General features: G+C 51.2%; 2 protein-coding genes across 3 annotated transcripts in view; both read right to left on the reverse strand.

Moving 5' to 3' along the window:
- Positions 1 to 16,127: 16,127 nt before the first annotated feature.
- On the reverse strand, positions 16,128 to 47,398 carry ASAH1 (N-acylsphingosine amidohydrolase 1). Its single transcript, XM_036764386.1, has 14 exons — positions 47,158 to 47,398; positions 37,594 to 37,640; positions 29,628 to 29,718; positions 27,943 to 28,029; positions 26,168 to 26,246; positions 23,843 to 23,917; positions 23,082 to 23,127; positions 22,260 to 22,404; positions 21,982 to 22,036; positions 21,800 to 21,881; positions 20,648 to 20,779; positions 19,835 to 19,958; positions 17,359 to 17,415; positions 16,128 to 16,720 (listed from the first exon to the last, which is right to left on the reverse strand). The coding sequence occupies exons 1-14, from the start codon at positions 47,245 to 47,247 to the stop codon at positions 16,631 to 16,633; spliced, it is 1,200 nt and encodes a 399-aa protein (XP_036620281.1). The 5' UTR covers positions 47,248 to 47,398; the 3' UTR covers positions 16,128 to 16,630.
- A 12,840-nt stretch (positions 47,399 to 60,238) lies between these two features.
- FRG1 (FSHD region gene 1) overlaps positions 60,239 to 70,177 on the reverse strand; it is a 10,507-nt gene continuing 568 nt past the window's right edge. The window contains exons 2-9 of one of the 2 annotated variants that reach the window (XM_036765453.1): positions 69,453 to 69,523; positions 67,900 to 68,025; positions 66,521 to 66,578; positions 66,148 to 66,262; positions 64,939 to 65,043; positions 63,933 to 64,024; positions 63,025 to 63,135; positions 60,239 to 61,001 (exon numbers count right to left, since the gene is read on the reverse strand). In XM_036765453.1, coding sequence (XP_036621348.1) covers positions 60,965 to 61,001; positions 63,025 to 63,135; positions 63,933 to 64,024; positions 64,939 to 65,043; positions 66,148 to 66,262; positions 66,521 to 66,578; positions 67,900 to 68,025; positions 69,453 to 69,523 — 715 coding nt within the window. In that variant the 3' untranslated portion in view covers positions 60,239 to 60,964. Of the gene's footprint in view, positions 61,926 to 63,024; positions 63,136 to 63,932; positions 64,025 to 64,938; positions 65,044 to 66,147; positions 66,263 to 66,520; positions 66,579 to 67,899; positions 68,026 to 69,452; positions 69,524 to 70,177 lie in introns of both variants that reach the window. The other variant, XM_036765454.1, reaches the window with a different exon arrangement.

Below are 70,177 nucleotides of genomic sequence, written 5' to 3' on the forward strand. Positions count from 1 at the left end.
GTGGCAAGCCCTCAAAGAGATGGGAGTGCCGGACCACCTTACTTGTCTCCTGAGAAACCACATGGGCCAAGAAGCAACAGTTAGAACCGAACACATGACTGGCTTAAGGCTGGAGGAGTACAACAAGGCTGCATATTGTTACCGAGTGAAGTGCCAGGCCGGGTGAATCAAAAGCCAGAATTGTGATTGCCAGGAGAAATGTCAACAATCTCAGATACACAGATGATGAAGTCTGGTGGCAGAAAGTGAAGGGGAATTAGGAAGCCTCTGGATGAGGGGGAAAGAGGAGATGGTAGAAGTTGGCTTGAACTTTAACATAAAACAATACTAAGATCTTGGTCCCATCACTTCCTGGCAAATAGAGGGAGAAGAAATTGAAGCAGCATCAGATTGTATGTTCTTGGGCTCAAATATCTCTGCGGATGGTGACTGCAGCCAGGAAATTGAAAGACGCTTTTTCCTTGGAAGGAAAGCGCCATGGTGAATCTGGACGGTATACTAAAAAGCAAAGACATGCTGACAAAGGTCCGTAGAGCCAGAGCTGTGGTTTCTCCAGTACCCATGTATGGCTGTGAGCTGGACTGTGAGGAAGGCTTTTGAGTTGTGGTGCTGGAGAGTTTCGGGGTTCCACCAGTGGACCTCAACCAGGAAATGAAGACACGGGTCGGGTGGATACTGGAACACAGCACGTTTATTGAAAGCCAAGCAAGTTCTTAAGCGTTTCTACTGCTTTGAAGCCTATGTGTCAGTCGTATGCCAAGAGTGTTGCATTATCACTTGGTTTTTTCTCACACCAAACCTTGCTTTTTCCCATACCATATCTTCACGTTCCATCTCGGTCCGGGAGTGCAGAGGCCCAGTGTGGAGCATGTTCATGTTGAGGTCAGACTCAGCTCCGAGCCTCTACGGGAGAAGATTTTTGAGAGTTCCTTGGATAGCAAGGAGGTCACATCATTCAGTAGTTAAAGAAATTAACTCAGGCAGGTAAGATACTGAAGCTTGAGCTTCAATCCTTTGGCCACATCACAAGAAGACGGGACTCTCTGGAAAAGACCCCAATGCTGAGAAAGATTGAGGGCCAAAGGAGAAGGGGCTGGCCAAGGAGGAGATGGATGGATGGATGGTGTCGTGGAAACAACGGACTTGAACCTGGACAGACTTGAGGAGAGAGTGGAGGCTAGAAGGGCCTGGCGTGCTGTGGTCCACAGGGTCATGAAAAGTGAGGATACAACAAAAAAGCTCCTTTGATGATCCTAAACTCTTCAAGAAATGAAGGATCCTCTTTTCAATTGGGAACTCTCCAGTGAGGAAACACCCTTTAGCTTTCCTGAAATTTAAATTCTTAGGAAGGTGCCTCCTCCAGGATCAAACTCACATAGAAATGGGGGCCATTAATGCAGACATAAGGATCCTGCCTATTGACTTAGTTTTAAAACATATTATGGTCTATTTTAGCTTATTTTGTTAAATATTTCCCGATTACATTTTAATCTGGTTCCTGCTACACATGGAGTGTTGCGGGCCCCATGTTTGCCACCTTCGGTCCAGAGTACTGAGAAATTAAGCATCGTACCCAGGGAATGAAGGAATGGGGAAAGAGAAGGGAACAAGCATTTATTAAGCACCTCCTATGAACCAGGCACTATGCTAAGCCTTGTGTGCCTCATAGTTTGATCTTTGGGGTTAATGAACATGCTGTGTTCACTTTCTTCTATGTGCTACCTGTGTCTGAGACCATCCCTATCCTCATTCTCAGCAGCACAATAGTATTCCATCACACTCATACACAATGGAGACCACCCAATTATCTGTAAAAACTCATCTTTTCCCCCATGCTTGTTACTTTTATTTCTGCTGCTTTTCTTACTGCTCCAACTAGCACTTTATTAAACAATGGTGGTGACAATAGACATCTTTGATTCACCCCTTGTCTTATTAGGAAGCCTCTAATTTGTCTCCATTACATATAATACTGGTTCCAGGTTTTAGATAGATATTAGATTTTACCGTATGATGGAAATTACCATATTAAGGAAAGGTCCATTTATTCCTATGCTTTTAAAATTTAATTAATTAATAACTAATTTAATAATCCTTTTAACAGAAACGGATGTTGTACTTTGACAAGTTTTTTCTGCTTCTGTTAAAATAATTATGATTTTGATTGTTTTTGCTGTAATGTGGTTAATTATATTTATGGTTTTCCTAATATTAAGCCAACCCTGAATTCTTGGTATAAATCTGTGAGCTGGTTAAAATCAGAGTGTTTTTGATTTGTATGAAAGGGTGCTGGAAGTGGAGGAATGACTTGTAAGATGGTGAAAGCTGATAGCTTCCAAACCCAAGGATATATGTGTGCTAGGGTTTAACTGACCTGGAGGCCAAGCATTGTCCCATGCCGGGGCCCCTTGCTTGTTGTAGCACAGTTAAACTTCCGGGTGCCTGCCCTTTTTTCCTCTTTAGGTAATTTAGAGAATAGCATGATTTCAGTAGTCTAGGACGTTGGTAAACTAAAGTCAGCAGGCCAAATTCAGTTGCCACCTGCTTTTGTCTGGCCTGAAAGCTAAGAATAGTTTTAGATTTTAAAGTAGCTTTATTGTACTTAAAACTGTAAAAAACAAACAAAAATAACCCTATTCTTAGCTTACAGGCCAATCAAAAACAGGTACAGCAGGGTTTGTCCTGGGCCCAGAGTTTGCAAACCCCAGGTCTATTCAGACTCATGAAATCATTGCACTGCCTAACGGATGATGGGGCAGCTTCCTATTAACTCCTTGTCAGCTCTTTGTCTAAAAGTCTTTCTTTTAGCCCCAAGCTGCTTGGGAGCCTGGGACAAGAGTGTGCATCTCACTGCACGTCTGAATCATCAGCCGGCCGGTGGAGCAGGGAGCAATGGAGGTTGCACACACACACTCCCTCTGTTGACATCTGTCGTCCTTCTGCAACGCCATCTCTTTGTGGTGGCTTTGCTCTTCAGAAAGAACTCCTTCTCCATGTGTCTAGAAAAACACTACAAAGTCATAACATATAATTTCACTGGTGTTTGCTACATAGCTTCTGCTAATATTTTATTTAACTCTCTGTGTCAATATTCCTTAGGGATGGTCTATAGCTTTCTTTCACTGATTTATCTCTCCCTGGTTTAAGTATCAAGACCCTACTTGTGTCATAGAAAGAATTCCTATTTTTTCCAAACAATTTGTATAGTATTGGAATGGTACTTTAATGTTTGATATAATTCACTTATAAATCTATCTAATCCTGGTTTTTTTTTTCCTTTGGGAGTTCACTCACGGCTTATTCAATTTCTTTTTCTGATATTGAGCTATTTAAATTCTCTATTTCTCCCAGTAATCTAGATATCTTATGTTTTCCTAGATATTCATCCATTTCATTTAAATTGTCAGCTTTGTTGGTATATAATTGGCTCAGCTAGCTTCTAATTATTTCCTGTATTTCTTCGTTTGTTATGATTTATCCTTTTAAAATTTTGATTTTGGCAATTTGATTTTCCTGTCTTTTTTGATCATAATGGCAAATACTTTATTGGGTTTTTAAAACTACAGCTTACAATTTTATATATCAGTTCAGTGAATGGGTTCTTTGCTCTAAATTTTGTTAATTTCTTATTTGAGAAATTCCATTTGACATTTAGTTGGGGTGTTTTAATTTGTTGACTTCTAGGGTTTTTAAAATTGCATACTGCGTTAATTTATTTCTCTTTTGTTAAAGAATATCTTTGGGGTATAACTTTTACCTTCAGGTTTGCTCTGGGTACGTCCCTGACGTTTGGCATGGTGTCTTGTTGTGGTCATACTCTTTGATGAGACTTTCTGTTATTACTATCCTTTTTTTTTCCCTAGAGATTTTTTGGGATTAAGCTATTTAGACTCTAAGTTTTAATCTTTTCTTTAAAGGTCTTTTGTTGAATGGAATTTTATTCCACTAAATATTTCTGCTTTTGTACTTGTTTGTGAGTTTATTATGCTCATATACATGGTCAGTGTTTTTGTTTGTAAAGGTGTAAATATGCTTCCTTTCAATCCCATTCAGTAATTGCCAGAGATTTATCATATCTAACTTTTCTTTTCTTTTTTTAAATTTAATAGTATTTTTTCCAATTACATGTAAAGATAGTTTTCAACATTCATTTTTGTAAGATTTTAGTTCCAAATTTTTCTCCCTCCCTCCCTTCCCATCCCCTTCCCCAAGGCAGCAAGCAATCTGATATAGGTTATACATGTGCAATCGTGTCTAACTTTTCTAAAAAGCTGTTCAGGTCATGAACTTCTTTCTTGTTTATCTTTTGGCTAGATTTGAATAGATCTGAGAGAGGTATATTAAAGACTCCAACTTTTTAATTTTTACTATTTTCCCTTTAATTTAATTAACTTTGCTTTTAAGTATTTAGTTGCTATGCCATTCTATGCACACACACACACACACACACACACACACATATAGTATTGATATTTTCTATGGTACTTTTAAACATGATGTAGTTCCTCTATTTTAATTGTTACCTTATCTGAGAACATGATTACTACTCATTTTCTGATTTCACTTGAAACAATCTATTTTGCCTGGGCTCTTTCTTTGAACTCTGAGTCTGTTTCTTACAAACATGTTAGATTCCACTTCCTGATACCACCCTCCTCTGTCCATCTCATTTCCTCTTTTTGCCCTCCCCACTCCACCCCCACTCCCTAACTCCATTTACAAAGAAGAGGATCTTAAATGTGCTCATCTCTAACGATCTATATTTTATGCAATGTGCTTCTGTTATATTACAACGGGCTGCTCTTCCCCTCACCTGGACTTGGATCATAGATTCTTTCTTTCCTTGGATTCTCTACCTCACCCCCTTCATGCTTCATACCTCAAAAAAAGGGAGTTTGTTTTGCTCCTTTCTTGAACCTGCCCCTCCCTCTTAATCCCCAGGTCCCCTCCCTTGACTGGCTCCTTGCTGAGTTAATGAAACAACTGAATTTTCTCTGTGTGTATGTTCATTTTTCCTCTTATTCAGCTGAAAATGAGGTTTGGAGGTGACCCATTTCCCCATGCCTTCCTCCATGTTTGTAGTCTTGTGAAGGACCTGTTTATGTGAGATTTCCACATAAATTAAAAATTATGTCAACTTCTACCCCCCTGCCTTCCTCTTTCTACATAAATATATTCCTTTTCCCCTTTAAGATCATAATGAAAATACAGCATCTCCTTGGTTTACTTGATGACTTTTCAGTCTGGTGCACTGAATCAGCCCCTGCTGAAGTAGTTGTGAGAAAGGGGAAGGGAAGGAGCATTTATACAGCACCCAAGAAGTGCCAGGTACTGTGCTCACAACAGCACTGGGAGGTAGGAGCTTCTGTTATCCCCATTTTACAGTCAAGGAAGCTGAAGCAAGCAGAAGTGAGGTGATTTGCCCAGGGTCACACAGCTAGAAGTTTTAAATTGAGATCTTCCTGACTCTGGATCCAGGGCTGTCTCCCCAGAGCCAGCAGCTGCTTCTGAGCTGAGGTGTCGGCTTCCTCTCACTCTGCCATCTTTCATAGGCTCATTATTAACTAGCTCATGCTTAACACTGTGATAAAGGTTGGGGATAATTATGGGGTACAGGATCTGGACCCCAAAAAGAAAAGACCCTCAGTTCTTGAACTTTCCCACAAACTTCAGGAGCCCAGGTTCGCCTGAGGCATCAGGCTCATCCCAATATAATCCTTTCAACTATCCTTTCATTGTGACCCCAGACCCAGCTCAACCCCTCATTCTCCGTTACCTCCGGACCACCCCAGCATACTTGCCACTCCTAGATCACATCCATATCTTCCCACAGTCTTTTCCCTATAAAAGCATTAGTCTGGTCCTCGTCAAAGGCACAAACTCACCAGGAATCTCACCCACTCCAAAGGTATCGTAGTAAACTTGCTACTTGGACTGAAAGAAGGCTTGAGTGGCTGAATCCTTTCAAGACAGACCTGCGCCCTGTACCCTTGCATTTTGGGGTTCCCAGCACCCCAAACTGCAACAATACAAGACCAAAGTCAAAGGTCGTGCCCTCAAATAGCTTACATTCCAGGGGAGGTGGAGGACTACATGGACAAATAAAGATATAAAAAATAAACACATGACTATAATAAAGGCCTCACCCAGAAGGTGACACATAAATTGAGCTTTGAAGAAATCTATGGATTCTCAAGCACAGAGAGGGCAGTGGACTGTCATGTGAGAGGAGGCAAGGCCAGTTTGACTGCACTATAGATTGCATGAAGGAGAGGACCATTTCGAAATGTCAGTTGGAAACACTGTGAAAGGTTTTAGGTGACAGAGACAATTAAGAAAGGGAAGTCCCATTCAAAATGCCTTTAAAAATCATAAAATATCAGCATTCAATCTCCTAAAGCATACTCAGTACCTATATGGATTCAATTACAAAGGCTCCTTAAAGAAATAAAGAACAACTTGAATCACTGGAGGAATATTCAGTGTACATGGCTAGGACGTGCCAATATAATATAAATGACAACAGGATTAAAATTGACAGATTTAATGCTATTCCAATCAAAGTGCCAAAGGTACGCTTTATGGAACTAGACAAATTCATAACAAAATTAATTTATAGGAACAAAAGATTTAAAGTTATCAAGGGATGTAATGAAATAATGTAAAGAGGAAGGAAGATTAGAGCTTCTGGACCTCTGGCTAGATGATAAAACAACAGTCATCAAAATAACTTGGTAATGGTTAAAAATGGTTAAAAAAAAAAAAGAAAAGTAGGTCAATGGTCCAGAGTAGATAAGGAAGAACCAGAAGTAATCGAATTCAGTAAGTGGAGGCTCAATAAATCAGCAAACATACATTCTCTAGGAAAGAGCTCACTATCTGATGAAAACTGTTGGGAAAACTGGAAAATCATCCGGCAGGAACAAGATTTGGAATAACATCTTATACTATATTCCACAACAGATTGAAGATGGATATGGGACAGGTATGTTGAAGAAAATACAATTAAAAATAGAAGAGAAGCAGATGATAGGCAGGTCTAAGTAAGAAGGCAAATTCTTCACTAAAAAGGAGAGAGAACTAATTAGGAAAAATACAACAAATAATTTTGAGTACATGTGATGGGAGAGCTTTTGTACAAGAAAAACAAATACTTCTACGATAAGGGAAATGGTCCATTGAGAAAAAACCTTTGTATTAATCATCTCTAATAAGGGTCGTATATCCAAAACAAATAGAAAATGAGTAGAAATGCACGAGACCAAAAGCCATTCCCCAATGGCTAAGTTTTTAAAGGATATGAACAAAATTCCTAAAAGAATTGCAAACTATTAACAATCATATGAAAGAATGCCCCAAATCATTTATAAAAGAAAGGCAAGTCAAAAGCTCCCTGAGGTTTCACCTCACATTCAACAAATTATCAAAGATGCCAAAAGATGGGAAGAGTCAATGTCGGAGAGGCTGTGGAATGACAGGCACACTTGTGCATTACTGGTGGAGCTGCAAATTGATTTCTAGTTCTGTAAATGCATAATTTCCAGACATATAGATAAAGTGATTGAAATATTCATATTTGTCTTAGAGATTTCACTGCTAGACATTTACTCCAAGGAGGTCATTGACCAAAAGAAAGGCTCAATAAATACTAAAATATTGATAGCAACACTTTTTGTGGTAGCAAAGCATTGGAAATTAATAGGTATCGATCCGTTGGTGAATAGATGAGCCAACTGTGAGCATCTGTGAAAGTCACAGCACCCTCTGTGCAGCAGGAAGTGATTAATATGATGAACGAAGAGAAGACCGGAGAGATTTACGTGAGCCAATGCAAAGAGCCAAGGAAAATCGGAACACTAATGCATTGCTGGTGGAGTTGTGAACTGATCCAGCCTTTCTGGAGAGCAATGCGGAAGTGTCCCCCAAGGGCAGTTAAACTGTGCAGACCCTTGACCCACCAATGCCACTGCTGGGGCTGCATCACAAAGAGATCACACGAGTGGGAAAAGGGCCCGCACGTACAAATATAGTTACAGCGGCTCTTTTGTGGTGGCCAAGAACTGGAAATGGAGGTATATTAGGAAGGCAGAATTTATGATTTCAAAGAGAATCTCATATGTGCCTAAAAAGTCCGGAACCGCAAGATATAAGGAATTCTCTAGGCAGAAGGCAGGAGAGCTAAAGCATGTATTTACACTCCACAGTAACAAGCCCACAAACCAGCGTCCCCATTTTGATATTTTCATCAAAAGCTTCCAGGCCCAATAAGTCCGCCTTATAAGGGTAACCAGGAGGCCACAGAGAAGCAAGATGGTATAAGGCAAAATCGTATACATGCTTCCCCTCTACGGTAAGAAGATTACCCACTAGCCTCTAGTCAGCTCTGCTACCGGCAGCTCAGCTTCGGCTGTAGGCGTCTCTGGCTCCAACCGGAAAAGGAAAGGAGGGTCTTCAAGCTGTCCTCTCCCCTCTTATAGAGGCCGATTGGTTCTTGACTTGGCCCCTCCCCCAGCGTAGACCACGTTAACACACTTCCCCTCAGCCAGCGCCACGACTCATCACACAGGAAGCTCTGGTCCTGCCCCGGAAGAGCAAGCCCCAGCGTCCAGGGAAGCTCAACGAGGCGAGCTGAGTCATTCAAAGAAAACAAAGTCCATTCTGGCTACACTCCACCCCTCACAATGTTCTAGGATGCACAATCCAATCATAATTCAAATTAAATTATATATCCTAGAACATTGTGATCCAATTATGCAGGAAACTAAAACATATCATTCACAATAAAGCAAAACATATCATTCAGTGACATTCCCAAATATTGGTTTACGATTCAAATGTGATCCACCCCTAGATCCCAGCCAGATAATCTCTTCAATCAATCATCCCAAAATAATTATCAATAATTCAAATATCCACCCCTAGATCTTCGTATCCATTACATAGGATCAATAATATCATAACAATAAAACAATATAGCAAGGATAACACAAAATAAGTACACAGAACACTATCATCATCCCCCCCTCAAACAATTGGGGCTCAAAATCTTGGGGTAAGGGGTGAAGGTCTCATTTTCCATAGCTTCTTCTTGCTGAAATTGGATGTAGAGGTGTCCCTGCCCCAAAGAGTCCCATTCTAGAGTTCAGTTCTTTATCGAGCTGGCAGGAATTCCAAGAATGCTACGTGCTTAGGCAGTCACCAGAAACTGCAGGGTGCTTAAACCTGCAGGAGACAGAACTAGTGACAAGGTTAACCAAAAGAGAGAACAAAAAGAGTAGGCAAGTATGGGCTATTATCCTTCAAATAAAATCATCTCCAGTTTAGTTGAAATTTCAGTTATGCAGAGATCCAATATCAGAGCCAAACTCAGATGGGAAATGTTTCTTTTTAAACGGAAACTAAGCCAAGAAGATCCCACCCTAGATGGAGACCAGGATTGTCCTCCCAGCCTTTCCCCAGATGTACAAGCTTTCATCCGTCAATCACACAAAGTCACCTTCCCTCTGAGTGGCTTGTGTCAATTACCAGCATCAGCCATACCTGTGGGGTCCGTGAATCTAATATTATAGCCCTATTCACGGTAAAATATATGGTTCAGGGGCACGATTTGGTAATTATCTTCCCCTGAATAGACAACTGTTACAGTGTTGTTCTTCCCATGGGCTATGACTTCTGCAGCCTTTGGAATATCATCTGGCTTCCGTTTTACCCATACCTTAGCTCCCAACTTTATTCTATCAATGGAGCAAGCCCCTTTTGCCCCTCTAGTAGTTATTTTGGGAGGAGGGTCAGTTTTCACAAAGGGTATTTTTTCACAGGGGATAATAATCACTTGAACTATCCTATCATTCCTACCAAATTGTACAGGTTTTTCACCCAAATTCTGGAGTGTCACAACAATTTCTTTTTGATAATTCGAATCTATCACTCCAGCCAATACATGTACTCCTTGAGCTGCTAATCCTGGTTTAGGTAATATCTGTCCAAAATGATTCTTGGGGATTCTCATACATACTCCAGTAGGGGTTTTTCTTATCTCTTTCCTATTCAACCTAAAATTCTCTATACAATGTAAATCATATCCTGCTGAACCAGGTGTTCCTGGACGTGGTAGGGGGACATCTTCCCTCACAGTCCAAAATTCAATATTTTGGATCTCACGTGTTTGCTGTTCTCTAATCTGCAAATTTGGGGTCATCATTCTGGCTAGAGGTGTACTCCCCCCTAAGGGCCTATTATTCAAATTACGTAAGGCAATAGACAAATTATCCTTCCAATGTCGATATGAATTATTAGAGCTTAATTTTCTCAGCTGTTCTTTCAACAATCCATTCATTCTTTCAATCAGCCCAGATGCTTGTGGGTAATATGGAATATGATATATCCATTCTATATTATTCAACACACAATATCTTTTCACTTCTTTGCCCTTGAAATGTGACCCATTGTCACTTTGAATCTGCATTGGGGTTCCATAGTATAAACTTACAATATCTAGGGTTTTACAGGTGTTTTTCTGAGTTGCGTCCTTATAAGGACAAGCCACTAGTACACCTGAATAGGTGTCAACACACGTACATACATATTTACATCCTTTATCCTGGGGTAGTGGGCCAATATAATCTATCTGCCAAATTTGGGCTGGAACTTTTCCCCTTGCTATTTCTCTAGTTACTATCCTAGGAAGAGTTCGTTCTTTTTCTAATTGACATATACAACACCCCTCTGTTATTGTTTTAACAACGCATGAGAGATACTGATACCTTGTTCCTGTGCCCATCTGTGGGTGGCCTGGACCCCTAAATGGCCGGCAGTCTGGTGGACCCATCTTGCTAAGGCTGAGTCATCAGTTGGAGTTGGAGTAGGGACAATACATTCAGTGGCAATCTTTGCTAGTCGATCCGCATGTGCGTTGTACTCACGCTCTGGTGTGGTCAGGGTCGCGTGAGCATCAACATGAAAAACTGACAAATCCGTAACCAAAGACATGTCCCATATATTTTCCCATAACTCTTTACCCCAAACTTGTTTGCCATGAATCTCCCAATTCTGATTCCTCCATATAGGCATCCAAGTAGCTAATCCATTAGCTACCGCCCATGAATCAGTGAATATATGACACTGTCCTCCCTTCTCCATTCTGATGGCCTGATGTACTGCCATCAGTTCAGCATATTGGCTACTTCCCCCTATCCCAGAACTTTCCAGAGTTCGCCTAGTACAGGGGTTATAGGCCACTGCTTTCCAATGTCTCTTCTGCCCTAAATATTTTGCTGTCCCGTCAGTAAACCAAGCGTGTTTCTTCTGTTCTATACTCAGTCCATCATACCCATTATTCCATTTCACTAAGGATGGCACCATCTGTTGCTTAGATTCAATGGGTTTTTCATTTCTCTCAGTGCCAATGTTCGCCACCGATTCATGTAAAGCAGAAACTCCACTTTTGCCTGCTCTGGACCTATTCTGAATATACCACTTCCATTTGATTATGCTCGCCTCTTGTGCATGTCCAATTCTGTGAGAAGCTGGGGTACTCATTACCCAAGTCATAATTGGAATTTCAGGCCTTAATATCACTTCATGACCCAGGGTTAGTTGCTCAGTTTCTACTAAAGCCCAATATGCAGCTAACAGCTGCTTCTCAAAAGGTGTATACTGCACTCCAGATGAGGGCAGTTTCCTTGACCAAAAGCCTAAAGGTACACTTCGGCTCTGTTGTTTTTGCCACAGACTCCAATTTGCATAGTCATCTTGTACAGTCACTTGTAACTCCACTGGCCCATTTTGCATAGGCCATAAGTCCAGAGCTAATTGTATAGCAGCCTTTGCTTCCTCAAAAGCTCTACTTTGTTCAAGGCCCCAATCGAATTCATATTTCTTTCTGGTGACTTTATACAAGGGTTTTAAAATCTGTCCCAAATGTGGGATATGGTGTCTCCAATAACCAAATAGCCCTATGAACTTTTGGGCCTCTTTCTTATTAGTAGGGGTGGGAAAATCCTGAATTTTTTGTCGAGCTTGTGGGAGAATTTCTCGCAGTCCTCTATTCCACTGTATCCCCAAGAATTTTACAGTTTGAGCTGGCCCCTGAACCTTTGCGGGGTTGATTTCCCATCCTTTGCTTTTCATATGGTCAATTAATAATGCTAAACTCTCCTCCACTTCTTTTATATTCTTTCCCTGTATCATGATGTCATCTATGTAATGCGTAAGCTGTACACCAGGTAGCTTTAATTCATCCAAATGCTCAGCTACAATCCTGTGGCAAATAGTTGGGCTATGAATATATCCTTGTGGCAGGCGTGTAAATGTATACTGTCGGCCTTGCCAAGTAAAAGCAAACTGATTCCATTGCTTGGGGTCTATTGGGATCGTAAAGAAGGCATTGGCCAAATCAATAACTGCATACCAAGTCCCTTCATGTTTTTGTATTCTCTCTATTAAAGTAACCGTGTCTGGAACAGCAGCATACAAGGGAGGAGTCACTTTGTTCAGCTGTCTATAATCTACTGTCATCCTCCATGTCCCATCTGACTTTCGGACTGGCCAGACAGGGTTGTTCCATTGAGTAGTTGTAGGGACTAACACTCCTGCCTCAACACATTCTCTTATAGTGTTGGCAATTTCATCTTGCCCACCTGGCACACGATATTGCCTCAAAGTAATTACTTCAGAAGGTTCGGGCAAAGTGATTGGATCCATCTTGATTTTCCCCACTAAGACTGCATTAATGCCTATTTTCCTCACAGCAAATTGGTATTTCCCTTCAGGTAAATTTAAGGTCATACCCTTCAAAATGTCTATTCCAATGATGTATTCAGGAATAGGCACAATAACCACACTATATTCTTTCTTGGGCAACTGTCCAATTTTCATCATCAATTTAACTTGTCTGGCTGATATTTCAGTCCCTCCTAGTCCTGTAATGGTAATAGGAGTTCCATGGCTGAATTTGTCTGGATTCCCATAGATAAGGGTGGCCTCGGCCCCAGTGTCTATCAATGCCCTAGTTACTGTACTTGACCCATTTTTCCAATATATGGTCAAGTTAATGTGAGGTCTGCAATCCAGCTTACGTATTTCCTTAATTTGGGCTGGGGCCTGGCCTCTTCCCTAGTATTCCCTAGCATGTGATTCACTTGGGTATGAAGGTTCACCATCTGTAGCATTTGCAGGAGCAGTTCTCATTTCCCTATCTCTCCTGTTATCGAGTCCTTTATCTCGGTACATCCTGTACAATTCATTGGTTGGAATGCCATCTATCATTTCAAAACCTACCCCTGCTCTCAATAGAGCAGTGAACATTTCTTTTCTTGTCACTCCATTTTGGCGCCAAGTTTGCTGGCTGTTCACCCTTCTCTCTCGAGGAGATCTATCCCTTCCCCAGTCTCCTAAGTCATGTAACTGTAAAATCTTATTTATCACCTCTGTAAGATGGGTCCCTACTTCCCCAAGTAACAGATTCAAAATTAGCTGTTTATAAGCAGGGGGAGCTGTCCTAATTATTAAATTCCTATGAGGGATTCCTATGGGATCATCGTAATATTTGTCTGCAGTTCCTGTCATAATAGCAGTCTTCATTACCTCCTCCTTTAGTCTCATGATACAATCTTTAAGTGAATACCAGGGTCTGTGCTCAGTGGGCCACATAGAATCATTAGTATATCTCTTATTGCATCCCGCAGCAGCTAATGCCAACAGAGTAGTCCTGCTAGCATCATCTCCTCGCTGATGATGTTCCCTAAAAGCTTGCTGAACTAGAGGATCGTGGCTGATACCTATGAATCTCATACAGTCCCTCTTATCTACTAATATTCCACCGGCCCCTTGATCACTGAGCCTTACCATCCAAGATATTAATGGTTCTCCTACTCTTTGGCTGAATCTACTTAAAATATCTGTGACCTCTTGTGGTGAGAAATCTTCCTGAAATTCCCTCGTAACTAAATTGCCACCTCTGGTTTCTGTCCTCCTCCTCTCTACGGGACGAACGCTTGTCTGAGTATTTAACCATCTCCCATTCTCTGTGCGAGGGATGTCCTGAACCCTAGTAGCGTTTTCTGTCTCAGCCCCTAACACTGTCTCATTTTCCCCCCACTCGCTTCCCCTGCCACCATGACAAGGACAAAGCAGGCAGTCAGGCTTGGTCTGGGCTGAGTTGGGATGCACTCTTGGCTTATTTGGCCTCCTGTTGCTCCTAGCCACATTAATAGAAAAGTTCTCATCTGAGTCAGTGGGTTCTTGAGCAGCAATTTGTTCTCCTGCTGTCTGAGATTCCCCTTCTTGCTGTGGGGTAGGAGTGCCCCCATCTCTTTCACTTAATCTCAATCTTTCATATACTAGCCGGTAGGCTGATAACACTATCCAGCTTTGCCTAGATAGTGATGCCCCTGACTGAATCCCAACCTCTTGTAAACACCTTTCCAAATCCTTAGGATCTCCTCTCTGTAGCCTTGGTTCCCAGTTTTCACAGGGTCCGGCTTTTTTAGCCAATTCCTTTGCTAAGGAGGAATAAAATGGATCCTCCCACCCTGGGATATTCATCTCTTCCTCTGAAGTTCTTCTGCTTCTGAATAGAGATCTTATATCTAGCGATCCCATCCACCTCGTCGCCAAATATATTAGGAAGGCAGAATTTATGATTTCAAAGAGAATCTCATATGTGCCTAAAAGGTCTGGAACCGTAGGATATAAGGAATTCTCTAGGCAGAAGGCAGGAGAACTAAAGCATGTATTTACACTCCACAACAACAAGCCCACAAACCAGCGTCCCCATTTTGATATTTTCATCAAAAGCTTCCAGGCCCAATAAGTCCGCCTTACAAGGGTAACCAGGAGGCCACAGAGAAGCGAGATGGTATAAGGCAAAATCGTATTCATGCTTCCCCTCTACGGTAAGAAGATTACCCACTAGCCTCCAGGCAGCTCTGCTACCGACAGCTCAGCTTTGGCTGTAGGCGTCTCTGGCTCCAACCGGAAAAGGAAAGGAGGATCTTCAAGCTGTCCTCTCCCCTCTTATAGAGTTTTTGACATCATCAAGCGCCGCCTGAATGACCAGGGCCGATTGGTTCTTGACTTGGCCCCTCCCCTTAGCGTAGACCACATTAACACACCTCCCCTCAGCCAGCCCCACGACTCATCACACAGGAAGCTCTGGTCCTGCCCCGGAAGAGCAAGCCCCAGCGTCCAGGGAAGCTCTACGAGGCGAGCTGAGTCATTCAAAGAAAACAAAGTCCATTCTGGCTACAGGAGGGGATGCCCATCCACTGGGGAATGGCTGAACAAGGCGTGGTCTATGAATGTAATGGAGTGCTATTGTGCTATGAGAAATGAGGAGCTGGCGGACTTCAGAAAAACCTGGAAAGACTTACACGAAGTGATGCTGAGTGAGGGGAGCAGAACCAGGAGGACGCTGTACGCAGTGACAGCCGCAGCGAGCGATGACTGACCTAGACAGACTCAGCTCTTCTCAGTAGTGTGAGGATCTAAGGCAGCTCCCAAAGACTTAGGATGGAAAGTGCCATCCACATCCAGAGAAAGAACCAGGGAGTCTGAAGGCAGAGCGAAGCAGCCTCTTTGGTTTTTTTGTTCTGTTTTTCTTTCTCACGGTCCCTCCTATTGGTTCTAATTCTCCTATACAACATAACTAATGTGGAAATACATTTAATAGGAACGTATATAGAGAGCCTATATCGGAGTGCACACTGTCTTGGGGAGGAGGTGAGGAGGAATGGGAAGAAAATTTAAAACTTAGGGAAATGAATGTCGAAAACTAAATATAAATTAATAAAAAAAGAAAAAAAAACAGCTGCCCCTCAACACGAGAGACACGTGCGCACACACAAGCACAAAGTCTGTGCTGCCTGAATGCCAGCCGTGAACCTGGCATCGCAGCAGACGCAGGCCCTCGATGGGCAGGCACCTTTCTCGTTGATATTGATGGATGGAATGTTTGGAATCAAAGTTTCTTGCCTGCTGAGAAGCATTTGGTGCGGATAACAGCCAATCCGGGCAGGCGGTGGCGACCTCCTGTAGTGCTGTGTTCCCTCCTCCTCCCTCAAGAACACCGCCACTGCGCACCAGGCACTGTCACACCTGGGGACGCCCCAAAACCATAGGAGCCAGCGTTGCATAAAAGTGTGTTTATTTTAACAGGGAGAAAAAGAAGCCTGTGGTCACTTGGCCGAGAGCAAAGCCAAGAACCACCAGGTCTTTCGGCTGACCACCTCCCTCTGGGTAACAGCCAGGCCAAGGTGGAACCATGGGCTGACCAGGGTCTTGCAGGACTGTGGAATGGGCCTGGCCCGGGGGACCCCTCCCATCATTCAAGGGTAGCAGAGGGCCCTAATCCAAGAGGAAAGCCTGGCACACATTTAATACAGGCTGGTGATTTTGATTCTAAAGGACTGCTTCATTTTCCTAGCAATTACTGGCAAGTTCAGAAAGAATCACAAAGGATTAGTGTTAGAGTAAACCCCCTGGATTGTCAACAAGCGGTGAGGAAGTGAGGACGAGCCCGGGGTCCTAGCCGCCTTCTGAAGCTGGGTCCTGGGGCCTGCCTGCACAGAGCTCCCCTGGTTGCGGGGCAGAGGAGCCTCTGAGATCCTGCTGCAGCCGAGACACCCGCTCCTCACCAGCCAATACAAGGGTCTGGGCAGTCTCGCAAGTATGATTCATACACGTCACCGGGAACGTCCATCAGTGTGGTATAGACGGTGAGCTGTAAGAAACACCGCTTAGGGCTCGAGGGTGTTGGTCAGTTCAGATCACAAGCTCGGACTGGGCAGCCTGCTCATTCACACGGCTGCAATGGGGTGTCCTTAGAGTAGGTGGCAAAGGGGCAGGGGCACTGGCCCTGGAATCAGGAGGACCTGTGGCCTCAGACTCTTGACACTTACTAGCTGTGTGACCTAGGGCAAGTTGCTTAACCCCGATTGCCTCACCTTCACCCCTCCAAAAAAAAAAAAAGAATGGGGGCAGAGATAAGGACAGACCCCAGCCCTGATCTCAGCAGATCTCTGAGCTGAGGGAACTGCCCCTACCAGGCAGAGAGGCAAATGACCTGCCCAGGGTCACACAGCCAGCTTTCTGTCCACCGCCCCAAGCTGCCCCTGTGGAATCCACGATGTGACTCTATAGAAGAAGCATCAGACACGTCGCTCCCCTCCCACCAAGGACGGCCACGGTTTGGGGCTCCTGTTCTTATCCAGCCCCTGCAGGCCACGTGGCCACATGCCACCCTCCCGCAAGCCAGCAGGCCGCACTTGGTGACTGTCACACAAAGAGTGGAATCACTTAACCCGATTCTGCAACTCAGACCACCCCAGGGGAAGGGGCGAGTGCCGGACCAAGACTTACCTTGTTGAGAACCGGCTTTGTTGACAGGACGTCATACAAGGAGGCCAACGAGACATTCTAGGAAAGAAAGGCGCCGTGTTTGGTGAGTCCTGAAGGCAGGAAGCAGCGGCTGCCCCGACCCAGGTGAAGTGGGCAGCTCAGAGCTGGCAGTGACCCACCCGGTCAGCCCATGAAGGCTCGCTCCTCACCAACAGGCCTGTCCCTGCTGGCACCTGGGCTCAGGAGGGGCGAAGCCACCACCCAGAGGCCAGCACTGCCCCTTTCCATCCCCCAGGCTGGGAGAAAAGATCCCAGCCTCCTGGAAAGCATTGACCAAGTTCATAAGCACCAACGCTGTACCCATGGGCAGAGCCAAGGATAAAACCCTCCTGCTGCCCTGATCCAGCTCCCTCCTATTCTCCCTGGGGGATCTCTCCCTGCTGGGGTGGCTCCCCAAGAATGAAGCCAGTTTCTGTCCAGTCTCCCAGAGCACAAAGCAGTCGTGGGCACAGACCACCAAGGCTCCAGGGTGTCCAGGCTGGGAGCCAGGCCGACCACATTCCCATCCGATCCTATGACCCCCATGTACTCCCTGCTGGGAGAGAGCTCCAGCATGGTCTGGATGACCAAAGGCACCCCCCCCCCCAATGCTCTCTCCCTGACTGCCAGGAGCAGGATCAAATCCAAATGCACCATCCATGTCCTTTCTGGCCAGGTGGTCTCCAGCATGCACCAATGAATTCTCCCTCCACTAACCTTCACACAATGCCCTGTCTCATGCTTCCTGGCTCTCCTCCCATGAGCTCCCCCTTTGTATTCTTACTATCCAACATGTCCCCCCATCAGCCATCCCCCAGGTGCCATTCCCCACACCTCAGGGAGGCTCCCCTGGCTGCCTAAGGCCTGGGTCTGTGTGTGGACCCTTGAGGTCAAGGATTTTGCCAGCAGAGCTTTCCCTGGACTTTGTCTCCTGTGGACTTCTGGGTGTCTCACAGTATCTGACAAGGGGCAAAGACAGGCTGTCTTCTACCTCTTCATCCTTTCTAGCCCCTCAGAGGAGACCAAGATATCCTGCTGGGCACCCTCCGTCTCTGGCCAGGGGTCTGTCCACCCCATGCTGGGCAAACACCCTTCTTAGCCAGTGGCTCATTTCCCAAATTAACTTTCCCCTTCTGCACCCCCTGAAGAAGTTGGTGCCGATGGCCCTGAGTTCTGTGCCGGGGATGTTGTGATGATGTCGGCCGCTCTTCTGAGGTTCCTTCTGGCCAGTCATTTGGGTCTAGCCTAATTGTCTGGGTTCTGACCGCTCAGAGTGTAAATAGCAACTGTTCCTGTTGTGGCCAGAAACCCTGAGGGTCTTCCCCTCCCACACTATTTTGGGAAGCAAAGCAGGCCATCTTTTGGTCTCACCTAGCCTTTAATCACTGAGTGGGCATCGCCTCAAAGCGACCTGAGACACACCTTAGCTTAAAAAGGGCAGGGTCTCTTGCTACATCCTGGGCCAGTTATGCTGACCTATGTCTGGCCACTGGACCCAGATGGCTCCGGAGGAAACAGTGAGGCAAGTGACTTTGCACAGCCCTGCCTCACTTAAATCCAATTCACCCGCAAATCAAGACACCCCCTTCCTGATGTCACTGGTCCTCTTCGAGAAGGAAGGAAGGAAGGAAGGAAGGCCCAGCACCATTTGGGTCCATGTGACTCAGCAGCTAAGTCTGGACAAATGTCAGGAGGCTCTCCTTTAAGGACACGACAGACCTCTCCAGCACCCTCATCGGGCTGACAAGTGCATGCCTCGCCTCCGGGCAGGGAATCCTCGTGGTTCCTCCTCTTCTCTCCTTGCTCTCCTTGGTGGGTGCTCTGGGATCTCCCCATTCTCCACCCGGCAGGCCGGGCCGCCTCTCCTCTCCAATACACCCAGTTGCTCTTCCCCATCCCCAGCTCTGGGCTGTCACACCTGCCCCTCTCTACCCTCCTACAAGCGCCAAACGTGCCCTCCTCCACCTCCCTCTCCCCGTTCTGGGGGGACGGCTCTGTGAGACTCCTGTGCCCCCTCACCTCCCACAGACAAGAGTGACTTCCTGGAGTCACCTTCTCCCCAAGACCCTCCAGGAGAGGGCAGGTGGTGGCTGGGTCCAGCCTGAGCCCCGGCCCTGAGCCCACGAAGCTCCAGGCCTGGCCCGCTCCTCCCCATCCTGATGGCCCCGCCTCTGGTTCTCTGGCTCTGATGCGTCCACCTCTTCAGCTCCCTCTGGCTCCCAGAACCCCGCTGCCCACTTTCTACCTAGGAGGACCTGGGCATGGTTCTCCTTCACGTCTTCCTCCCTATCTCCCAAATTCTGCCAAGTTTCTTCTCCCCCTCCTCTGTGCTGGGCCCTGCTCTCCTCTCTTCACACAGAAGCCAAAGCACAAAGCATACAGTAGGTGCCTACTAAAGGCTGGCTGCAAGGAGCACAAAGCTTCTCTCTGCTCTCTCAGCCTACAGCTCTGCACTCACCTCTTGGGTGGTTTGGTTCAAGCAGATGATTGCGGGCTTCCTCCGGTCATCCAGGAAAAAGGGGGCTTTCCAGTGATCGTAGTTGGTCTCCACCAAGAACCACCTGCCCTCTTTCGGCTTGAGCCTGTGCACAGACAGACGGCCCTGAGCCTTCCCCCGCCCCACACAGACAGACAGCCCAGAGCCTCCCTCCATACATACAGACAGACAGATAGACAGCCCTGAGCCTCCCTCCATATATACTGACAGACAGACAGACAGCCCTGAGCCTCCCTCCATACATACAGACAGACAGACATCCCTGAGCCTCCCTCCATACATACAGACAGACAGATATCCCTGAGCCTCCCTCCATACATACATACAGACAGCCCTGAGCCTCCCTCCCCACAGCCAGCCAGCCAGAGAGCCATGCACCTCCCCGCCACACATAGCCAGACAGATAGTCGTGAACCTCACCCCACAGACAGACAGACAGCCCTGAGCCTTCCCCTCCCCTCACACAGACAGCCCTGAGCCTCCCTCCATACATACATACAGACAGCCCTGAGCCTCCTTCCCCACAGACAGCCAGCCAGAGAGCCATGCACCTCCCCGCCACACATAGCCAGACAGATAGTCGTGAACCTCAACCCACAGACAGACAGACATCCCTGAGCCTTCCCCCCTCCACAGAGAGCCCTGAGCCTTCCCCTCCCCTCACACAGACAGCCCTGAGCCTCCCCCCACAGACAGACAGCCTTGAGCCTCGCCCACACCCCCCGGGTTGGGGCTCAGCAGTGGCTCCCTTCACTTCCCCCAGACAAGACTCACTCGTAGATGTCTAAAGTGGACTTTCGGGCCCGAGTGATGACACAGCCCTCCCCAGACTTGTTGCCCCCCAGGACGAAGTAGGCTGGGGCCAGGACTGTGGTTTTGATCAGCAGGTTCTTGGCCTCTTCGTAACTGTGCACGGGTAAACATGAGAAATGGGTCGCCGCTTCCGTCTGCCTACCCACATTCATTAAGTGCTGACTCTGCCAGGACGCCAGCTGCCCTCGAGGGGCTTCTCTTCTGGGAGACCACATTTGTTCCCCAAGCCTTTCTCATTAGTTATGATGGTTAGCGGGTCCTCAGAAGCATGCAGCCTTCAGACTTGGCAAACCCAATGCAGAATGCAGAAGACAGAGCAGAGCCAAGCCTGAGGGCCGCCCTTGCCCTCCCAATAGAGGGCATTTGGCCAATGGGAAGGGAACAGGATGTGGGGGCTGAGTCTGGGGGTTTTGTTTTGGGAGCAACCGCCCGAATGGAGCAGTCAGAGTGGATGTTGGTGCCCGAGGGTCACCTCTGATCGATACAAAAAGGAGACACCTCCTCAGCCCCAAAACTCCACCGATGGGCCCAGGAACTGCTGAGAATTCTGTGACCCCCACACAAAAGCTCCCCCAAACTGGTGATCATGTCACTTGGTCCCTGACCACAGCCCTATGAAGCAGGCTCTTCACTATGTGATGTTATACCCAATTTACAGAAAAGAAACAGAGGCACAGAGGGGCTCAGGATGGTCCAGTCTCATGCAGTAGCCAGGCGCAGGCCATGGGAAAAGCCAGGCCCATAAGTCTTGGCTCTGGCCCTCCCTTGGGCTGTGGCCTTCCCTCCCTCTTTTCCTCTGAGCACTCCCCCTCTGAACCCCAACCCAAGCCTCTGCAAAGCAGAGACAGCAGCTGCCACCCTCCCTCCCTCCCAGGTATGAGGTCTCCAGGCGTAGGGAAGCCTTCCTAGCAAGGAGAGAAGGTCCTGAGGGAGGGGCTGAGGGACGCCTCATTAGAACTCAGATTCCCCAACAAAGCGCTGCTCCCCTTCTCCCCACTGTCCACAGGCCTGATGTCATGGGCCAGTCGTGGGGGCCTTGGGGGCCTCTGAGGCAGACTGCGGGGGCAGAGGGTCGGAACCCAGGCTCCTTAGTGTTCACCCTGGGGCCGCTACCTTGTGGCATTCTCCAGGACGGATCTCAAAAGGAACCCTATCCACGTGTCCTCTCTCCTGCCCAACAACCATTCTATGAGGCCTGGAAGAGAGAGGGGACAGACATACACAGATGGCCTTGGGGGGGCTTCTGAAAAGCCCGCCCCATCCCTGCCCAGGAGACCCCAGGAGCCACTACTCACCCAGGTAGCCCCCGTTAGAGCTGAAGCGTTCATTCAGGGTCAGACTGAAGATCCCCTGGGAGGAACATGGACAGAGCAGCGCTCAGGACCAAGGTTCTTCCATCAGACCAGCCAGTCCTGGAGCTGGGCGTAGGGGTGGAACCAGGGCCGGAGCCAGCTCCTCTGTGCCTGCGAGCCCCCCGGGCTGACTGCTTCACTCCCTCCCACCTTCTCCCCACGGTGATTTCTCACAAGCCGCGGCAGTGCTACCCCCGAGCCCAGAAATAGAGGCTCCTCACCGGCTTCATGCCCGTCAAGGCGCCCACGTAGCCTGCGAACGACGTGGCTTTGAAGACCGTCTGATTGTTCTTCTGAAAATTCAGATTCACGGTGATTGGCTTCAGATTTTCCGTCACAGTCCAGGAATTGTTATTCATGTTCCACCTGCAAAGACAGGCCCCGGGGCGGGAAGACACGTCTACGTGTGCCTGGCACGCCAAGGGAAGGGCCCGCTGGCAGTGCGGCCACAAGCTGGTGGTGCCCTCTTGTGCCTGGCACGCTGAGGAAAGGGCCCGCTGGCAGTGCGGCCACAAGCTGGTGGTGCCCTCTTGTGCCTGGCACGCCAAGGAAAGGGCCTGCTGGCAGTGCGGCCACAAGCTGGTGGTGTCCTCTTGAGGCAGTGCCCCTGGGAAGATGCCTCCACCCTGGAGGTGATCTAAAGGCTTAGACTGACCTGAACCAGGGGAGTGGGGGTGGGGGTGTCTTTGTCACCTTCCAAGCAACACTCTCCTGGTGGGAACACCTGGGGAGGGGCTGTGGACCCACTGTCGCTCTTCTCTACCTACATCTTCCTCCCCACTTGATCGCTCACACCTATTCCCCTCCCATTTTTCCCAGGGCCTGTCTCTGGGATTCCTTACCCTGATGCCTCAGGCCAAAGGAGCTGGTTTTCCATTTGGGCCTAATGGCTCCATCACCCATGAATTTCAGGATCAGGCCAGATCTACCTTCCACCCTCGCATCAGACACCCGGTCACACCACTTGGCCCAGATGGCCATAAAGACAACCTTTGCGCCTTGTCAGCAGTCAGGACGGCCTGGGCACTGCCTTCTTTACTTACCCAAGAAAGATACCGAAATCCATATTTCTAGCATGGAACAAATGGCCTCAGGAGAGAAAAGAAGGGAGAATGAGGATTAGAACCTAAGACGGGCCCTGTTTTTGCCTGTCCACCAGTTCACAGCAATGGAAGTCCTCTGTTGGCCACAAAGGCAAGGGCCTCAGGCTGGCTAGTGTGGGCAGGCACCTGGTCAAGCCAGCCATGCTGCTACGGTCAAGGTCATGTCTCCTAGGTTCTACCTCTGGCTTTAGACAGGGCCAACGACTTGGGAAGTTCTGAAGGAGGAGGGGGAAGAGATGGTACCAGCATCTATCATGGCGCGCTCCATGCCCAAGATGGCAGCCAGCTCTTTCCCTCCTTTTCTAAGGAGGGATGCAGAGGTGGTCAATGACCCCAGAGTCTTGTCCCCGGGAGCTCCTGGGGGCCATCTTTGCTGTTGGGAGCACAAGGTCCAGGGGAGGGGAAAGAAGAGAGAATGCCATACATGGCAGAGAGCTGGAATGGCAAAGGTGCCAATAGTCTTAGTGGGTCTGGACAGTTCGATCTGGAGTGGTCAGGGGCACCATGTCAAGGCTGGAGAGATCCTAAAAGCCTCACTGCTGGGCTAACATAAGTGACTGGAAGCATGGTGAAGGGTGAGCATACCAAAGGTCTGACATCTAAGAACAGTCTGTGAGGTGGGTGAGGTTGAAAATGGGAAGCCCATGTCTAAAGTCAGGCCTACTGCCCTCCCCACTCAGCATCTAATACCCATTTCTTACCTTTCTTATCTTCTCCTATGATGGCTGTACAGACAGTGAAGAGTTCATAGAAAATGTTGAATGAAATAATCTCACCTGAAGGGAACAAGGCACACACCAGGTTAGTCAACAGACCAGAGAACGAAGGTGCGCAACCCCTCTGACCCGGGGGTCCCTCTACTACACCTCTGCCCCAGAGAACAAAGGACCAGCCAGAGGGCCCCAGCTACCCACAGCAGCTCCTCCTGGTGGAGGAGGGTGGAGGCCCTTCAGTGGAGAATGGGGAGAACGAAACACAACTCTGCTTCTCCTCTGCCCTCTGGGCACTCCTCTGTGAAGCTTTCTTGGAATGGGATGTCTGGCCTCCTTTTTGGTCGTGGCATTCACAGGCTCCAACGATTCTTCATTTTCTTCTGCTTGATGTGTTTTTAGGTCATTTAGATGCCTTCTATTTCCTTCTGCCTTTTCAGCCTTTTGACTTTGTTTTCATGTTTCTTGTTGCCTTGTGGAGTCATTGGCTTCCGTCCCATCCACTTTAATTTTCAGGAAGTTTTGTTGCTCCGGCAGGTTCTGTACCTCCTGCGTTAAGCTGCTGATTCCCTTTCCAATTCTTTCTTCCACAGTTCTCATTTCTTTTTCATTTTTTTTTCCTCAAACACTCATTGCATTTATAAAAACACTTTAATTCTTGCTTCATCTTCTCCCAGAACTCTCGTTGAGAATCTCTGCTGTGTCTTCCTGAGGCTTTACTTGCAGATATTTTGGAGTCACTCTCTTCTGTATTTGTGTCTTGAGGGTCCCTCCCACAACAATATCTCAGTATGGTGGGGTTCTTTGGTTGTTTGCCCATTCTCCCAGGGACTTCACGTAAAGGCTGGGCTCCGTGGCACTTCTGGAGGGAAGGTCTGGGCTGGTCCTGTTGCTTCTTCCTTGGAGTGTTGAGTGTTGTGTTATCCCAAGTTCTCAGGGACAGCCTGGGGACCTTCAAGCTTTTGGTGCTCCCTAAAGAGTCTGAACCAGGGCAGAGTCTGATTGTTGCTCCTGGTCTGAGCTCTGTAAGTTCCTGACCTGGATTTGGGTCTGAGTAAGAGTAGATGCTACTTTCCAGTCAGCTGGAAAACCCTGCTGGTTCAGAGTGGCAGCATCGTGGGCTCCCCTCTGGCCCCACCCTGGTTATTCCTCTGAGGGTTTGGCTAGGTATTGGAAATGAGACCCCGTTCTGTGCCTGGGGTTTGAGCCACACTGATGCTGCTGCTGGTGACGAGCTTCTTTGTCTGCATGCTGCCCTGGCCTCCCTCCTGGGAATGTGGCTCCCCTGCACAGACAGGTCCCTTCCTCAGTCCTCCCTGGATCTGCAACTGGGTAATGGGTGATGAAGCTGCCAGTTCACTTTTGTTCGTGTTGCAGTGCCCTGGTGTGGGTCCGGAGGTGCTCTAGTATGAGCCTGAGACCTCCTCTTGCCCTGGTGTCCAGCATTTCCTGATGTGCAACATGCTCCTGGCCTGGCTCCTGGCTCCAGTGTTTGAAGACCTGTCTGTCTCCTTGTATTGAGGTCAGCCTGGATTTCAGCCGCACTTTTGGACAGTCTCTCATGGGATGGATGGAGAGAGAGGTGGGGATTTGGAACTAGTGGAAGGAAAGAAGCCAAAGACCTGTCCCTAACGCTTCAGTGTCAACCTGAGGGGTCCACAGAAGGTCCCCAGGGAGCTGCGCTATTTCAACATTTGGATCCTTGCCTCAGATAAAGCCGTGGATAACAGCCACAGAACAGGGAGAAGTCAGACACAGGATCCAAAAAGATCCCAGGCAGAATCTGGAGATGATACCAGACAGGCACACCCTGCAGTACCACCTCAGAGGAAGCTTCTGGGGCTAAGGAGGTGGGGAGTCTCCCTGCCCCTATGCTCAGCTCCGGAGAGCCCCAGAGAGGGGCAATCAGGATGGTGAAGGGCCCCCAGGCCACACCACCTGAGAGGACCGAGTGCAAGGGCTGCAAGGGGGCTTGTGAAAGCTCTCCTCAGGGAGCAGAAGAGGGACCACATGTGAGGATGTGGAGGCAAAGTGAGGCTGGAAGCCAGGAAAGCTGCCTACCACTGAGAGCTGTCCCAAAGTAAGGTAATGAGCTCCCTGTCCCAGAAGGTATGAGGACAAGCCTGCTGGCTAGATTTAGGTCCTCCTGACCCCAGGGCCAGTGTTCTATTCACTGCACCACCTAGTTGCCCCTTTCATTTAATTTATAAAGCATCACGTAAACATTTCTCCAGCGCAAGGTGGCTTCTAAAATGCTGAAAGAAGCAGAAGAGGCCTCCCCTTCTCCCTCTCCCTCCCCTGTCCCCCAGAGGTTACCTAGCGGGATTCCAGACACATCTGCAACCCCCTTCAATTCTTCCTCAAAGGGCCAGGGCAGGTTGCCGAGCATGCTGGGCTGGAATTCAGAAAGCAGAGACATCATCAGGTCATGCTCAGGGCTGTTTTCCCCACCTAAAATACAGTCACAATCTTTGTTCTAAAGTGAAACGTTGGGAAAAGTTGACCAATCAGGCGCAGACTGTGTAGGGGAAACACCAAATATTCAGTTGTTCTTAAACCCCGGGTACGTTTTCTATGGAAATCTTGGTTTTGAATTGAAACGGAGGGGATGCCCATCCCCTGGGGAATGGCTGAACACGTTGTGGTACCTGAATGTAAAGGAATACTATTGGGCTATGAGAAATGAGCAGGCGGACTTCAGAAAAACCAGGGAAGACTTATATGAACTGATGCTGAGTGAAGTGAGCAGAACTGGGGGCACATTGTACACAGTAACAGCCACACTGTGTGATAACCAACTTTGATAGACTTGGCTCTTCTCAGCAATGTAAGGACCCAAGACAGCTCCAAAGGATTCATGATGGAAAATTCCATCTATATCCAGAGAAAGAACCATGAAGTCTGAATGCAGATGGAAGCTGACTATTTTCATTTTTGTTGGGTTTTTGTGGTTTTTTGGTTCTGTTTCTTCTTTCACAACACGACTAATGTGGAAATATGTGTAACATGTATAACCTATGTCAGATTGCTTGCCATGTTGAGGAGGGGGGAGGGGAGGGAGGGAGAAAAACTTGGAACTCAAAATCTTATAAAGGATGAATGTTGAAACTATGTTTACATGTAATTGGAAAAAATAAAATACTATTTACATAGAAAGAAATGCTGGTTTTAATGCTTTGCTCTCTTAAGAACAGGAGAATGTGACAGCACTAAGCTTCTTTCAAAGTCAGGGGTAAAACTTGTGAGGGAGGACAGGGAGAGCTTAGAGAATGGTGGTAGGGAAAATCTGCTGGAGAAGGGGGTGAGGAGGGGATAGAACTGGCCTGGAGATGGTGCCACGGGCAGGGAGAAGGCCGTAGAGATGGCAGAGGGATTGGGAAGGATAGAGAGGAAGAAAGCCCTCTCCCCAGTGGTTTGTTCTCTCATTGAAGGAAGAGGCAAGGGTTTGTTTAGGGTTGGGGCGAGGGGATACCCTGGGATGCTTGAGAAGAGAAGGGAAGCTCTAGAACAGCCACTGTAGGGAATAAGGGAAGGACTGTTGTGCAGAGGGCGGGCCCTGTGGAGATTAGATGCCACCCATTCATAGTAGACCTTCGTGGTACATTTGGATGACTTTCTCTAGTTTTGTTTGGCAGCCTGTGAGTAGGGGTGGAGGTGGAGACACGAGAGCAAGCCAAGGCTGAGCTCGGTAGGGAAAGGGTAAAGGAGTCAGATGTCCTGGGGGCCAAATCCTGAGGGATGGATGGAGAGCCTGGAGGGACCAGCAAGGAGGAAGAATATGCTTGCCATGGTGGCAGCGAAGGCCTAAGTGCAGGTGTCTGAAGGGCACCTTGGGCCACTAGAATGAAAGCAGGGTTTGGAGTGGAGGGGGAGGTCCGGCACAAGGGAATGTCCTGGGGGCCAAGCAAGGTACAATGGCAGGTGCTCACCACCTCCCCTGGCCTGGGACCAAGACACACGGAGTTTGTCCAAGCTCTCCCTGCCTCCCTCAGGAGAAGGTGGTGAGTCTTCCCCTTCCTTAAGTGAATAACAGATACCAGAAATGCACACATCCATATGGATAAAGACCACTGTGGACAATAGAGTCTTACCAAGTGTTCATCCACCATCTTCATAACTTTCCCACTAGGAAAGAAGGTGTTCACCATGTTCTTTATGTTCTGCACAATATTCCGGAGCTGGGGTGACAAACAAATGTGCCAATCAGAAAGAGGGAGGCCCAAATCCCAGCGCGCTGACGCCAGAGACATTAACAGGCACCAGGACACAAGCGGATCAGAGACTCGGAGCTGGGAAGGATATGACAAGCCACACTGTCCAACACTCCCATTTTACAGATGGGCAAATGGAGGATCAGACGGAAAAGTCGTCGGCTCCGGGGAAGAGTCGGGATCCAAACCCAGTTGCTTTGCCTCCAAGCCCAGCGTGGTTTTCTGACTACAGATAATTAAATTATAATTCCTATCTCAAGAGGATTTCTTGTGACAGACAAGCTTGCTGCAACCTGACTGGGCTGGGAATTCTGGAGGCAGGGGCTGAGCCCAGACAGAAATGTTTAGAAGCCCCTGATGTTTGCCAAGGGCTGCTGTGGCTCCAAAGCTCCTCACACTGTTCCCACCAGAGCAAGGTGGGCAGGCCTGTTGCTGGGATAGAGAAAACAAGATCTCATATGGGTGAAGGGACTCGCCCCAGAGGAACAGTTCCCAAGGGGGCAAAGCCCCACCTTGAACCCCATGGAACCCCAGGCTCCTGCTGTGCTCTAGGCCAAGGAGCCCCAGACTAGGAGTCAGAGCACCTGGCTTCCCATCCCTGCCTTGCCCCTTACTCCCTGCATGACCTCAGGCACATCCCTTCCTTCCTGGGGCCTCATCTGTAAAGTGAGGAGTTTGGACCAGAGAGCCTTTTATCCAATCAAGGACAATACAATGATTTCATGACACCCTCAGTCAAGGTCCCTGCAGGCTGGGAGGGCCAGGCCCAGCTCAGGCCCTGGCAGCCACCCTTGGCTGCACTGTGAGGGCAGTGTGGGCGCAGGAGAAGGCCATCCAGAGAACAAGCGAGCCCCGGAGGGCATCAGAGTCAGAGGAAAGGCCAGCGTCTTTGTCTACAAATATCCCACCCCCCGGAGAAAGGACAACCCCACTCCCAGGGCAGTCTCCGGGAAGTTCTCTGCAGTGGCAACGTGAACAGTTGGTGGAAGCCACTGCCATGGGGCCTGTGGGCCATGCCACGGTCATCCCCAAGATGGGGCATGGGCGCAGAGGCCTCGAGCAGGCCCCAGAACAGTGACCCAGGTCATAAGCACCAAGGCCAGGCCTATACCCAGGTCCATCTCTGATACCAACTCAGGCGCTCTTCCCACTGGGCCTCCTGGGGCCAAGGCTCCACCAATTCCCTTTTCCTACAAAGCCCCATCTATCCGCCTCCTCCAAGCAGCCACTCCCTCCTCTGAAATCATCTCGCGCTCATCTGGGCAAAGCTAGCCAACATTTGATGCTGTTATAACTGCAAAGTGACAGCGATTTACTCCTCAACAAGACGGCCAGCCCCAAGTCTCTTGCCAAGTCTGAGGCCCGGCCAGAGCCAGGCCCCCCAGAAAGCCCGACTTCAAACAGCAGATCAGGAATGGGTTAGAAAACAAGGGCACCATTGCTTCTCCCTCCAAAAAAAGGATTTTTCAAAGAGTTAGTAAACAAGTTAATGCAATATTACATTGTGTTTACAAAATGATACATATATACAACTCTGTTAAGAAGTGGGGAAGGCTCTCTCATACCCCGGGTGCCATGTCTGTGACGACCTCGTGCCATCGCTTATATGGGGGTAAGTCAAGATTGATGGTGTACCAAGGCACCGGACCTCTGTACCTGGAATGAAAACACATGAATTACTCATAAAAGTCCCAAGAATTCATGCAAAGAGAAGCAAGCAGAACCAGGAAAACACTGTACGTAGAACAGTAATACTGTAGAAGGATCAACTGTGAATGAATGAGCTATTCTGATCAATACAATGAACCAAGACAATTCCAAAGGACTTGTGATGAAAAATGCTATTCACCTCCAGAGAAAGAATTGACAGATTTTGAATGCAGATCAAAGCACATTTTTTAAACTTTCTTTATTTTTCTTGTTTGTTTTTTTCAGTCTGTGCTTTCTTTTGCAACATGGTTAATACGAAAATGTTTCATATGACCTCAGATGTATAATCTACATCAAAGTGCTTGCCTTCTCAAGGAGCGGGCAGGGGGTGGGGGAAGGAAAGAATATGGAACTCAAAATTTTTAAAAATGAATGTTATAACAAAAAATATTTTATAGAGCTAGAAAAAACAGTAACAATTCATCTGGAAGTGAAAAAAATGTCAAGAATTTCAAGGGAATCAATAAAAAAAATGTAAAGGAAGCTAGCCTAGCAATACCAAATCTTCAAACTATAGTAATCATCAAAACAATCTGATACTGGCTTAGAAATAGAGTGGTGAATCAGTGGAATAAATTAAGTACATAACTCACAGTGATAAATGACCATAGTAAAGTAGTATTTGATGTATCCAAAGGTCCAAGCTCTGGGATAAGAACTCATTGTTTGACAAAAATTTCTGGGAAAACTGGAAAGCAGTTTTGCAGCAACTAGGTATAGACCAACATCTCACACCATACACACCAAGAGGTTAAAACGGGTACATGACTTCCGGTTCATTTTATGTTTATATTTATCTACATCGGAGAGGGGTACACTGAAGTTCCCACTGGCATAGCTTCACTGTCTATTTCCTCCTGTAATTCATGTAACTTTTCCTTCAAGAATTTGGATGCTATGCCATTTGGTGCATACTTTTCAATATTGATATTAATTCATTGTCTATGGTACCTTTTAGCAAAATGTAGTTTCTCTGATTATCTCCTTTAATCAGATCTATTTTTGCTTTTGCTTTGCCTGAGATCATGATTGCTACCAGTGCCTATTGGTATGTACTTCAGCTGAAACACAGTAGAGTTCTACTCCAGCCCCTCATTTTAACTCTATTGTATCTGTGTACTTCGAGTACGTTTTTGGTAAACAACATATTGTCAAATTCTGGTTTCTAATCCCTTCTGCTGCCCCCTTCCATTCAACCCATTCACATTCAGAGTTATGATTGCTAACTGTGTATTTAGTTACATCCTATTTTCTTTTATTTATCCTTTTTTACCCCATCCCCTACTCAAAAGACTGTTTTGCTTCTGACTGCTGCCTCCCTTAATCTGCCTTCCCTCTTAGCCCATTCCTCTCCGTGTGTGTACACATATATGCTTCCCTCTTTGAACCTGTTCAGATGAGAGTGGAGTTCAAATGTTGTTTCCTCCCCCCACCCCCACTGTACCTTCTATTGTATAAACTCTCCCTCCCATGCCTCTTTGATGTAAGATAATTTCCCCCATTTGTCCTCTCCTCTTTCTCCCAGTGAATCCTTCCTTCTCACCCTTCTGTTCTTCTTCTGAGATCATCCCAAACTACACTCACCCACACCCACCTTCTATGTACACTCCTTTTAAATGCCATGATGATAAAAGTTCTGAGGGGTTATATTTTGTGTTTGAATGTCAACTTTTCTATTCAACTCTGGTCTTTTAATCAGAAATGCTTGATAATTTTCTCTTTCATTAAATATCCATTTTGCCCCTGAAAGATGATACTTAATTTTGCTGCATTGGGTATTCTTGGGTGTAATCTGAGTTCATTTGCCTTCTAGAATATCATATTCCAACTTCTAGTGTGGTAGCTGTTAAATCTTGTGTGATCCTGACTCTGGCTCCATGGTACTTAAACTCTTTCTGTCTGGCTGCTTGCAGTATTTCTTGAAATATGATGTTAAGGCTCTTATTTTGATCCTGGCTTTCAGGTAGTCCAAAAATTCTTAAATTATCTCTCTTCACTCTATTTTCCAGGCTGTTTTTCCTATGAGATATTTCACATTTTCTCCTTATTTTTTCAGTCTTTGACTTTGTGTTATTGCTTCTCAGTGTCTCATGGAGTCATTGACTTCCATTTGACCTATTCTAATTTGTAAGGACTTATTTTCTTCAACATTTTTAAGAAATTTTTTTCCTTTAGTATTTGTTTATATCTTTTACCAAGCTGTTAGTTATCTTTTCAGAATTTTTATTTCTTTTCCCAATTTTTCTTATTTGATATTTACAATAATTTTCCCTCTTTTAAAAAAAATCTCTTTTTTTAGCTTTTCTAGGAATTCTTGTTGGGTTTGTCTCCAATCTGCATTTTTCTTTGAGGCTTTGCCTGGAGATGGTTTCAAGTTACTGTCTTCTGAGTCTGTGGTCTTGAGGTTTTCTGTCCCCAGAGTAGCACTTTGTGACTGGGTTCTTTGTTTATTTGTTTGCTCATGCTTCCAGCCTACTTACACGGACTTTGGACTTTTTTAGTATTGGGCTCTGCTCACCTGGAGGGGGTGGCAGGAGAGGAATGTCTGGCCTGAGCTTTTGCTGCGTTCCCAGCTCAGTCAAGGGACCTATAACTGTTGCTTCCAGTATACTGTGATCCAGGGAGAGGTCTGTCTGATCACTGTGTTCCTGGTCTGTGCTCAGCTCTATACCCAGGGATAAGACCCCTGTTCCCTTGCAACCACAATCGTTCTTTTCTTCCCTAAGACTGGGTAATGAGAGACAGAGCTGCCAAATGGAGCCTAACCTTGCTCCCAGTGCTGGTACAGGGGTTCCCAGGATGTCTTTCCGACCAAGTGTTCAGCACACTACTACTGCCAAACCACAGCCCACAAATGCTGCTTCTACTGTGCCCAGCCTCCACCCCAGTGCCCGCAGACCTCTCTGTCTTCCTAAGCTGCCTTGGGCAGCTTACTGTTTTCCCACTCAGAATCGGGTGCATTTTTTAAAGCTGTTGTAGAGGGGGGGGTGTTGGGAGAGCTTGGTAAAAATGCAGGCTCCATTCTATCATCTTGGCTTCCTTATAGTATAAATGAAAGAGAATCTCAGAGGAAAGAAACTATTCTTAAGGGGCACTGGAAAAGGCCTCCTACAGAAGGAGGGCTTTGAGCTTAGTCTGGAAGGAAGCCAGAGCAGGTGTAGGTGGGGAGGGAGAGCCTTCCAGGCATGGAGGATAGCAAAGTCAGGAACTGGAGAGTCAATTGTGAGGAAGAGCCTCAGGCCACTGTGGCTTTCGGGGAGAAGACAAAGAGTGGAGTCAAGTCTAAGAAGACGGAAGAAGCCAGCTTGGGCAATCTGAATGACAAAGGGCTCTGTACTGAATCTGAAGGGAAGAGGGAGTCACCAAAGCTCATGGCACCTGGGTGGGGGTGGGGGGGTGCCACGGAATTATCTGTCAATGTGGACAGAGACACGAGTCCAAAGAAATTGGAAGGGTATTGCAATAGGCTAGGAGAGAAGTGATGAGGGCTTGAACAAGGCTGGCGGCACTGAGTGGAGAGAGGAGGATGTATGTGAGATATCGTGAAGGTCAAGACCACGAGGCCTGGCAAATGGGTTTGGATATGGCGGTCTGTGAGCTTGGCCTCCTATGCATGTGTGGGAAGCTCTCCATGCTCACTTCAGCCTCACGGAACCTTGGGTTCCTTCAGATTGCAGCTCCAATGCCATCTGCTGCACAAAGCCGCTCGGCTGCTGCTTGTGGTCGCCCTTCTCCTCTTTGGGTGGGCCTTTCACGCTAGACCTGGGATTGATTCCACTGGAAGAACTCTCTGCCCACATGATATAACACCTGCTCCTTGGAAGACCCTCCCAGAGGGGTTCCCTGGCGGGACTAGAACTCTGAGGTTCGCTTTCCATCCATGGATCAATAGGATGCTATGCATGTTTCCTCCCTCAGTAGGTGTAAGCTCATTGAGGAGCAGAGGAGCCTCACTTCTGTAAAATCCCTTCCCCAGGAAGAAAGGTCCTCCTCCTGGCAGTGGGGTATGGTGGGGAAAGTTCCCTGGCTCTGCCTCCCACCTCAGATGGTCACTGCAGGGGGCCTTGGCCACATCACTCAGGATCCATCAGAGGGGCTGGACCACTCCCTGCAAATCTACATGGCCTGAAGAGCCCCTCTGCCTGCTCCCTCAGCTTGATGGAAACCAGACAGCCGTCCAGCAGGCCCTTGAACAAAACTGTGGCGTTTGTAGACCAAGAAAGCAGGTGCAGTTCTGAGCCAGAGGATGGGGGAAGAGGAAGTGATGGAAAGGGTGGTGGGTGGCTGCCACTCTCTCTGGCCAGGTGAGGATAAGCCTTTGGTGAAGAGGGCCTGGGGGGGGGGGGGACCCAGCCCAGCCCAGAGTGACTGCTGCCCTGCAGGATAAATGTGGAATGAATTCTTCACCACAGACACTGGCCAGCCCAGACAAACAAAAGGAGGAGCATCCCACCATGGGGACCACAAGGAACACATTTAATCCCTCCTTACTCCACAGTCCAAAGACAACTGTGCCCTAATGAGGAACATGGGGACACAAAGCAGGCCCAGGACAGGACGCCTAAAACATACCACTTAGTGAAGGCACGGCCAGCTCCTCCCTCTCCCTCAGCCGCTCAGTGCCAGGGACACCACCGCTCCATCACATCTCAAATCTGTCTCCCTCCACTCCCAGGGAGGGTGGCCGCTGCCAAAGCCCACTTCCCTGGGTCGGACTGGCTTCCCACCCAGCTGCCAACACTCTCTTCCTATACTACAGCTTTGCCCCCCAAACTCCTGGGGCTCCCTCATGCCTCTAGGACCAAACACAAACCCAGTTGCTTGGCATGTGAGGCCCTGGCCAGGCTGGCTCCTGCTGACATTCTGTCACCTTCCTCCCTCTGTCATGTACCCTCCATTCTTACCATGCGACCAACTTGCTCTTCTCCACATACAACATTCCATCCCCATCTGCACACCTTGGTAGAGGCTACTCCCCACACCTGGAATGCGCCCTCCTTCACCCCGGCCTCTGTGGAGAGCTGCCCTCCTTCAGGACTCGGCTCAAAGATGTCTCTTTCATGACAGCCAGGCCCTTTCCCCCAGGGGCTGGGACCCTCACCCTGGAAATGGCTGCCCTTGCGTTCTAGATCCATTGTGTTGACTTTTCTGCGCAGTTTCCTTCCAATAGAATGGAAACTCCATGAGAGCAGGCATTGTTTGGGGGCCTGGGTATCTCCAGTGCTTACCATAGTGCCTAGCACACAGCAGGTGTTTAATAAATGCTCTCCACTCACTCTTTCTAATCTGCTTCCAATAGCCTCATCTGTCTCATCTTCGGAGGATTCCTTTGACCCTTCTCTCCCCCTCATCACCCTCCACCCCAGGAGCAGGGCTCCATCTCCCAGCTCCAATCTTTGACGACTTTTTTCTCCAGTCCTCATCCTCACTGACCTCTGCAGCTTTTGAAGGAGTTACTCATTCCTTTCTGTTTGACTTTAAGTCAGCACACTTTTCTTACCTCCTATCTCTCCATGGCTGGTTTCTCACCCTCTTCCCCACCCCTTAATTTGTCCAACATCTATTTCAAAAGCCTCCCTTGACAAGACTATGGTTACTGTAGCTTTAAGAACCAAGTGGAATGCTGTGGAAAGGCCAGTTTTAATTGTTGATTTGGAAAGGTGGTGTGGTGGCTTGAGAAAAGCCGGTCAAGGTTAGAGAAGACAGGAAAAAAAAAAAACAAGGAAAGAGAGGCATTCTTTCTTGATAGAACTGTTCCAACTAACCTTTATTTCCTAAAGAGGATGAAGAGCCTTTCCCTGTGATCCTGAATGCATAAGGCAGTGCAAAAGCATTCTTAGGAACGAAGAAGCCCTAACAGTGAGGGCTTGAGGTGACTGGTGGCGGTCACAGCCAAGATATCGTCCACAGCCACCTCTGTTTTATCACTGATTTCACTTTTAACAAGTTGCATGTTCAGTTATTTTAATAAATTTGGCCATGTTAATAATAGTAACTTGATGAAATGGAGTAAGAACTCTGATTAATGAGAAAGGCTGCAATGTTATTAATTGAGGAGAAACTGTCTAAATACAGCCCTTGGTTCAGGCTTAAATTCAGGGTGATGAGAAGTAACGTGGTCATGAGCTGCCCCCCTCCAAGGGAGGCCAGAGACCCATGTGACTGCTACGTTTGGGGAAATCGTCCTGAAAACCCCATTATAGAGGACAAGATCCTGAGACTGCTCCTCTTCTCACCTCTCTACACTCTCCCTTGGCAATCTCCTTTATTCCCAGAGCTTCACCTCATTGGAGAGAGGCCAGAGAGAAGGGGGACGACTATGTGTCTCCCCAGTCCTGCCCTCTCCTGTCTATGGGGCATCCCCACCTGGATTCTCCGCCTGAATCTCGAGTTCATTCTGCAGCCCTAAGCCCTGCTCCTCCCTCCTGACGTCACATTCCTGTCTGCGGCCCTTCTGTTCATGGCTCCCATGTTTAGAAGGCAGGTATGATCTCTGCCTCTCCCTCCCCTCCCTGCTCAGGTCAAATCTGTTTTGACGTAGGACTGCTGCCTTGGCCGTTGCTCTGCTTCCAAAGCCAGCATCCTTGGGCAGGCAGACACGACTTGGGGGGTGGGTCTTCTCTCCTCTGCTCTCCTTGCTCCAGTCAGTCGATAAACCTTTATTTAGTGCCTCCTCAGTACCAGACACTGGGCTAAGTCCCTCTGTCCCCTCCTTCACACTGGTAAGAGTAAACTTTTCCCTGTGTACCGACCTGGTCATGACTGTCCCCTGATCAAAAAGCCGTCAGTGTTTGACCATTTAGAGAATGTTGAAGCCCATGGAGGAGCATGTGCTGGGGAAGGTCGCCCACACGAGGGGAAGGGAGGATATGGTGGCTGTGAGCTGGCTGCCTGCCTGCGCACCAGGCCATCCCATATTAGCCTGGGACTTGCTGCTCACCACCAAAAGTCCTCCTCCTCCAGGGGTCTCCCCTGATCCCCCTCAGCCCTCACAGCATGCTCTTCCAAGGCTTCCCCTGCCTGGATCATGTGCTAGGGGTCCAGAGGCTGGGCCTTCTCTTAGGGTCCTGTGCCAGGCCCCTCTGCAAGATGAGGGACACCCTTTGCATGGTAGCCAGCCCAGGGGGTGCTTGCAATTTCTCTGCAGGGCATGAAGGCTGACTCTGGCCCACTCCCGCTGCAGCAGGGTCTGCCAGCAGCTACAGCCAGGGTTTCCTGTGATCTAAGGGTATGCCAAGGGGGATGCCGAGATTCAGGAAAGGGAGGGCACCCTGCCGCTCACAATCCACAAGCCTGGGACCAGGTGAGCAATGAGGCTCCTGAACCTGTGTGAGACACCAGTGGGGGCGGCCTGGCCCTCTCCTGCCCCCCACCGCTGAATTCACTGACTGCTGATGGCCTTCTTCTGCTCCAGCTGGGGCTCCCCCCACTGCTCTCAGGCCCTGTGCCCCAGCAGGTCAGGAAATAAGCGCTGGGTGGGTTTTGTGCAATTCCTGTGGCCACCATCAGGCGCTCTGCTTGGGCTCAGGTTCTGAATGGGCCAAACGGCGCCGACTCTCAAGCGTGCTAACGTCTTCTTCTTTCCCTAAGATCCCTGGGACACAAGACTCGCAGGATCTGACATTTGGAGCCTGAAATGGACCTCTCGGAGGCACTGGAGCCCACTCCCCTTGCTGGACAGAAGAGGGGATTGCTCATGGCTCAAAAAGTGTCTGAGGAGGTCTGGGAAGCCCAGTCCTCCTGCCTGCGAGGCCCATTCCTGATGCCCTCTTCCATGAGGGGGAAGCCACCCACAGACCCCAAAGAGCATGCTTTACTCACGTGGGCCCGGAAGGAGGGTACGTTGCTTTTCGGCAGTTTTCTGTCCACTGTTAAAAAAAAGAAACATTGTCTCAGAGCAGACCTCTCCTCGGCTCCCTGAACAGATCGCCAGACAGCACTGGTCAGGATGCGAGGCCTTCTCTTCTCCTACCAAGGTCAGCTGGATGGTGTAGGGGTTAGAACTCTGGAAGAGCCGAGTTCAGACCTCACCTCCCTTACTAGCCGTCTGACCCGGGGCTGCTTCAGTTTCCTCCTCTGTGAAATGGGGACCACTCTAGCACCAATCTCCCGGGCTTGTTATGAGGATCACTATAAAATTTCAGCCAGCGGGGAAGCGGCGAGAGCACCAGGCCTGGAGTCAGGAAGACTCCTCTTCATGGGCTCGAACCTGGCCTCAGACACTGACTGGCAGGTCCCTCAAACCTGACTGCCTCAGTTTCCTCTTCTGTCAAATGACTGCTCCAGTATCTCTGCTGAGAAAACCTCAGAGGGGGTCACAGAAACTGAACAACGACACTATTCCAGATATTTAAGTGACTCAGTCGGTGAGACACAAGAGGTCAGAACATCCCCTCCCCACCTTCCCCAGCTGGGTGGAGCCAACCAGGAAACAGAAGTATAATGGCCAGCTGCCGGCCAAAAGCAACATTCCCCATGACTGAGTTTCTTAGGGGGACCGCTCTTGTTGGACCTGTATTTACCGGCCTAGGGAACTCTCCAGTAGTGAAAGTTGCCCTCCCTCTGGGTAGGCCCAGCAGGAATCAGAGCCCGGAGGTGACAGAGGTGGCCCGAAGTGGAGGCTGGTTCTCCCAAGTCCCTGGTCTAGAGGACAGCTCCTCCCTACAACAAGGGAAGCCCACCTGGCCCACCTGCCTTCCTATATGAGGCAGTACAAGAGGACCAAGTACTTTTAATCTCTCTAACTGGACTGACCTGAGAGCTCAGGCCTTTCCATCACCTCTCCAGCTCCAGAAGGCTGTGGTGGCCGGGGGACTGGGAGTCAGGTTCAAATTCCCTCTCAGACCTCTTTGGCCAAGGATTCTCATAACCTGCATGAGGAAGCCCCTCTGCTCTTCCAGGCACTACAGCACGTTTGTTTGAAGGCTGGCGAGCGACTTTCATGCCCTCCAGATGAAGGTCTGTGAGCTACTAAGGACTCCAAGCCATGTTAGCCCAATTTGACAGATGACAACTGAGGCTGGTCTCAAGTCTAGGACTTTTCTCCTCTGGTGGGTCCCCTCTGACTCAGAATGAGACCCACAAAGGGGCTGCTGATAAAGGCAATCTCAGAAGACCCTTTGAAATTCTTGAGGATTATTGTAGACTCCACCACGTTCTGCCCTGTACGTTTACGTGGACAGTCCTGGGTCTGGAGAAGACCTTGGGTTGTGTTCTGGGAGCGGGGCACAGAGGAGCAATCAGCGCTCGAAAAGGAAGAAAGTGCTTCAATGGTTCCCAGAGGAAGATTAGGTTCTTAGCACAGCCACCAGCCCAGGAGCAAAGGGGAAGTCCTTAACCATAGTAAATGGCCCTCCACCCAGATGAGGTGGTGCTGTACCAGACAGAGCACCAGGCCTGGACTCAGGAAGACTCCTCTTCGTGGGTTCAAATCTGACCTCAGGCACTCATTAACTGGGTGACCCTGGGCAGGTCATTTAACCCTGTTTGCTTCAATGGGCTGGAGAAGGAGTGGCAAACTGCTCCAGTGTCTTTGCCAAGAAAACCCCAGACGGTGTCCACATCCACACAGGCCACCCTCCTGACCCACTGTCTCTCAGTCCCTCAATGCCAGGCTCATTCAGTCCACTCCTACTTCAGCCATCTAGCCTAGGGCCCAAACTCATCCCCAAAGTGCTCCCCCAGACACACGTCCAGGCTTGTGTGTGAGTGTGGGGGGCTGCCCCACCTTCCACACCTCCCTCCTTAGAGGCACAGAGGGAGGGGCTGCTGGTTCAACTCGATAGATACCCAGTGTATAAAGGGCGGCCCTCTGCTAACTGTGTTTTCATAATGATTTTTATCTTGGCCCAAGCACTTGACTCATGGGGTGGGATCTCCAAACTGCCCCAAGAACTTGCAGCCCGGCCTTTAACTGGCCAGGGGAACCTAAGATTGAAAGTGGCGGCTGCCCAGAGGGCAACAGGGAAGGCCTGGCTAGGACCCCAGGGCCACAGCCTGTTAGAAGGGGTCATGCTGCTGAGGGGAAAGGCTAGGGGTGGAGGAAGAGCTCCAGTCAGGGTTCTAGCTGAGGGAAAGGTCAGAGCCTTGAAGAGAAGGAGAAGGATGTGTGGAAAGAAGAGTAATTATACATTCCTTAGGGGCAGCGAGGTGGCGCAGGGGGTAGAGCACTGGGCCTGGAGACAGGAGGCCTCACCTCAGAGTCTGGCCTCAGATACTTACTAGGTGTGTGACCCTGGGCAAGTCACTTAACCCTGTTTGCCTCAGTTTCCTTATCTGTAAAATGAGCTGGAGAAGGAAATGACAAAGCACTCCAGTGTCTCTGCCAAGAAAACCACCAAATGGGGTCATGGAGAGTCAGACGTGACTGAAAAATGACTGAACACCACCACACGCCTTACTTCTTCTCTTTGGCAGGGTGGGGGTCAGGGGGATGGGCGATAGAAACCAAAGAACACTTGGCAAACATGCAGCTCCGAAGGCAGGAGAGAACCGATCCCCAAATCGCACACATTTATGCATCACAGTTTACAAAGTGCTTCCTTCCTTAAAACCATGCAAGGAAGAGCTGAAAATAGTTTTGCCTCATTTTACAGGTGAGGAAACTGAGGGTCGGTGAGGTGAGGCTCTCTCTTGCCACGATCAGCCCCACAACAGCTACCAGGGACTCCCAGGCACCAAGCTTTGTGACTCCCCAGGGTTCCAGGGCATCCCAAACAACTCACTGTCCCCCAAGGCCCTGCCTGCCCCTGCTTCACTCTGCCAGGTGATGCCCAGGGCCCCAGGGCTTACAGCAGGAAGGGCCTTGGAGTCCTCCCTCATTTCCCTGTCTCCTTGCCCAAGGTCAAACAAAGTGTCAGAGGCTGGATTAGAACCCAGGTTCCAGATGTTCAAGCTCAGCCCACTGGCCCCTGGATCATGCTGCCTCCTCCCACGGGCTAAGGAATGTGAAAGGCCACTCAGTGGTGACCAGAAAGCACTGCTTGCTATTCTGGTTTTCTGTTCCTCTAGAGTAGCCAGAATGGAATCGTCTTCCCAAATTATCTCTGGAGGGTTTTTAGCAAAACTGGGCAGATTAAAAGCTGGAGTGGAAGGCAGAGACCACCAAATACCTACTTGGCCTCCTGGGACACATCTCATGGCTCCCATCCCCACAGGGAAGGATTAAAACCTCCAGTAGGGCTTAGCCTCTTTTTCCTACAACCAACAGTAAACCCTAAGTGCTGGCCAGGCAGGCCAGGGTGCGGCCTTAACAATCACCAGAGCAGGGCAAAGGACAAGACACAAAGACGCCACTCTCCTGTACAATCCTGCCCAGAGCTCCAAGGATCACATCACTTAAAGGTGCATCTGACCCTGGGACGATCTGAGCTGCCCTTGGTGCCACAAGTCTTCAGGCGGAGTCTGGAGGGCCAGGGGTATGGCAGAGGGAATCAGGGGAGTCTGGGGCTTCCTGCAATTCTATGCTCTGACTGAGCCTTTAAAAGGGAACTAGGTACACAACAGAGAAAGGAAGGGCTGAGGATCTGAGAGAATCAAGGTGCGGAGGTGGGAAGCTCCAGGGCTTGGCCTCATTACTTTCTGGGTGCTGCTGAAGGCCAGATGTCCAGCTGCAATGCCGGCAGGCTCAATGACTTTGAGGTTCCAAAGTACCCTTTAAACTGGACACTTGGACATCAGCCAGTTACCAGATCAACGAACACTCCAGACACTCCAGGGTGGCCACGGGCTGAGGGGCCTCTTCCAAGCTCACACAGAAAGCACAGAGAAGGGTCAGAAAAAGCACGCTCACCCCCAACATCATCTCATCCAGGGGCTTTCCACAGGGAGGGGAAGGGAAGACAAGGCCAGGAGCCCACGAGGAGCCAGCCTACACGAATGGAAGGAGGGCCCAGCCACTGTGGGAGACACTGTCCACAACACCCTCAGACCATGGCTGGACGTTAATGCCCCCAGTACCAGTAAGAGCTGGTAGTGTGAGGAGACAGGCTGCCCTCCACAGATGGGGAGAGAGACACTGTCCAGAGCCCTGGCAGAGACAAAGCAGTGCGAGGAAGCTCAGTAGACAGAGGCAGAAACATCAGAGTTCAGATCCTGCCTCAGACACTCCTAGCCTATGTGAGTGCACACATCACCCGGCCTCGGCCTGCCTCAGTCTCCCATTTGCAAGACGGGGGTGGTTGGTAATAAGGACGCCTCCCTCCCGGCACAGCTGTGAGAGGGAAGAGATAATATCTGTGGTGTCTGCAGACCTTCCACAGCTCTAGAAATGCTGATTCCTGTTAGCAGATGTCAAGGGTGGGCATGCCAAGGACTGCCTCGACAGGAGCACGGAAGGACATGACCCGGTGTTTCTGAAACCAAGGGCAAACTTGGTTAAGAAGGATCATGTACCAACGGAGGCCTTCGTCCCTACGGGTGACAGCCAGAGTACGCTCTCTGCTCTGTACAGGGTGGCCGACAAGTCATCTGTGTGTGACCGGCCATAAAGGAAACAGGGAGTGGCCAGGAGAAGGGAGACTGACCTGGGCTGACAGAGAAGAAATGGGCGAAGGGAGAAGGGCAAGCAGCTCATCTATGGTGTGACTCGAATGTGGAAAGAGGCAAACCAGGGATAAGAGGGTCCAGATCCCCAGGACACAGTCTTTTCCTTTTGGGGGCTCAGATCCCATCCCCCTCTGTGTGGGGGGACGGAAGGCAGAGGGCTCATTAGAGCCCGAGGAGGAGGTTCTGGGGGCGTTCCTGGAGCCTTGGACAAGTGGGCAGGGATGGGTGGATGGGGCAGCGATGAGGGCTGTGGAGAATGCTAATCCAAGGGGCTTTCGTTTCTCTTTCAAGGACGACCTGGGACCTGGCCAACAGGGCTGTGCTTCAGTCGTTTCAATCTGTGCCCTCATTTGGGGTTTTCTTGGTGAAGATACTGAAGCGGTCTGCTATCCCCTTCTCCGGCTCATTTGACAGATGAGGAAACTGAGGCAAACAGGGTGAAGTGATTTGCCCAGGGTCACATATCTAAGAAGTGTCTGAGGCTAGAATTGGACTCAGGAGGAGGAGCCTTCTTGACTCCAGGCCCGGCACTCTATCTGCTGCAGCACCTAGCTGCCCGGGCTAACAGCAGGTAGATCCCAAAATAACTTGGGAAACCATTTAGCGGACCCCAGTGGGTTCAACTCACTGGGACCAGATGAACTACACCCTCAAGTGGAAAGAACAGGCAGTCACGGTCTGAGCCGCCATCTGCGATTCTTCAAACATTGTGGAGAAGAGCGGGAAGTACTGAGGAGGAAATTAGAGTCTGGAAATCTGAGAGACCGACGAGCTTGACCTTTGTGGCTGTGTGACCTTGCTGGCCCACACCACCAAGAGCCAGCATGGCTTCCAGGCAGATGGCCTGTTTTTTTATGTGGTAACTGGACTGGTAGGACTAGGGAATACTGTAGGCCTAACAAGGGTCTTTAACTTCAGCAAGGCATCTGACGATGACAGCTGGGCTCTGCTTGTGCATAAAACAGGGCCGTGTGAGCGGCTTAAGAGTCCAACTGAATCAGAGGGATGGATCTGAAAGTGAGAGGAAGACTCAAAGTCGTCAATAATGGGTGGATGTCCACCTGGAAAGAGGTCTCCAGTGAAGTCCTGACTGAGACTGGCCGACATTTTATCCAATGGCATGAACAAAGGCATGAATGGCAGGCTTATCAAATCTGCAGGTGGCATAAGTTTGGAGATGGGCTAGGACCCAAAAGATGGCTCAGCTGTGGGCGCGATGCTCCACTTGGAGCCCAAGAGCCTCTACAAACCAAGATGGCAGAGCCACGGTGAGACAACAGTTCGCATAAAAAACAACCAGAGTATTAGAGGTATCCACAAATTGAGACAGCCAGCAAAGAGGCTCCCACTGAAGGGGAGCGGATGCTCCAGCTGTCCTTGGCCCTGGGGTGGCCACATATGGACTCCTGGGTTCGATTCTGGGAGCCACATTTCAGGAGAGACAGACAAGCCGGCGTGTCAGGAGAGGGTAAAGACTAGAGAACATGCCACACTAGGGCCAGGGATGTTCAGCCTGGAACAGAGAAGACCTGGAAGGAGCAGCACAGTTGTCTGAGCATCTGAAAGGTGATGATCATAGGGAAAAGGGAGCAGACTGGTCTTTTTGGCCCCAAACGGTAGAGCAAGGGGCAGGGGGGGCATAAGTGATGGCTTAGGTGGAGATGACAGGAAGGAGTGAGTCCCCTCCTTGGAGGGCTCCAGCTTAAAGTGCAGGCTGGTTGGGATGTCCTTCTTCCCCACAAAGTCCCCCTTTGACACCTTAATGTGCTACAGAGATGACCCTGGGTTTTCAAAGGTGATGGCAGAGGACGAGCCCTGGGAGGGTTCACCAGGCTGGAAATGTATTTTGTGTTCAGGATCCTCACAGGACACTCCAGAAATCCACCCTGGCTGAAGCGCATAGCCTGAGGACCAAGGACTGGTAAGAGAGAGCCCACCTGGACCTTACGCATCAGATAGCAGACACCTGGTCCAAACCACTGTCAATGCCTCCAGAGACTGTGCCCTTCTGCCAGAGTTCTAAGCCTTTCCCCACTGTGGGACAGGCTGGGGGCCTCTAAGTGTCCTTCCTCAGAAGGGGCAGGCACCCAAGACCTAATGACCAGGGCACTCACATGAGGAGGCCAGCTCTAGCACCAGCTCCTACAGGAGGCCTTCTGGCCTTGGTGCCCCAGATGCTACTACCTTCTTCCCCCCTCCCCCAATTACCTTGTATTAACTTATATGTGAATATGTTGTTTCTAGTTACAAAAAGAAAAAAAGGTAAGGCCCTTGAGGGCAGAGGCTGTTCATTTTGTCCTTATACCTCATTACCCAGCACAGACCCTGACAAGCAGCTGCTGAGGGCCTGGGGCCTGTGGACAGCAGAGGAGGCCCAGGAATGAGCTGTTTCAGAGATCTCATCAAAGCCTTGGACCCCGATCAATCAGTCATCAATTTCAGGATTATAGCCACTTTCGGGCCCCCATGAAATGTGCTGCACAACAGCTGTTTCCTGTGATGGAGACCCAGACAGCAGGCATTTCATGTGGACTAGGCAGCCAGGGTTCTAGCCTGATATCCTGAAAGCGACCTTGCCTGCTGCTGCTGCATTCTCCTAGGGTATAGAAACTACCCCTAGAGCACCAACCGAGAGCTAACCCGCCGCTGGTGCCAGTCCCGGTGCAGACCAACCAATCTGTCATCATCCTGCTGGTCAGCCTGTACCATCTACCACATATCAAACGTTTAGAAGCCCCATAGTGAGTTCAGAACAAATGCCACTTTCCCTGACTGTTCTCAAAGGGAGGACAGCTTGGCTCCTTCCCTCTAAAATCTGGACGCATGAAGGCCTGTCACCAATAACTGACCCACTTCTTTATCAAAAACAAAAACCAAGACATTATACGGATCCATGAGAGAGGAGCATGGCTGATGCCAGGGACCCCAGAACTAGACCAGCGTGTGTGTGTCAAACAAGGTGACGTCCCAGCACGGGGTCTCTGTGTGTGAGCTAATGCAGAGCTGGGCCTGCAGATGGGGACTGCCGAGGAGAGCTCGCTGGAGCCCCAGACACAGGGCAGCCAGCTCATTCCACTCTGGTCTAGTCCTTCGTCTTCACTCCTCTGCAGAACCTCCCTGACTTGTTTGCAAAGGAGTGTCATCGAGAGGCTCTTGGTATGTCTACGGTGTAACCAGCCTGGGCTCTCTGTGAGAGCGACCAGGGAAAGTAGCCTTGATTCTGAGTCTCTTCTGGAACCCCTTGCCCAGAGCTCCTAGAGGTACGGCAGAGAAAGATCATTCCCGTCCAATAAATACTCCTCTCATTGAAAGATTAAAAGACGGAATGCCCAGGAGTGGCTGTCCTGTATCCTGTGTGCCCTCTGCCATCAGGGTGCTGGCTGGGCTGGTACGGCCCTCCCCCTACATTCTGCAAAGATGAAAACTGGAGTCACTCCTGGAGGTGGCTATCAGATCTCTATCTCCCCAGGCCACCAGTGTGTGTGTGTGTGTGTGTCCACACGCATCCATACTAGTCACATATGTACGAAGGTGTCGCCCCTATTAGAATACAAGCCTCTGTCTCATTCTGGTCTTTAAGCCCAGCACAGTGCCTGGCACACGGCGGGCATTTAATAAAAGTCTGCTGATCAGTTGCTAGGTGGGGTGAGGAAAGTGCAAGGTTCAGGATGACTGAGGTTGAGAACAAGAATGAGGCAGGGAGGTTAGCAAGAGGTTAGGGTCTGGCGGGAGAGGTGCTGATGTCTGCTTTGGACAGGCTGAGCTTGATGCCCTCGGGACTTCCGGGTGAAAATGTCCAGCGGGTAATGGGTGCTGGGGAGCAACAAGAGGAAGAGAAGCGAATTACAAGGACCAGCGTCCCCGGGAGCAAGGCCAGGGCTGCAGGAATGGCGAAGTCACTTAAAGGACGCCCCAGCAGACCGCGATGGGCAGGAGGACACGCTGGGTTGTGACCTGAGCCAGGGCAGGAAGGAAGGGCTCCCATCCACCCATCCACCCAGGAGACCACAGAACCACCGGGAAACTCCAAGCTAGTAAGATCACAGGCGCCTGGTCCAACCCCTCCTTCTGCAGAGGAGCGTCCAGAGAAGTGACCAGGCCAAAGTCAAACAGGTGTGCAGTAGGGGAGGCGGGACCTGAGCCGCTCCCGGAAAGTCAGTGTTCCAAAGCCCTCCTCACCTGTTTCCCATCAGCCCCGGAGGGTCCTTCTCCTGGGGGCGCATCGGACCCCTCCTCCTCCCACAGGGGCTCAACCTTTCCTGCAGCCCAGGACCCTGACTTTCAATGCACCAAGGAGACCAGCTGCCGGGCTGGGCTTGTTCCTACAACAAGTCCCGGCGCTGAGGAAGACCCCGGGGTCTGGGACTGTTCGTTCTGAGCCCACGTCGGCCCCTGCCCCGGGGGAGGACGGCCGCGCCAGGACCACGGACAGCTCCGGGGACCCCCGCCACTCCCCCAGCCCCAAACCCACAAAGGCCACGGAAGTCCAGCATCCAAGCCCGGCTCTGGGTCGGGTCTCCCGCTCTGCCCGGACGGCCAGTGGGGTCCAGAGAGGAATTCTCCGGGGGAAGGGGGGGTGTCCCCGGCGGGGGATGGGTGGGTGCCCCTGGGGGGGCTGTCCTGGTGATCAGCAGGGAGGGGTGCGGTCCGGAGCATCAGTGGCCGCTGCCCTCGCTGCCCCGAGCCCCCGAAGGTCAAAGGACTGGCCCCCCCCACTAACCACCCCGAGAGCAGCAGCGGTGGGGGGAGGGGGCGACCCCTGGGTCAAGCCCAAGGAGCCCCCGGCCTCCCCCAGCCCCCTCCGCTCCCCGCCCCTCCCCCCCGCGGCGCGGGCCTCACCGGGTACGCTCGCTGGGCCAGCACGCAGGCCGTGGCCATGGCCGCCGCCGCCGCCAGGAGTGCGCAGGAGAAGCGCTCGGGGACCCGCATGCTCGCGCCGCAGCCGCCGTCGGCCCTTCAGTCCCTCCGCCCTTCCTCGCGCCACTGCCCGACCTCCTCGCGGGCCCCACACGCACCCCGGTCTGCCCCTTATGGCGGCCCCGAGGCCCCGCCCCGAGGCCCCGCCCCGAGGCCCCGCCCCGAGGCCCCGCCCCGAGGCCCCGCCCCGAGGCCCCGCCCCGGACCGCACCACGCGAGAGCGGCGCGGGGGCTTCTTTCACCGATCCCCGGGAGGGAGCGGCCCCTCCTCCCGCGCAGCCGCCCAATGCCTCCCCCGCCTCCTCTCCGACTGTGGTACGCCCGGACCTGACTGACTGTGTTCGCCCCGCCCCGGACCCGAGGAAGGCGGGGCCTCAGAGGGATACCGAAAAGCCATTGGTTCATCCAGGACAGGCCCCGCCTACCGAAGGAGGGAGGGAGGAGAAACTAACCTGGGCCAGGCCCGAGGCGCCCTAGTGCCCCGCCCCCCGCTCGGCAGGCTGCGGACCTGGGTTCAGGAGCTGCCTGAGCCCGAATGCTGGGCTGGTCCTCGTGCCTATGCGAAGACGCAGAGTAAAGGAGCATTTAATAGGAGGGGGCGGGGGGAATCCCAGGCAGCCCGACGCCATCCCTCCTCCTCTTATTGCCCACTCCCCGAGGGGGGTCCGAGGAAAGCCTCGGGAAGCGCGCACCGCCCAGGAGCTTCCCGGGCACCTCCAGCCGCACCACGGGAGCGTCCACGGTGGTGGAGGCAGTTTCCTCGCCGGGAATACCACACACCAGTGTAACCAGAGGTCTCAACAAAAAGCTTGCACCCGCTGCTCACGGGGGACACCAAGCCAAAGGACCCCCCCCCATTCTGTGCTACAGGATGAGGGGCAGAGTCCCCCGGGAGTGCTGAGCCCAGAGACCATAGATGGATGCATGCATGGATGGATGCACGGATGGGTGGACGGATGGATGGATGGACTGATGCATGGACGGATGCATGGCTCACTCGGGAAGCTGAGGGCTCGGGCTAGAGCCCTGGGAAATGCCCATCGTCAGCAGAAGACTGAGGAGGGATCACACAGGAAGGGGAACAGGAAGGGGGAGAACCGGAGAACCCCAGAAGGGCAGGGGATAAACTCCAGGATCAGAAGTTGCGGGGAGACCAGGATGAGGAATGAGAAGAGGCTGACTTGGCTGAGCTACCCAGAGATCGCTGATGACCTCAGAGAGGAAGGTTGGGGGGTGAGGGACGCAGGTTGTAAGAGGTCAAGAAAGGAGTGGGTGGTGAGGCCAGCGGGGCGAAGAACGGAAGTGGTTTTGTCCAGGAGTTTGTGGAGAAGTGGAAGGACAGAAGAAAATACTTGAGGGGTGGGCCAGGGGAGCAGGGACTTTTAACGGAGTGAGGGAGCTGTGGGCCAGTAGGGAGGGCAGCATCCTTGAAGGAAAAATGAAGGTAAGGAAAGACAGCTGGAAATAGAGGGGCAAGGATTCCAGAGGGCTGGAGAGACAGGGAGAGACAAAGAGTTAGAAATTGGTGAGGAGAGGCAGAGAGACCAAGTGTTGGACAAAGCCAGACAGTCCCAGGTCAAAACTGGGAAAGCTGAAGACCCAGACAGATGACAGAGGTGGGAAGATGGAGAGATTGGTGGGGAGAGCCTGATAGAGAAGGGGGGGAGAGGAGGGGAAAGGAGAGAGACAGACCGAGAGAGAGGGAGGGAGGGAGAGAAATAGAGGGACAGGCAGGCAGGGAGGGAGGGAGAGAGAGAGACAGAGAGAGAGACAGAGACACAGAGAGAGAGAGACAGACAGACAGGCAGAGAGACAGAGAAGAGCCAGCAAGAGAGGGGGAGGGAGGGAGAAGGAGAGAGACAGTTTCAACAATCTTGGTAGCAGCTGCCGTGGGGGTGTAAAACCAACAACAATCAGCACACAGAACGCAGAGAGGGAGGGAAGAGAGATAGAGACAGAGACAGAGAGAAGAGCCAGTGAGAGAGGGGGAGGGAGAGACAGAGAGAGAGAAGAGACAGTGAGGGGGGAGGGAGGGAGGAGAGAGGCAGAGAAGGAGGGAGGGAGAGACAGAGAGAGAGAGAAAAGAGACAGTGAGGTGGAGGAGGGAGGGAGGAGAGAGGCAAAGAGGGAAGGAGGGAGGGACAGAGAGAGAGAAGAGACGGGAGGGGGAGGTGAGGAGGAGAGATAGAGACAGAGACAGAGAGGGAGAGAGAGAGAAGAGCCAGTGAGAGAGGGAGAGGGACGGAGGGAGGGAGAGAGAGAGAGAGAGAGAGAGAAGAGACAGGAATCAGGAATGCCCCTTGCCTTGGATGCTGACTGTGGTTGGCGAGGGGGGAGCAAAGATTACCTGGGGGGGAAGGAGACACTTCAGGACAACTCCCCCTCCTCCCACTATGGCCTCCTTAGCTAATTTTGAAGGCTTCCCAAAAGTCACGAGGGTGTGCTGGGCTGTGTGCCTTCAATAGTCAGCTCAACACGCTTGAGTTGGGCACCTGATATGTGCTAAGATGGCACCGGGTGCAGTCTTAGGACACAGGCCATAATTCCCAAGAGCTGTGATGGGGTCACTGGAGAATTGGTGACAAGGGCAAAGGGCAAGGGAGAGATCCAGTCAAGAGCTTGAGCCAACTGCTGCACGTAAACCTGAAGAAAGGCAGCTGGGGCTGGAGCCCTGCAGAGCTTTGTCAATAAACGGCCTTAGTTATCTCTTGTGAAGGGGAGAGGGAAGGTAGATGAATTTGTACATTAATCTTGGAGAGCCACAGCAGCCTTCCCCCTCCCTTAATTGAGCATTCCCACCTCTCCAGGCTAAGGATCAGGGAATGAGTCAGATCCAGAAGCTGGGAATAATCAAGTCTTCCTTTGATAGACTAAAAGCCACTGAATGCCCACTGGGTGCCAGCCTCTGGGATGGACAGGCTGAGTAAGAGAAAAGAAGAGGAAGACAGGGAAGGGTGGGGGGGAGGGGGAGGAGGAAAAGGAGGAGGGGAAGAAGAGGGAAGGAGAAGGGGAGGAGGGGAAGGCCAAGGGCAAGAGCCCAGGAATGGTGGAATGGCCCTATGGTCTGCTCAGATAGCCAGGAACAAGGAAGAAAGGAAGATACATGAATTGGAGGGGACAAGAGCTTAGCTCTAGGGACTGGCAGGCATCCGAGTCTGGGATGCTCAGCAAAACTCCTTGTGCTTATTTATGGTCCTCAAAGCCTCTGGGGGTTCCTGATCATATCTTTGTTTTTCTTCAAGAACCAAATTGCACCCCCAGATCCTTCTTACCCAGGATAAGGAGCTACTTTGAGGGTGCTGGGGAGGGGTGGGTCTTCCTTTCCATTAGCTCTAGATCCTGACTTCCTATATTCTGACCTTGAGAACGATTTTGAAAATCTAATTCTGTGTCACACACACACACATATGCGCACGCGCACGCACAGGCCTGGATTGGACACACAGGTCCAGCCGTGACAACTTGGCATGAACAGATAAGACTGTGTGACCCTTGGAGGCAGGGAGTGAGCCACCCAAGAGCCATTAAAGCAGCTGGTGGTCACAGACATCTTCCTGGTTGTCTCCCGGAAGAAAGATGCCCCAGCTCCTCGGGGAAGATGAGCTGCCGGTCACAGACACTCCATTCAGGGACTGACAGGAGCATTCTGTTCGACTCAAACATTGATTTCCATCAAGGTTTACTTGGCTCCTTCTGTCTCCCATGTTGACTGACACACCTCAGAATTACAACCCTAACTGGTAGCTTTGAGAAAGTCTTGAGTGGGTCTCCTGCCCGTCATTAGTGACTGTCCTGAGCCAGGGACAGGGAAGAGGCCTTTGGAATCTGGCGGGGCAAGGCCGGGGCAGGATGCAGGCTGGAGAAGAGTGACCTATTTCAGAAAACGGCCTTTCTAGTGGAGAAGGCGGTGCAGAGGCCATCTGTAAGAGAAGGCAAGTTGTCCGCTTGTGTAATCAGTTTGTTCAACAAGAAAGTCAACTTAAGTTATCAAAATAGCTGGAGTTCTTGGCTGGCTGGCTGGCAACCTCCCCACCAACACCTGTGTAGAATCCCTGAGTAGGAAGGGGAAGGAGTGCTGCAGCCAAGCAGACAGCTGCTCTGACCATCGGCTCATTTTCTGTTGCCTTTTAATTTTTGTTTTCAGTTCCAAAATCTCTCCTTCCCTTCACCCATTGAGAAGACATGAAATGTGCTCCCCATGATACATGGAAAGTTCTGCAAAACATCTCCATATTAGATTGGCTCATTTTCTAGAGCAGGTGTGGCTCAGTTTCTCAAAAGCCTGATATACAAATATTAGGTAAATCAGGAGATGAATATTCAGTCCATGCAGTGAGTCTTGGGTTTACAGAAGGTATAGGCGTAAGTCTCTTTAAGTAACAGACACACACAAATCAACAACAAAATCTGACCTCCTCTGGTGCATTTAAAACAGGGTCAAGCCAATCCAAATTTGATTTCCATGTCTTTTCAGGAAGAAATGAATGAATAAAGCATTTATTCAATTCTCTGGGACGTCCCATTCTAATGGGCAGATAGAGAAGGTTATGGCAGCCAGCCAGGTGGGGAAAAGCATTTGTGTGAGCATAGCTCTTCTTTCAAGTCCTTTCCAATGATAAAGTCTGTCACTGTGCGAGAGGAGAGACAGGAGGCAGCAACGGTCTGGGTGAGTCAAGCCCACCCCCCACCTCAACCCCCATGATGCGGCAGCCCTCCCTATACAGAAGATCAGAGAGCCAGCATTAGCAGGGTCCCCAGGGAGGGGCAGACTGCCCAGCTCATTCAGAGAGGATGGAGCAGAGCTCTCCCACATAGGTTCTTACTCTGCTCTCAAGGATGGGCTTATGACAGTAATCCCTTCCACACTCGGGCACTAGGGGCCTGGTGCCCCACAATATGGACAAATCTGTGTAAAAGTTTTGGGCCCTCCCTTCGAGAAGTCTGGATTGTTATGGTATTAAAAGGTGAAGCATGTTGATATGATACAATACTATACATCTATTTTATGTATTTCTGAGTTTCTAAACTTCTGTGTCATCTGCTGGCCTTCACATGTCATCTGTTTCCACGAAACTCCACCCAAATTCCCATTTAATTTCTTACATCTCCCCATGATCTATTGGAACCAAGATGGGGAAAGCCGCAATGCGGAAGGGGTAACTGCCCTCTCAAGCATGAGCCTAGTAGAGAATTCCTCTATCAGTCCCCAGAACCTGGGGCCCATCAGTCCACAGGCCCTCCCCCAGACACACACAAGGGAGCCGCAGAGAGCTACACATCTTGAAGACAAGATTGTCTGAACGGCACTGACCCTCTCCTTTATTCCACCCTTCTCTGTTCACTCCAGCCCTCTGACGTCCTTGTTTTGGGTGGCCTCACCTTGACCGTCTGCCTGGACCCTCCAGCCTGACACGCACAGGAGCATAGGCCCCAAGCAGGCCCAACATCCCAGATGGCGTAGGCCAGACCCGGCCTGTGGGGCCGCCCTTCCCGATCCCACTTTCCTTGGTGGTTCTGTCCCTTCAGGCCCAACAGGCTCTTGGTCCTGGCCCAACATGCCACAGTCCTGTTTTGTAAATGTGATTTGTCCCAGGAGTATGGTTATCTGACTACCAATTAACTATTTGTTCTTTACACACCGAGGGAACAAAAGCATAATCTATGAGAAGATGAAGAAACTCATGTAGGTGCTTCAAAACCTTTCAACACATGCAGCCTCCTTTAGGCTTTAGTCCAATGTTAGAAGCTCATGAATAACACAGCAGACCACGGCACTGTAGAAAGGGCACAGGGTCTGGGTTCAAATCTTACCTTTGACGCTTCCTACCTGGATTATTTCCAGCCAATCAACTAAGTCGCCTGGCAACTAAGCCTGAAAAATGAGGAATTGCCCTAAATGTTGTCTGAGGCCCCTTCCAGCTCTGTATCTGTGATCCTGGGATCTTTCAACGGCCCAAGGAAGGTGCCTGCCTTCAGTCCTTCATGAGTGGGGCCCCCACCCTCTCTGTGCATTAGACCATTAAAATGGAAATGCTTCACAGGACTGCACATGCACAGTCTATGTCTGACTGCTTGCCTTTTCAGGGAGGGAGAGAATGTGGAATTCAGCACTTGAAAAAAATTCTTCCCCAATTATACGTAGAAGCATTTTTAACATTTTTTTTTTTTTGCTTTTTGGCAGGGCAATTGGGGTTAAGTGACTTGCCCAAGGTCACACAGCTAGTACATGTGTCAAGTGTCTGAGGCCGGATTTGAACCCAGGTCCTCCTGACTCCAGGGCCGGTGCTCTACTGACTGCGCCACCCAGCTGCCCCCACATTTTTAACATTTTTAAAAAATCAAGTTCCAAATTCTCTCCCTCTCTTCTTACCCTTTCCCCTCCTTGAAAAGGCAAGCAAGTTGGTATAGATTCGACATGTGATATGGATTAGTCACGCGAAACATATTTCCTTATTAGCCATGTTGCAAAAGAAAACGCAGACCAAAAAAAAAAAGCCAAAAAAGTAAAGAAAAAGTCTGCTTTGATCTGCATTCAGGCTCCATTAGTTTTCTCTCTGGTGGGGGGGGGGGGCAGCATTTTTCTTCATAAGTCCTTCGGAATTGTCTTGGATCTTTCTATCACTGAGATAGACAAGTCATTGGCAGCTGATCGTTGTACAATGCTGACGTTACTGTGTACGGTGTTCTCCTGGTGGAACTCAACATTAAAAAAAGGAGCATCAAAAACTTTTAAAAATGTGATTGAGAAAAAAATAAAAATTAAATGAAAAAACAAAGTCCCACGGTTGACAGGGAAGGGTAGACAAGGGGAAGGTGTGTCTTATCATATGAAGGAATCTATGACTCCCAACCAGGTGCTGGGCTTTGCTCCTTTGATTTTTAAGGAGGAGAGATCAGAATTGCCTCAGCCCAAAGATGGTGGCCTGGTGGCCAGCCCTCTGCTGATGGGCCTCTGGGCTCAGCTGAGCAGGCATTTGGATGGTAGGCAGATGGCCCCCTGGCCCAGGCTTCAGGATGAGTCACCTTACAAAGCCCCTTTATAAATGTTCCCTGACTTTTCGATTTGCCTTTCCTCTTTTATTTACATGAGATAAGGCCTTTGGGAGAAGGCCACAATAATGAGGAATACATGAGAATGACCCAAGTGCATCCCTTTGGGCGTGGTCCAAAAGCTACCAGACCAGAACATGGAATCACCCCCAAGCGGGGGAACAAAGCACCCTGGAAAAGACGAGAAACACGTATGAATGTAGAGAATGGGACTCTCCCCTGACCGCCCCCCATTCCTCCCCACAGCAGGCCCACTTCCGAGGCCCAAAGAGAATGCTTGGCAGGGAGCAGTGGGGTGATTTGTCCGTCCAAACCAACCCTCGTTCTTCCATGAAGATAGCAAGGCCTGCTGGGCTCAACAGGATCTGCTTTTCCAAGGCAGAAAACTGACATCTTGAAGAAGCTTGAGCCATATTGGAGGAAGGACAGCACAGCAGGGATTTCTGCCCCAGGGCGTGGACTCTCTGCAGGAAGATGACTTTGTCTTTGGGGGCCACCCCATGTCTATTCTCCCTGACTCCTCTATATCCCCCCACCAAGATCCCTCTGGTCTCCCATGGAGCCCACCTGGGACACTCCCTCCCATGGGACCCCTTCTGAGCCTCAGTTTCCCCAAGAGGGGGGCTCTGAGGTCCCTTCCAGCTCCAGATCCCTGGTCCTTTAGGCCTCCGTAAGGCCAATGACTGGGAGCCAAAGGCAAGAGCAAAGGCACTAGGTCAGGGCAGGATGGAATCTGTGCCCTGGATCTCGGAAGCTCTCTGGGGCCTGGGGCTTGGAGTCAGGGCAGGAGAGACTCAGGCTCCAATCCCGGCTCTCACCGCTTACTCTTGGGGGCTGGCGGGGAGGGGGAGGGGGAGGGAGAGTACAACTTGTTTTTCCCAATAGAATGTGAGCTCCTTGAGTTGTCTTAGTATCCACAGTGCCTAGCACAGAGCCTGGGATGCACAAGCTTGTCGTTTGTTTGTTCTTTTAATTTTCATTTTGAATTTCACATCTTCTCCCTTCTTCCACTCCTGTCGCCCCGCTCCCCCGCCACTGGAAGGCAGGAAATAGGAGGCCCATCATACTATACACACAGCCATACCAGCCAATTACAAATGCTCGTTGATCCATTAGAACGATTTCGGGGTATTGGTGGGTGACTTCTCTCCTTTACTGCACACCTCCCAGGGCCACTGGGAAGAAAGCACTCCTCATACCTTATGCTACATTAAGTGGGAACTATTGTTAATTCTATACAAGAGACATTTGTTAAAATGAGTTTTTATTGATATCTTTTTTACATTGCCTCAATTTTCCCCTGTAACTCTCCTCCCGCCCCCAGAAAGCTATCTCCTACAACAAGACCTTTTTTAAAAGAAAAAAGAGAAAGGGGAAAAGCAGACGAAAACCATCAACAGCCATGAATATGTCCAAACACTCCTAGAAATAGATGCCCAGCTCCACACCCACTCCCAAGGGCAGGCGTCTTCACACCTTTCTTTTCTGGGCAATGCTCATTCTTTGGAATTTCATAATCTTCATTTTTTATTGTTTTGGGCCCCTTCCGTGTCACTGTTCTGAAGGTAACCCAGGTACTAAAGGCTTGCGTTGGAAATGCACAACAGAGGCCACAGCTTTACCAACACAGAGGCTGAGGACTGCTGGAGGGACCGGAATAACTGGAGTCTGTTGGAATGGGTCTGGGGAGATTGGCAGGAGAGACAAGCCTCAAGTTTGGGAGGAGATGAGGAATGTGTCATTTCGGTGTGAGGAGGGTGGTGACCTGAGTGTGGCTAGAGGAATTCGGGGCAAGGATATTCACTCTGCCCCAGGCTCCTAGCCGGGCCCCTTCATTTTTCAGATGAGGACACTGAGGCCTGAGAAGGTTTAGGACTTGCCCAAGATCACACAGATACTAAGGAGGTCCAGTTACGAAGCTATGGAAGCACACAAGGAACCCAACCCCAACTCATCTTTCCTCAACATTGTCTGGATGCCGAATAGAGACGTCAGCGGGAAGATGCAGCCTGGGGTCAGGGAGAGAGTGTGAAATCGGTCCGGCTTTGTAGTTCCTCAAGGAGGCTCGGGCTAACTGGCGCGGCCCTGGAGAGGAATACGGTGCGCATTTTTGAGGCTCTCGGAAGTTTGGAAAGCACCCCACGGATGCGATTTTACTTAATCTTCACACAAGCCTTATGGAGGAGGTGCGATTATTCACATTTTATAGGTGGGGAAACCGAGGCAAAAGCCCTTGCCCAGGGATCCCGCAGCTTGACCTCGGGTCCATCCTGACTCCGGGTCTAGGGTTCTATCTGCTTTATCATGCCTTAGCCTCGTGTGGAAATGGACGTCTTCATCTCAACCTAAGATCGAGCCAGCCTGAGTGAACTCCCACTAGGACTGTTGGACGAGAAGCGTTTTGAGCTGCGTTTGAGCTGTCTTCCCGTGTGTTTGTGGACCTGGCTGGGATTAGCTCTGGGGGCTCAAGGCCCAGGCCCTCCCTCGGGTTCAGAGACGTCAGCTCCTCCGGCTGGGCTGTGATGGGAGGCTGGTCAGCCCCGCCCCGGCCCTTGCAGCGGCACACGGTGTATGTGTGTGTGGGTCTTCCCTCGTCATTGACTTTGTCATTCTGCTTTAATGGAACATTTTGCTGTTTGACTCGTGCTTTGTATTCCTAGCTGCTGCCCTTCCCAAGCTGATCTGGGCTGAGTTAGGCATGGGGGTTCGAGCCTTTCCTCAAAGGACTCCACCGTGTGGAACTGGAGGAGGGAAAGGGAAGCCGGACGGACCGTTTAAGGCGACTGTCAACTTCCCACAAAGCCCAAAGGATTCTCTGTGAAAAATGAGGCTGAAGGCTGAGGAGGGAGGTCATGCCCAACTTTGGTGGGGTGGGAGGGATAAAAAGCAGCGATCCCTGGCTCAGGGCTCGGCCCTCGGACTCTAAATCATGGCTCCATTGGGAGTCGATGGAGGCTCCCAAGGGCGGCAGGGTCCCCCTCACAAAAGGGCTGCTTTTTCAGAGGGGGTGTCCCCAGGACTTGCCCCCAGCCCTGCCCCTTCAGGTGGGTGGCACCCTGTTTCAGCAGTATGGATGACCTATGCAGGCCCATCCATATCCCTGGAGTTTTTGTAATAAGGGAGGCAGCTCCAGGAAGTCTGGCAGGATTCCAATGGGGAGGATTTGGGAGTGCCCTGTGGAGGAAGACTTGGGCAGGGGGGCTCAGTGCCCCCAGAATAGGAAAAGGGAAAGATGGGGAGCCACTTCCCCAGCTCCCCAAGGCTGATGGCTGTGGCTATCAGTCCCTGGTTTGGCAGACAGTGATGCTGCCTGACCGCACCAGAGGGAAGTGAGCCAGGGCTGCTGACTGACTTGTGATTCCTGGTCCCGTGGTTCACTGTGTTTACCACCAGCCGGAATCTAGAGCTCTGCTCACAAGAGCCCTTCGCTCTCCAGACAAAGGCCTTTGTGCAGAAAGGCACGTGATTATAAACCCAGGCAACAGGGAGATGAAAGGGTGGCAGCGCCTGGTGGCTCGTAAAGTCATCTCAACGTGTTTGTCAAACACAGAGTTGGGCAAGGACCTTTGATTGAAGGGCCCTAGAACAGGCTTCTTGATCTTCAAAGGGATGAAGGGCGTGGGGGAGGGGACGAAGGCCAGGCCCCTTCCCTTCTGGAGGTGACTCAGGGTGCTGGGGGGGAGGGGACGAAGGCCAGGACCCCCCTCTTCTGGAGGTGACTCAGGGTGCTGGCTGGGATGACCAAAGAGAGCCATGTCTGCTGGACTGCTGGGGCCCAGCCTTCTGGGAAGGCTGCCTGAGGTGACTAGAAGGACAGGGAAAGTCAGAAAGCCAAAAACAGCTGGGAGAATGCCCAAACCCAGCACCACTGGGACTTTTTGTTATAGTTGGGAGGTTTGGGGGTTGTCTTTAGAGCTGGCAGGAACCTTGCAATCCTTCTGGCCAATCGTCTTATTTTAGAGCTAGGAAAACAGACTTGGAGAAGGGAAGGGACTGGCCCATGGATCCACTGAGGCAAGAGTTGAAGCCCCAACCCCTGTTCCCCCAATCCAGGGCTCGTGTTCTGATGAACAGACACAGGTATGGTTTTACCAGGAATGAGAGAAGACAGTTTTGTTTGTTGCTGCACTCCCTCTCTAAGGAGCCTGGGCCCTTCACCTGCAGCGGAAACCCTGTATGCGGTGTCTCCCCTGCTGGGAAGTGCCGTGCCCCTCTCTGGAGCAGGGACTGTCCTGCTGCAGCCTCAGAGCTCTGGGCAGTGCTTGGCACAGTCCATCCCTACTCCCACACCCCCAGTCTAGGCTTATGGCCAGGCGTGGGGAGGAGTAAGGCAGGCCCTAGTGCTCCTCCATTTTGTTTTTCCATTGCTGTGGACATGGCATAGACAGGAGCCAAGGTTTGGAAGATGTGTGGGGTCCCCCAAGTCTACCACTAATCGTAAGTGCAGCCCCAGCATTGGAGAATCCCAGTAGCCAAGTCACTGTCATCACTCCTGCCCATCATCGGGATAACCTGGCAATCTTGCCATGTATGAACAGCTGAGTGGAAGGCCCTACCTGGGTCTGGCTCGGGGTGTGCTCATAGGGCTCCCGTCTGGGCAGTGGGATTGGGTCGCTCCATCTGGTTCTGATATGCAGGCTGAGCTGCTTGGCTCACTGAGAGTGACCCGTATAGACTTACAAAGCTGGCCCATGGAGTTGATGAAGGTGGGGAGGGGTGCAGCTAAAGAACATGGAAGGGGAAGATTCTGCAGCTGGGGTGCTTCTCTGCTGGACCCTGATGGGGCTCCAGCCACCACAGGAGCAGGGAAAACAATGGCTTGGCCACATGCTGGCGTGGTCCACAATTAAGGGAGAAATAGCACCAAAATCAGGGGCTTCTTGGGAAGACCACTCCATGAGAATGGCACAGGCACCAGAAAAGACACAGGCAGTTATCACAAATGGCAGAAGCTATGAACACAGAGCCCAGGGAACCGGCCATCCACCTCATCCCCCAGAGATGCTGGAGAGTGTTATAGGCAGTGTCGGTCTGTCAGGGGCTTGCGGAGGCCTGCTAGGCACCGACCCTGGTGCATGGGTCATAGCTGGGGCCCCTGGTGAATGGTCTAGGGAACACCAGGGAGACTGAAGACAGGAACTGAGGGGGGGGGTTCTCATGAATGAGGCCCCCCATAAACGGGATCGCTTAGGTGTCAGTCAGCATATATGAGCTGCTTTCCACATGCCAGCCAGCCAGGCGTCATTCTGAGAATACATTACTGGGAATCTGTTGGCATAGGGAAGTCCTGCTGGGGAGACTCTGCCACCAGCACAGGCAGGCGGGCAGGCATGGGCAGCTTGGTGCTGTTGGGGGCCTGAGACACGGCAGCAGCGCTTGGTAGAACGTCACAGTGAGGGCATCTGGGAGTGACACTGGACCTAGGAGAGGGGTCTCTTCTCCCACTGCTCTCTGATCCTCTCAGTACTGGGATGTATCCCTGAATTCTTGACCTACAACTGGCAGTCCTTTATCTGTCCCACCAAAAACTGATCTCAACCCTAGACTTGGAAGAGCCGAGTTCAAATGTGACCTGAGCCACCTACTAGCAGCACGGCCCTGGGAAAGTGGCTTAACCTGCCAGCCTCAGCTTTCCCATTTGAAAAAATGCAGTTGATGATAGAACCTCCCTTCCGGTTCAGGAGACAGTATTGGTAAAGCACCATGTAATAAATGGTAGCCAGGGCGCTTTGGCCACAGGGGTCATTGCCACTGCCCAGCTGTGTGACCCCGGGCAAGTCACTGAACCCTGCTTGCCTCAGTTTCCTCATCTGTCAAACGGGCTGGAAGGGGAAAGAGCAAACCAGAAAAACCCAGAAAACCTGAATGGCGCAAGGGAAGAGTCAGATGTGGCTGAAATAATCTAACCCCCACTGCCGTCCCCATGCATGACAAAGACGCCACAAATTCAATCCAGAGGCAGCATTTATTGGGGGATGAGGGTGGGCGCACATGCCCATCTCTTCCTCTGGAACACGGGTAAGGCAGTCTGAGGGTCCTGCCCCCACTAGCCACTTTCTTTCCCAGGAACCGGAGGACTTCTTCGGGGGTGAGCACAGTCTCCCCTCCCCTGAAAGAGGGAAGTATGGTGACCTCTGACCCCCTCTGGGACGTACAGTGAGGAACCTACCAACGGGAGCTGCCACTCACACAGTGGTGGCCCCCTCAGGAGGGGGCATCCCCTTGCTGGAGACACTCCGCAGGCATGGGGAAGGGTCTTCCTGCTTTCACCTGGCGGCCTGTGCCTCCCCCGGCCTGCATTCGGATGCAGCTTCTCCCCATAAGCATTTGAAATCAAATTCTGCTCTAAGTTTTCAGTCAACCAGGCCAACAACCGAACTTAGAACCTGGGATTCGATTCCCACAGAGGGCAAGCTTCAGGCCGGGGAAGGTGCCTGGAGACGCCCATCCCACCCAGGACTGTGGGTTCTTCTCGGGGGGGGTCTTAGGGCTCCTCTTGGTCTGAAGTGCTTCCTCCAGCCAGGCCCCCCAACGGCATCAAGCCCTGATGAGTGACACCGAGGACGGTTATCTCTCTCACCAACACAAAGGACACAGCTTTTCTTTACGGAGAATCACAGCTGCTGGGCTTTATTCAGGATAATAATGGGAAGGAGAATGGCTGCAGAGACCATCCTTCTCATTTGCAGTATCTGTCAGCTTTCAGCTTCACTCTCCTGTTTAAACAAACAGAACCAGGCAAAGGTCAGTGGGTCCCAGACGCTGCTGCCTCAGTTTCCTGAGGAGGTTGCAGGGGAGGGCTCTGAGGATGGCCCCCTCCAGTGCTCCATCTGGGATCCTACAGCCCTGAGAGGGCCCTCTGCACCCTCCCGGCCTGTCACAGTTGGGGTGGTGACATCTTAGTGCAGCATGAAATTCCCAATAATGTATTCTCAGAATAACGCAGGCAGTATCAAGCAAGTCTCCCCCACCTGGCTGGAACGTGGAAAGCAGCTCATGTATGCTAAGTGGCACCTAAGCAATCCCTAAGCAAAGCCCGCTCTGCAGCCCTGCTGCCCCCCCCAAGCTGGGGCTCCGGCTCGGTCCTCAAGACTCAGTAAAACCTGTCCAGGGGTTATGCCCACAAATGTGGGAGTGGTCAGAAGCTGTGGCCCCTGTGGAGTCCAGGCTGGCTCTCTCAGGGCTGGCCGGGGGACGGCAAGCTTCCCCTTCCCAAGGGTGGAGGGCCCGGAAACTCGCTGATGCCCAGAGGGGCCCACCTGCTCTCAGCCCTCCGTTCTCATTATTCAGGTCTGGAGCAAATAGAAAATAATTAAGCTCATCCTAGAAGAATATGAATTCTGCCAGAAGGCAAGAGCATGGCCCCGGCTGAGCCCAAGTACCCTTGGGGGAGCAGGGCCACCCCTCCTGGGGATCCTGCCCTCGTTTACCTGAGCAATGGGATCCCTGTGGCCAGACTCCTTTCCCCATACCACAGCCCCTTCCACATCATATTCTCCCTTCAAAAACACAGCCTTTCAGGGAGATGAGAGGCAGCCCAACCCAGCAGGAAATAGCAGATCTGGGGTCAGGACCCTGGCCCAGCCAATTGTGGACCCCCGCTGGGCCTTAGCATCTTCACCTATAAAACAAGGAGGGGCCTGAAACAAGCCCCCTCACAGTGAGCGGGGCCCCATCCCCGCCCTTAGATGTCACAGAGGCCTGAGGCCATTCACAAGAGCTGCCCTTCTCCCCTCCACCTGCCACCCCTCAGAGGCACCCTCCCTCTAGCTCCATCCTCCTGGCTGAGGGGAAGCCCTCCAGGGGCTCCCCAGCAGGAGCTCACTCTGGCACCCCCGAGAGAACACTGACGTGAGCCCCAGGATGGTGCCAGGGGATAGCCGGAGAACAGTGTAAGCCCGGGGGGGCCTCGGAGCGCAAAGGTCAGACATCACAAGCTCCCCGGGGCCCCATCACCCTAGGGAAGTACTTTGGAGTCTAGGAGCCTAGGCCTGTAGCTGGAAGGGCCTTCAAGGCCTTCACTTTACAGAGAAGGAAATAAGAGGCCCAGGAATGGGAAGTCAGGTGAGACTGGAACCCAGAGCCTGTGACTCCAAGTCTACTGTACCAGGCTGCTTCTCACTGCACAGAAGTTGTCAACAAATAGGAAGAAATAAGGATTGGAAAAGTTTTTCTTCTCTCTGGACGCAATGTGAATCCATGTGAATGGTAAGAAATCCACATTCTGAAAATGTGATTGCCCATTCACCCTCTTCTGTGTCACCAGAACAGGAAGGGGTGTGGCCCAGGGACGCCCAGGCTGGGGCGGTGCAGGGGGCCGTCCCCCCAGCCCGAGAGACCCAGGGTCACAGGGGGAGTCAACGCTTGGCGAGGCCTCTCAAAGGCTCTCTGGGCAGAGCACCATCTGGTGGTGGTGGTGGTGGGGTGCTGTGTACACCTACAAGCCTGTGTGGGGTGTGCAAGCGTGTGTGTGAGCATGTGCGTGCAGGCTGGGGAAGTGGGGGAGCGTGCACGTGTTTCAGTGTGAGTGTGTGATCGAGGGGAGGTGGCTGTGGCCTGGAGGGTCTTTTTCGCCCTCTCCACATTTGAGAAGTTTTGTTCTCAATTCACAAGCATGATGAGCGTGGAAACATGAAAAAGGAATCTAAAAACGCCTCCCACCCCCCACCCCCCCCAATAGGGGCTGGTTCTGAAGCCAGCACTCTCCCCACAGGGGCAGAGGAGAGGCCTCAGACCCACCTGTCCAGGAGCGTCTCATGGAGGAGCCCATCTCTCCGGGCCTTCTTCAGAACTCTGCTGTCCTCTTGGCTTATTTTAAGTTTGTGGTCTTGGAAACTCTGGAACTTCTTTCTGTTAAGAAAAACCATGTGTTAAACCAAACCCGTAATGATGATACCACCGATGATGACAACCCTGTCGACAGTGCGCGTTTATAGAACACTGACGCCTGTGGACCACTCCACTTGTAGGATCACCTCTGGTCCTCCCTGCACCCCGGGGAGGAAGTTTCTATTTTTATCCCCACTGTAGAGGGAAAAACTGAGGCAGAGATTCCATGCCTTGCCCAGAGTCGCACAGCTAAATGAGGAATGATGGAGGCTGGATGTGAACCCAGGCCCCACCCTCTACCCACTGTACCACCCAGTTGCCTTCCACAGGCCCCTGGAGTCCAAGGCCTGGCAGGTGGCAGCACGTAGGGCAGGCTTCAGCACAGGAGGCCAGCAATTGGGCACCTTTTTGTGGCCACAGTAGCTCATGATGTTCCCAGGCTATGGAGGGGGTGCAATCTGCACCATGGAGTGCCAAGGCATGTGTCTCGCTCCAGTCCTCCCTCTATCAGAAGCTGGTGACCGTGCACAGCCCTCTCTCACTCAAATCAAAGTCAACTGCAAGTCAAGTCACCATTTCCTTGATATCACGGTCCTCTTTGAGACCGAAGGACACACACAACAAGATGTCTGTTGAGAATGTGTTGGGGAGAGCAGAATCCATCCATCCATCCATCCATCCACCCAACCATCCACCCAACCATCCACCCATCCATCCATCCATCCATCCATCCACCCAACCATCCACCCATCCATCCACCCACCCACCCATCCATCCACCCACCCACCCACCCAGCCATCCATCCACAGGATACATACACATAGTTGATTTCACACTGCTTCACGTTTCCTTTGTCTTCTTCGGGAATGTCGTCTTTCTTCTTGGTTTCTCTTTCCGCACAAGAGCGAATCTAGAGGTCAGGGTTTGGTGGAGAACAAGGTAGGGCACATATTATTCCAAACAACTTTGTGGAAAATCCCTCAATAATAAGCAATGAAAGGGACCAGCCCCCTTGGAAACAGGGCCTACAAGGGGGTGCTCTCTATGCAAAAAGGATGGCCACGTAAAAACATCTACTGATAACTGCAAAAGTAAAGCGAGAAGGCACCTGGAGGCAGGCATACGAAAGCCACTCCACAGCCACCACCGGGGGAGAGGTGCCTGCTGGGTGCTAACTCTGTGGAGGCAGCCAGACATTTGGCACTCCAGGGCCTGGAGGAAGGAAGACCCAAGTCCAAGTCTAGCCTCAGACACTTTACTAGCTGTGTGACCCTGGGTGAGTCATTTCACCCTGTTTGCCTCAGTTTCCTCATTGGGAAAATGAGCTGGAGAAGGAAATGGCAAACTCCTCCAAGTATCTTTGGCAAGAAAGCCCCAAATGAGGTCAATGAAGAGTTGGACAAGATTGAAAAAGTGAACATTCTTTTGAAGACACTGTATGGCTATGAGCTGCTGAATACATGAAGGATCAAATGTGCCAGTCTCCAGCAGGGCAAGGGGACTTTTAAGGGGAGGGTGCAGCATATCACCAACAAGAGAACTATGTGTGTGCAGTGATCTAAGAGACATCCTCAGAGAAGAACGTCTGGGTAGGGAGAGGAGACTGACGGTCAGAACAAGGGATGACAGACATGCAGACAGATGTACAGACGGACAGACTGTCCTCTGGCCCCCAGGTAATGTGGAGAGGCGGCCTGCCGTAGGTGGAGAAGGCGCCATGATGGAAGGACACCAGGGACAGCCCCGAGTGGATGCGACCAGTGTGAGAAGGCGCCGTGACGGGAGGACGCTCTGGCTCGAGCGTGTGAGGCGTCAGTACCTCACCTTGATCATCTCTTCCTCTCCTGCAGTCTTGCTCCTGGCTTCCAGGTCGCCTCCTTCGTTGCATCTGATAAAGCAGCTGTTTGAAGCCAGCAAAGCCATCTTCCCCTAGGTTGGAAAAAGAAAACAATGTGGCAATATTTAAAAAAGTGCTAGATTATAATATGATTTGTAATATAAACATAATATGATAAAATACAACATAACATACAATTGTAATATAATACACCCATCAGAATTACTTCCCTCTACCAACGAAAAGCACCAAGTACTGAATTTATTCCTGAAATATCTAAGCTCCATCTGAAAAATCACTGTCTTTAAAGACCTATTTTTAAAACAGTCGTCGCTTCCCCAAAGGGTACATGGTCCAAGGATACGAAGCAAATTTAAAAGGACCTGAAAGCTGTCATCAGTTGTGTGAAAAACTGTTCTAAGTCACCGAAGAGAGACACACACATTTACAAAGCCATACGGCTTCGCTTGATGCCCAGAACTCCTCCACTCGTAGGGCCTTTGGGAAGGCAGGTCCATTTGTACATTGCTGGCAGACCTGCTGACTGGCCTCAGCATTCACTAAATCGTCCATGTCCTTTGACCCAGAGATGCCACTGCTAGGCACGTGTCCCCAAAGCCCAAAAAAAAGGCCCCATGAATGCCAACAGATTCATGATCCTACTTTTTGTGGTAGTCAAAACTAGACACAAAGTGGGTGGGTGCCCAGCGGTGAGAGAAAGGCTGGAAACCAGTCAGTGAACCAGCAATCACTGCACTGAAAGAAATGAGAACCATGAGGAGTCTAGAGAAACCCAGTGAGAACGCATGAAGACGTAGAGAGACACACAAGAGAACAGAACCAGGAAACCGCTGGGCCTGATAGTCAGGAAGCTGTCAAGGAGAAGCAGGAGAAAGTGTAGCCCACGGCGGAGTCACTGATGAGGGAAACGTGCCTCCCTCAGGAAGGAGGGGGCCACGAGGGGTGGGGGATACGGGGCACAGCTGGCGCACACAGTCACTTGTAGCCACGGCAGGAACTGCCTTTGCAGGGAGGGAGGGCGGGGCAGGCAGGACACACTCAGGGATGACTGGGATAGAAAAAAACCAAAGGGTATCCACGACAACAGAAGTCATCTGGAACAATTTACTGGAACGACCGACTGATGGATCGCTGGCCTGTCGAACGCTGCTGCCCTCCCCAGCACCCCCACTCACGTCTTGAAAGACCGGCTCCCACTGCTCCCGGGGTCCTATCGCGTCGGACCGCCCCACAACCAGGCCATCTGAATTTATTCCGAGATACTTCCCGTAGCCGGACTTGAGGGCAATTCTTGGAGGAAACAGATGTGAGGAGGACAGTTAGACCCAGTATTCTGCGCCCCCTCATGCCTCCCTCCCCGAGGACAGGGCCTGGGTCTGCCACCTGAGTATCCCCCAAGGCCCAGCCCAGGGGAACCACATAAAGCCTGCCTGCTGGATCCTCCACAGGACTGGACGAATCCCCTCTCCCTCCAGCACCGGCGCTGCCTCCACGGTGAGAAGAGGGTCCTGTGCCTGAGGAGGAAATGCAGGGGGCGGTTGGCCTTACCTGGAATCAGACAGCTTGACCGCTGTGAGCTGCTCGGGGGGGCTGGGGCCCTCGTCATCTAGAAAACAGAAACGTGAACAAGATCGGCTATTGGAATGAAGCCGCTGTCCTTGGAGGACCCCAGAGAAGAGGACTGAGGCATGGGAGGGACGCTGCCCCAGCTCGGCTCATGGGCGCAGTCTGGCTTTCCTATGTTGCTGATGAGGGTCTTCGGTGACCCTCCCCGCTTATTCGAGGGCCCATCCTTGCTCCAGATCTCTGGACCCGGCCCCTGGACGGGAGGCCTCCAGGCCCAAGCATGCCTCCGGCTGCCCCCAGAGCTGGGCTCACTCCGCAAGCCACGGTTCTGAGACCCCCCCTCCCAGGGCAGACCCACACCTTCACTTCACAGAGGAGGCAATCAAGGCCCAGGGGAGAAAAGGGCAGCCCCAAGTCATGCAAGGACCAAGGGGGAGAGCCAGGATTCGAACTCAGGTCCTGTGCCTCTCCAATCAGTGCTGTCTTCCCCTTCCTATTCTCTATGGTCAATCCCTGCTACCAACTACCCTGCCATGCTCCTTCCAATGTGGTGGTCTGCCTGCCCAGCTGCCTCGGCATCAAAGACCCTTCCCTGATGCTCTGTGGCAGCCACAGCCAGCCTCCTTCTGGTGGCTAGGAGCACAGCGGAACTCAGGAAGACCCGAGTTCAGATCCAGCTGGAGGTAAGACCCTGGGCCAGTCTTTAACCACCCTCTGCCTCATGAGGACGCCGAAGGCAGCCCCCAGATAGACCTAGTCTCCCCCTGCCCCATGTCTCTCCCTTTCCAGTCCCCCCTCATCACAGGTCAGGCCTGGTCAGCTCCCTCCTCCCACCGCATTTAGAGGCGACCACACCCAGGAAGCATCATCAACAGTGGAAGAAAAGGGATGATTCTGGTCACAGAAAAGCAAAAGGCTTGGGAACAAATAAAAGCAAAGCAACCAGAACAAAGGTCGAAGGTAAAGACTGGGAACCTATCTTTACTGGACCGGAGATGCCCGGCGAGTGTGACGCCCGGCCAGAGCCATCGGTGTTTGGGGCCATTCCTCCCCACGGCCACGGGCAGATCTTACAACTATGGCTAACGCTGAAAAGCAACTACTATATGCCAGGCTCTGGGGAAGCGCTTTACAAGCACCACCTCATCAAGTCCTCACAGCAGCCCCCTTTTTATCCACGTTTTACAGCTGAGGAGCCTGAGGCGGACAGAGGTCAAGTGACTTGTCCAGGGTCACCCATCGAATGGACTCTGAGGCCACATTGGAACTCGGGTCCTCCTGCCTCCTGGCTGCCTATTCGCCACCCTCCCCTTCTCAGTGCCATTCATTCATTCTTTCACTCCCAGGCTCAGGCCCCGCACCTTCTCTATGTGGCGCCCCCAGCGTAAAGAGGCCGTTGTCGAGGGCGTGGACGTAGGTCCCTCTGTCCATCTCGATCGCAATGGTTCCGGAAATTTCCCCAAAGCTTCTCACGGTCCACCAGTTTCCTAAAAAGCAAAGAAATACTCTCGTTTTCCCTCCAATTTTCAGATGTGAACCCGGTCCTGTAAAGCATCTGAGCCGAGCTAGAGTGTGCTGTAGGACTTTCTGCTCTTCTTCTCTTTTGGAAGTCTAAGGCTATCAAGTGCCTTTAATGAGTCTGGCCTTTGTCTGCATGGCGCAGGTAAGCTGGGATCTTTGTTTTGGAGTGTTTCTCAGCACTAGGACCATCGTGGTGCTGGAGACTGAAGAACTTTCCCACACCCTAAATGTAAGCTGGCCCCAGCCCTCAGGGTCCTGAACGGCGTACATGTACCGGAAGATGAGCGTTCGACTCTTTGAAAGAGTGCTGGTGATGAGACTCTGGGCAAGCCGCTGAAACAGCCTCCCCCAGCTTTGATGACCCAGATGTTGGTGCATCTCTGGACAGACTGGTGCGTGTTATTTGCTGTTTACAATCTATCAATGTATGCTTGTATTTTCTGTTTGTATTTGCTCTGAAGTTCAGGGGGCTCGTCTTCTGCCCCTGAGCTAAGTGAATGATATACACGTTTGATTAAAGTGAGAAAAGACCCTGTGCTGGCAGCCCTCCCGTGTGCTGGGGTTATTGGTCTTGTGTCCTCGCAGCTGCTACAAGCAACACTGCCGTTACATGTGCCTGCCTGAGCGCTTCTAGGGTCCCCGAGCCTTGCCCAGGTGGCGCTTTCAGAAGGCAGGTGTCGTTCTCGTGGCCTGTCTCAGACTGGCAAGGGGAGGGCCCAAAGGAGAGGCACCCCCCCAACCATGGCTGATCTGGGGGTCCGGGGGTCCCTGCCCAGTCTGACGGGGGCATTTCCCTTGGCGGGTGGGAGGCTGCTCCCTGCCGTCTTCCTTCGGCACAAGGCTGTTCTCTGGAGGCAGGGCGGGCCGGCCCTTCAGCATCTTCTCCCTGGACCAGACCTGGCTGTGACCATGGCTGGAGACGGAGAAGGCTGTTGCCACCAGGGCCTGTCGAGGACTCAGGTAAGAGTCACGGCACCTCTCTGGGGTAGGGCTGTGGGAGACTCTCACCCCATTTCTGCCATCCCTGGGGGCTCCCTAGGCTGCCCGAGCACCCTGCCGGCATGACCTCCTTCTGCTCCCCAGCCACGGGGCAGTACCAGCTTCCTTCCTCCAGGCCCCGCCTCTGACGGAGAGGGGGAAGGGCGGGCAGCCAGGTGTGCCCCCCTCACTCCCCAGCTCCATTTCCTTAAACTTGCAGTGGGCTCTACAGCCATCATGGAGGAAAGCCTTCGGAACCCCCAGCCTCACACATGGAGGAGGCTCGCCCAGCACTCAAAGCCAAACGCAGATCTGCATGACTCAAGCGCCCAGGGATGGCCGGAAGGGCACTACAGGAGCTGCAGTGGGGTGGGGGGCAAGGACAGCCTGGGAGGCCCAGGGTCCCCGGACTCACCCACGCAGTCCAGCTGCCCCTCCTCCTCCTCCTCCCGCCTCCTCTTCTTCTCCTTGCTCCTCTTCTTCTTGCTGTAAGACACAAGGGGAGGGCGTGATGGGGGGCCAGGTGGCACCAGAATGGGGGCCGGGCGGGCCCTATGCAGGGGAGCCCCGAGTCTCTGCGGGTGCCGAGAGGGCGTGGAGAGCAAAGCCCGGCTGCTCCCTGGGAGTCTCTGTTTGACAAGCGCCTACTACGTGCTGGGTGCGCTCTCCAGACAAACTCCACACAGGAGAGCAGGAACAAGGGGCAGAGGGGCTGGGGGGGCTTCCTGGAGGAGGCGGCTCTCAGCAGGGACTCAGACGGAGGGGGCGGGGTGGGGGGGGTGCAGGGCTCTGGGCCAATCAGCATTTTGTGGCGGCCCCAGAGGCCGCCGCGGTCTGTCCTTCGTTCTCAGAGGCCTCGTCAATGACACGGCCTACAGTGGGGCAGGGCCGGGCGGGGTGACGGGCCTCACTGCCTCCTCCAGAGAGACGATGGGGGGCCGGCCCTTCGAGGCGAGGCCTTCTCAGGGGCTCGCTCTGGGTGGGACGACGCCCATGCAGAGAGGGGGGCTTCCGGGACGGCGGACCCCAGGGGAGCGGGGAGCTGCGGTGCAGTCCAGGCCCTAGGTCCGGCGCGGGAGCCCCGGAGGACGGGCTGGGGGAGGGGGCGTCACGGTCATCACCGACAGACAACACCCGGAG

The sequence above is a fragment of the Trichosurus vulpecula genome, chromosome 6 (assembly GCF_011100635.1).
Source record: "Trichosurus vulpecula isolate mTriVul1 chromosome 6, mTriVul1.pri, whole genome shotgun sequence".
Taxonomy (NCBI): domain Eukaryota; kingdom Metazoa; phylum Chordata; class Mammalia; order Diprotodontia; family Phalangeridae; genus Trichosurus; species Trichosurus vulpecula.

Excerpts from the sequence above, each read along its gene's own strand:
- ASAH1 (XM_036764386.1), bottom strand. The coding sequence starts at position 47,247 with ATGCGGGTCCCCGAGCGCTTCTCCTGCGCACTCCTGGCGGCGGCGGCG. Across the intron at positions 29,719-37,593 it reads TACCCTCCTTCCGGGCCCAC|GTACAGAGGTCCGGTGCCTT; the intron begins GTGAGTAAAGCA and ends TTTTCATTCCAG. Across the intron at positions 21,882-21,981 it reads CTCTAACGGGGGCTACCTGG|GCCTCATAGAATGGTTGTTG; the intron begins GTGAGTAGTGGC and ends TCTCTCTTCCAG.